Below are 54,995 nucleotides of genomic sequence, written 5' to 3' on the forward strand. Positions count from 1 at the left end.
ACACGGATGAAACCTTCTGCATCGACAACGAGGCCCTGTATGACATCTGTTTCCGCACCCTAAAGCTGACCACCCCCACGTATGGTGACCTCAACCACCTGGTATCAGCCACCATGAGCGGGGTCACCACGTGCCTGCGCTTCCCGGGCCAGCTGAACGCAGACCTGCGCAAGCTGGCCGTGAACATGGTGCCCTTCCCCCGCCTGCACTTCTTCATGCCTGGCTTCGCGCCCCTGACCAGCAGGGGCAGCATGCAGTACCGCGCCCTGACGGTGCCTGAGCTCACCCAGCAGATGTTCGACGCCAAGAACATGATGGCAGCGTGTGACCCGCGCCACGGCCGCTACCTGGCAGTGGCTGCCATCTTCCGAGGCCGCATGTCCATGAGGGAGGTGGACGAGCAGATGCTCAACATGCAGAACAAGAACAGCAGCTACTTCGTGGACTGGATCCCCCACAACGTGAAGACAGCCGTGTGCGACATCCCACCGCGGGGCCTCAAGATGTCAGCCACCTTCATTGGCAACAACACAGCCATCCAGGAGCTCTTCAAGCGCATCTCTGAGCAGTTCACTGCCATGTTCCGGCGCAAGGCCTTCCTGCACTGGTACACAGGCGAGGGCATGGACGAGATGGAGTTCACTGAGGCCGAGAGCAACATGAACGACCTGGTGGCCGAGTACCAGCAGTATCAGGATGCCACTGCTGAGGAACACGAAGAGTTCGACGAGGACGAAGAGGAAGAGGTCGAGGAGGCTTAGGAACTTCTCAACCTCCTTGGTCAACTTGTTGTCCACCAGCTCCTCTATGATTGTCAACTAAGCTGATCAGGTGTGTCTGTCCAAGTGCACTGTACTGATAATATCTGTACTCGTAATTCAGGGCTCCATACTCTCCCAATTTTCCTTCTTGCTGTTCTCAAAGTTTCAGGATTTTCTTTTTCATCAGGATAGGTTTTCTGCTTCAATGCTTTTGAGCAGTATTCCTGTTCCTTTAGTAAAGAGATGAAACTTTTTTTTTTTTTTAATCTTCCGTTTCCCAAAGTATTCAAATAAAGATATTCTCAAAAGCAATCTGGGAATGATGGTGTTCCAGAATCATGTGAATTTGTAGAATCTAGGCCTTTTAGGTAGGGACTTCTCTTTCTCTGAATTCTTTTTAACAATGTGTTGAATACGAAGAAAAAAAAGTGCTGTTTTACCTATCAGATAAACAGTATACTCTAAGTTGGAGGTGTTCTAAAAGAGCAGGCAGGGACACAACAGAGTTCCGCCTAAAATGTATTTGAAAACCACAGCAGGAATTTAAGAGAATGATGGAAGCTAACAATTTAACATTTTTTTAAATTTTTTTATTTTTTTACAACAATCTTTTGTTTTTAATATTTATATTTATTTATTTATTTATTTATTTTTTAAGTTTTCGGCAGACACAACATCTTTGTTTGTATGTGGTGCTGAGGATCGAACCCGGGCTGCACGCATGCCAGGCGAGCAGGCTACCTCTTGAGCCACATCCCCAGCCCTAACATTTTTTTTTTTTAATTACGTCTTTCTACCTATTGAAAGCAGCCTCCAGTTTTAATATTCTGATGGATTAGGATCCCATTTGGAGAGAGGAAAAAAGCTGGGAAGGCAGGTGAACTGAGGTATGCAGTAAGGAAGGGAGTTTCTGAGGCTCTAGGATATGGTGGGAATAGGCAGCAATACAATCAGCCCTGTGCTAAGGAACCACTAAGACATGAAAGTCCTTACTGGTGGCTTCATTTGTAGAAAGTGTTTTGCTAACTTGTTGAATGCAAAATGCAAGTGTAAGTTGTTTGCCTTCTGGCATCAGATGAAACTTTTTAAATAAAAGGTACGTTAGAGCCTGGGGTTGTGGCTAAGTGGTAGAGCACTTGCCTAACATCATATAAGTAAGTAAAGGTATTGTGTCCATCTACAACAAAAGATAATTTTAAAAATATCTTTAAAAAAACAATTATAATGACACGTCTTGGAAAACCCTTCCTCTCTCCAACATTTCAAGAAAATCTAACTGCCATGTTTTTCCCCACAACTTGCTCCTAGGACATTTTTATATTCATGGAAAGTTTATACTGCTACCTTACATGAGGGTGAAGCCTGCTAGAGGTTCTGACCACTCCATAGGTTGGTGGAAGGGGGATCAATTAACAGTGGCACACATTGTATTTGGAACTACACTAGGGAACAATTTGGAAAACTGAAAGCAGGTGAGGTGATTTGGTGGATACTTCTTTTGGTGTTTTTTTGTTTTGTTTTGTTTTTGGTACTGGGGATTGAACTCAGGGGAACTTGACCACTGAGCCACAATCCCAGCCCTATTTTGTATTCTATTTAGAGACAGGATTTCACTGAGTTGCTAAGTGCCTCACCATCACTGAGGCTAGCTTTGAACTTGTGGTCCTCCTGTCTTGGCCTCCCGAGACACTGGAATGACAGGAGTGCACCACAGATCCCTGCTTGGTGGATACTTTAAAAGAAAAAAGAAGCCAGCTAGGCTGGGAAAGTAGGAGGAGCACTTGTCTAGCACTTGCCCAGAGGGAGGTCTTGAAACTATCAGTTTTTCCTTCCAAGACCATGCAAAACTGCTAACCCTAAACACCCTGATTTTCATGGGGGGAGGTGGGAACCTGTTTTACAGTTTAGCTATTGTGAATTGTACTGCTATAAACATTGATGTGGTTGTGTCCCTGTAGTATGCTGTTTTTAATTCATTTGAGTGTAGAGCGAGGAGAGGGATAGCTGGGTCAAATGGTGGTTCCATTCCAAGTTTTCCAAGGAATCTCCATACTGCTTTCCATGTTGGCTGCACCAATTTGCAGTCCCACCAGCAATGTATGAGTGTATCTTTTCCCCCATATCCTCTCCAACACTTATTATTGTTTGTATTCTTAATAGCTGCCATTTTGACTGGAGTGAGATGATATCTTAGAGTGGTTTTGATTTGCATTTCTCTAGTTGCTAGAGATGTTGAACATTTTTCATGTATTTGTTGGTTGATTGTATATCTTCTTCTGAGAAGTGTCTGTTCAGGTCCTTGGCCCATTTATTGATTGGGTTATTTGGTTTTTTTGGTGCTTAGCTTTTTGAGTTCTTTATATACTCTAGAGATTAGTGCTCTATCTGTGTGAGGGGTAAAAATTTGCTCACAAGATGTAGGCTCTCTATTCACCTCACAGATCGCCTTTTGCTGGGAAGAAACCTTTTAGTTTGAATCCATCCCATTTATTGATTCTTGATTTTAATTCTTGCACTATAGGAATCCTATTAAGGAAATTGGGGCCTAATCCCACATGATGAAGATTAGGGCCTACTTTTTCTTCTATTAGATGCAGACTCTCTGGTTTAATTCCTAGGTCCTTGATCCACTTTGAATTGAGTATTGTGCATGGTGAGAGATAGGGGTTTAATTTCATTTTGTTGCATATGGATTTCCAGTTATTCCAGCAACATTTGTTGAAGAGGCTATCTTTCCTCCAATGCATGTTTTTCGCACCTTTGTACCCTTCAGTAGATGAATGGATAAAAAAAATGTGGCATTTATACACAATAGAATTTTACTCAGCAATAAAAGAGAATAAAATCATGGCATTTGCAGGTAAATGGATGGTATTGGAGACGATAATGCTAAGTGAAGTTAGTCAATCCCCAAAAAACAAATGTTTTCTCTGATATAAGGAGGCTGATTCATAATGGGGTAGGGAGATGGAGCATGGGAGGAATAGACGAACTCTAGATAGGTAGAGGAGTGGGAGGGGAAGGGAGGGAGCAGAGGGTTAGCAAGGATGGTGAAATGTGATGGACATCATTATCCAAAGTACATGTATGAAGACACAAATTGGTGTCAACATACTTTATATAGAACCAGAGATATGAAAAATTGTGCTGTATATGTGTAATAAGAATTATAATGCAAAAAAAGAAAAGAAAGAAAGAAAACCCATTTATCCCATTTTAGAAAGCTTTGAAAGGTGGTGATGGGTGAGCTGCAAGCTCCTTCCAGCTGCTAAAGCTGGCAGAGGACATGCCCAAGCTTTACACAACCAAGTATTTGGGGATGGGGGTGGACATCTCAAGAAGTTCCTTTTCTCAAATGCAGTCATGGCTAAAGCATTAGAAATAAAGGTGAGGCAGCTTGAGTGGACTGCTTCTGCTGGGCGCCCTGCATTGTTGCTTTCACCTGGTGTGTGGAGGACAAAGCCTTCTCCAATGCGCTGGAATCCTAGGACTCTGGCTGGAGGAGCCTTCAGACTGAAGTGAAAGCTTTCTTTCCATAGCAGCTACAAGTAAACCCGAAGTGCCATCAATGGGTTAAATGTATGTGTTCTATGGAGCAGGACATGGCTAGTCTCACCAGGATGATCTATCCTGGCAGGTTCTATCGTCTCCCTAAGCCACTGTCCTTCATCTGCAAAAGGGGGGCAATCATAGTTTCTTTCCCATGGTTTTATTCTGGGGACAAAATGAGAAGATGCATGGAAGGTGCACAGCATGGTGTATCTGTAGGCACATAGCACTTGAGTGTGGTCACCTCTGCTATTGCACCTTAGGAAAGTCCTTATGATGATCAGCTCTTTGATTATATATTCTAACTTATGAAAGTCTTTATGAAGGTTCTGCTTGCTTACAGCATACTGAAGAACTGCTCTGACTCGGGAGCAGAATTGATTTACCCTTGTTGACTGAGACAAAACCTCCAATTGGTAGATTTTTCCCCTAAGAAAAGGTTTGCAAAATGTGAATAAGATTTGCCTAGAAAGGGTTAGACTCCACTCTTTTGGAGTCTTTACCAAAGACTTGCCTTTGTTAGCATTGCATAATTCTGTTTGAAGTTCATCCTGAGCAAAGTCTTATGCTCACTGCTTTCTTTTCAGAGAATGCAATTAAAGCAGCTCTTTGGAACAGTAGGATAGCCAGCAGAGGGAAAAGTCACCAGGGCATTAGGAATGGGCAGGGCAAACTCACTGCCCCTCAGGCAGGAAGAGGACTAGAAGTGGAAGCTCCAAGAGTCATCCTTCCCTCAATGTCTACCTCCAAGTAACCTGGCTTTCCTATTCTTCACATAGGTGAGAAAGGTCAAGGTTTCTTTTCCTAGGTCCATTCATGTCACTCCAACTAGTGTACAGCTCACATTGGCCTGCCCTAACAGGCAAGGTCCATCTTAGCACTGGTGGCCAGACTTGAAGAGCCAAAGAAGCTGCAGGAGAGGCCATTACCACCCTTCTGAAACCCAGAAAATGGACAAGGTCTAGTCCAGTAACACCCCTCATTGCCAGTCTGGCAACAGATCCTCCAGTAAACCCACCAAAGTCCCAGTCCCCTGTGGAAAGGAGCATGCCCCCATCAGCCCTTCCCTGTGTGATGGTTAACTTTGTGTCCATTTGAATGGACCTCATAGTGCCCAAATATTGGATCCAATACTGTTCTGACCGTGTCTGAATGTGTTTGGGGATGATGACAGCATTTGAATCCATAGAGATTTCCTTCCCTAATGTGAGTGGGCCTTGTCCAATCTGTTGAAGGCCAGAAAGGAATAACAAGGCTGAATAAGAGAGAATTCCTTCTGCCTGATGGCCTTCAACCTATCCACTTTTGTCAGCCTTGGAACTTGGCCTAAAACTTGGGCTCTTATTAGGTTTTGAACTTGCCAGCTCCAGTATCCTACAGAATTGCCTCTTCTGGTTCTCTGTCCTTTGAACTCAGACTACAGCCACCCAATTGGCTTTGCTGGGTGTCCAGGTCGATGACTCACGCTGTAAAAAATGGGATTTGTCAGCTTTCCTAACTGCATGAGCCAATTCCTCCTAATCTGTCCCTCTCTTTCCTCATACACAAATCCCCTACTGGTTCTGGTTCCCTGAAAAACTCTAACAGACTCCAATACTTTTACTAATAATGGTTCTGAAAGCTGGTAGAGAGAGCAACCTGCCCCTGATGTCATGCCAACAATTCATTAATGTCTCCTGAGGCCCCTGTCACCTGCACCCACATCAGCGTTCCATTAAAAAAAAAAAAGTTACTGTGTGTGTTGTGCTCTTTTTTCTCTTCAATGTATCAATGCCTCCTCATTAAAGCCTCACAAATGAGTCTTCGGGGGTGGGCTTGGTGGTGCAGTCCGATTTAGGTGGAGGGCTCGGTGGGCAGCAGCGGTGGCCTTAGGGAGGCCGCAACCCAAGGCTGGGGGCAAGGAGCAGTAGGCGTGTGCAGCGGGCACAGCCACTGCCTAAGCCCCACCCCCGGCCAGGATGCCCTGGGCCTCTTCCGGATTGGGCAGGGCCGCGCGGCTGGGTCGCCGACTGTCCCGGGGCAGGAAGCCTGGGCCGCCTCAAGGAGGCGCCAAAGGCTGCGGGGCTCAGCCACCTGGCCGCCCTTGAAGAGGCTCCCGCGGGGGACCCCGCCTGAGGGAGGTCACGGCAGCGGCGAGAATGCGGGAAGCCGCGGAGGATGGAGGAGTGGAAGGAGGAGGGCGAGGAGGAGATCCAGGAGCACGGGCCCGAGCGTTGGCTCCCCAAGTGGGAGCGGCAGTGCCAGGCCCAGGTAGAGCAGGACCAGCAGCTGTCCCCTGAGCTGCAGGAGGCGGCGGCCGCCGCGAAGCCGGAGCACAAGCTGCACCAGCTGTGGCACCTCTTCCAAGACTCAGCCACCGCAGTGGCCCAGCTCTACAAAGACCCCGTGTGTCAGCAGCCAGCACTTTCTCTGTGCTCCCTTTCAAAACGCAACTGCCGCCGACACCAACCTCTACCAAAAAAGCGTGGAGACCCATCAGCGAAGTTTAGATTTTGGAGTTCAGATTGCTATCAGCGAGGCAATGAGGGTGCGCTGGCTTGGGATCAAAAACGCAGAAGAACCAGATTTCATCAGCTTCCTGGGTGGAATGTTACCTCCAACACCAAACTCTACAGCTCCCCAAGATTGACTGGAGTGTCCCCAAACTGAGTTACTTAAAAGGAAATTTCTCATCTGGAGAGACTGATTTGTAACCCTTCCTGGAGGCAGGAGCTCAGCATATTTCTGTGGAAAATTGGTGAAGAGTGTGCCTGTGGACCCATTTTCACGTTTAGGTTTAGATCCAGATAGATTTTTTTTCCTATCAGAGTCAACACTTGCTCTAGAAATGTTGAAATAAAATGTAAGAATATTGAAATAAAATGTAAGAACTGCAATTTTTGACTGTTAGATAGCCTATCCTAAAAATATTTTTATAAAATTTGAGCTTACTGGGGTTACAATAACAATTTTTTTTTCCAACACTGAGTAGTTTGTTTCTTTACACTTTCATGTTGTACATGTTTTCTTACACTCTTGAGTCAAGGGAAGTTCTTATGTCTTAGAACTCTGTTATGGTTATAGTTGCTTGGAAAGCCTGCTCCATGACAATTAAGTACAACAGGTAATTGTTGGGTTAGTTCTCATGGGAACTGGGAACTGCCTTTGACACCCTTCATTATCTAGTGTGCTGTCCAGAATGAGAGTTGATGAGCCAAGTGAGAGGGTAGATTGAAGAGTCATCGATGTTCCTTCTGCCTGTTGTCCCTCAGGTCCTCCTTGCTTTATAGTCAGGATCACCAGAGATGCAACTAGTGGACAGGTCCATCACCACCTCCCCAGCCAGATGTGTCATCAAAAGACATTCTCAGTTAAGGAGGTTAGTGTTCTTGGCGAAGCCGGGGCAATGCTGTCAGTGATAAGTCTGTTGCTCGTTGCTCTTTAATGCAGACTTCCATATAGAACTGTAGACTTAGCACCTGTACCATCGCATGTCAAAATTGATGCTAAAACCCAGCAACAAAATAAGAAGACTTGGTTGAAATCAAGATGAAAACCTGGATCACAAACAGAGACTAAGCAGGTAGAGGTAACTAGTGAGTTAGATAATGAGTCCTGTTAAAAGGTAACATTTCTGGGCCACAGAAACTTTGTTTCTAAAACAAAGTTAACCTGCACATAAAATGAATGGGATATGTAGAAAGTGCTTCTATAGTACTGGAAGTTAATTCCTGCAGAGACTCTCTTTGACAATACTTGATTCTATACTCTTAATCAGAACAAAGAGTCAGAAAAAGTGTTTAGCTTTTGACTTCCTGATTGCTAGTTTGTTTATGGCAAGTTAAAATAAAAACTACTTATTGCAGGAAAACCCATGTTGTATGGATGTAGTCTTAAGACTATATACTATTTTGTACTTATTACAATAGTTAGTCTGTTGAGACCTGTTGCGGGCCAGCCATGGACTATATGTGAACTATGAGCATGAGTACATGAGTGGACTGGACTGATGTTGCCTGTTTGGGCTGTGCACATATGTGTCCTTTTCACTTGCTCTGCCTATGATCCCCACACAGCACCTAAGATTGGTGTGGCCTTCCAAGATGTCAGTCAATCTGCTGACAAGATATCAGGATATCAGGAAGCTAGACTTAACCCCTTGAAAGCTGACGGAGCTTATTGGGATGGAAATTACTCAAGTGTCTTCCCCACAATAAAAAGGGACTTTAGAATGTCCTCCTCCTCTTTTGTCTGCCTCCCAGTGGGAGCTGGAGCAGAGGAGCCATCATTGAATGGTATTTTCTCTATCTCGGTTTGGTTATTTCTGCCAAATTCACCTGGAGTGGCCCTGAATGACTTATTCGCATGTGGTGGAAGAGAATATTTGGAGTTCAGGCAAAAATTAGATTGGTCTGTTCACACTGAGTTCATTTCACATCTTTCCCCTTCAGTTTGGAAAAACAACAACGTGTGCATAGTTTGTTTAATTTTATTGTATGATGATATGTGATGTAGTTGTCTCCACTAGGCATTCTGATTCTCATTAAGTGGATTGATGACTCATTCTATACTAAGGTACGCTTTTCGGTATTATACTAGTATCCTCTAGAAGATAGTTTCAAGAAAAATAAGCCCCTCTTGCTATAGAATCTAAATGCATTCGAGTGCATGGCAAAAAGGATGAGCTTAGCCCCCCTTGAATAGCTAGCTGCTCAGCTCCTGCTCTCCTTACACTTCCTCACAACCTATGTTTTTCTACTTTTTGAACTTTGGGAATTTCTAGTCTTGATAAGGTTGTAGAAGGGACTGTTTATAATTCTGACCTCTGTTGATGTTGTCTGGGTTTTACAAAGCAGAACCATAAAAGTGTGTGTAGAAAAGTAATTTTTCCCTACAATAAATTTGTAAAGTAGTGCGCGCATGCAGACACACACACACACACACACACACACACACACACTCACCCCTCCAGAATAGTTGGAAATACTAGTATCATCATCTCATTTCATAAGGAAAGAATGCCATGTGCAGTGCCCAAAGACACACAGATAATGACAGAGCCGGCACACAAACCTGGATCCATCTAAGTACCCTGGTATTGCTCCTAGCTCCCATTGCCATAAATGTCACTCAGCATCCCAAAATACCAACTCTAGCCACAAACCAAGGCTCCATTTTGTTGTAGGGACAGACAAGGCAAGGCACCGAAGATAGCAGGAAACAGTTTTCTTTGGCTGTAGCCAAAGAAAACTGTTTCATGAACTACTAGTTCAGGTAGTTTCAGAATTTTATACCCAGCATGTAAGGGGAGGGGCTCAGAAGTTCACAGTCTGAAGAAGTTCACATAAAAGCAATTTTTCTTTCACTGTTTTGGGCAAGTTAACCCTTCAAGGACAACACCTGAGAAGGGGAGAGCTTCTTCTCCCCTTCTTCCCTCCCCCTGCCAGCCAGTTGGTAACTTCTCTTATCTCAGAAATGTAGACATCTCTGAGCCCCAGCTCAAGGCCAGAGGCCTTGTTTACACATTTCGGCAAACTACTATACTGGATACATGTTTGTGAAAAACTAGTAAGGGGGTGTACAGTACCTGGAGTGTAGATTTCTTCCAGGCTATGGGCCAAGTAAATTAGGGCAACAGGAAAATAGGAAGTTTATCTCATTGAACTATTTTATTGACAGTCCTAAAATCAGCCATGGTGAAGATTTCTGGAAAAACGCAGTTAAGATTTTCTGTGGAGAAAGGGGGTGCCACTACAATTTCCCAAGTCTCCTTTTAGTTGTCAGGAACCCAAAGTGTCAATGGCATACATAGACTCTGCTTCTTGGTTCTCTCCTGTCTGGTGTGACTTTCTGGCCTGGCCCCAGAACATGCAGTTGGACCCTCAGTGATCTTGCCATCTACAGAATCAGCCCTCTGTGTACTTTGTGCTCTTGCTTCCTCTTTCTTTATACAGCAGATAGTTAGTTACCAGTGTAAAAAAATCAGTGGATAACTCTAGAAAATTATTCCATAATTATAAAATGCAGTTTTTTAAATTTAAAAACATAAATTGACCTTCCAAAACTTGTAAAAGAAAAAATTAATGATTTTAACTTACAATTTTAAATGAGAAAGTGACACGTTTGTTAAAAAACATTGATTATATCTTTAATTTGTTAAATAGGCTAGAAAAGTTAAATTATAATAGACTAAATATATTTACTGTATTTTCAGAGTTTGACTTCTATGAGAATATCCTAACTTCTCTACCCGAGAGAAAAAGTATATACAAAGTAGTAAATCATTATTTCAATCAAAATAATATAAGACAATTTCTCCTTTCAATAAATGAACAAAACATCCAAAAAGACATATTTACACAATTAAAAAGTAAATAATTTGAGAGAAGATAAACTCTATTATTACATTTAAATGAGCAGAAAGACATATTTGCATGATGGTTTTAAGCTGTCCAACAGCCTTCACGAAGGTTTTGTAGTTGATGGCAACGGAGATTGTCCTTTCATCTTAGCTGCCTTTTCCATTTTTACCTGTAAATTTAAAACATTGATTTATTTACTAAGTAGTAGACCATTCTAAGGAACAAAAGACTGCACATACCTCATTTGGATTCAGGCCTTATTTATCACAACCATGCCACACAGTTAATAAGCTGCCATATACTAAAGCCAAAATCCGATCCTTAAAGAGACATGATTGCCTGTTTTTAAGTGCTGTGATTTTAACTTTACAGAAGCATTTTAATAAAAATAATATATAAATAAATATTGCTTTAGAAGAGAGGATCAATTAATTTGAACTGCTATTAAAGAAATTTTTTTAATACTTAAAAGCCTAACTATACATCCAGCCTGTGCACATTGCCTACAGTTACAGAATGCACCTAAGCCAGCCAGACTGTCTCTGACACCTGGACTCCTTTAAGGATGCTTCCCTGTAATTCTGGTGTCTATATTCCCACAGTGTTCTTCCCAAAGGCCTTGTCCTCCTCCACTGGAGTTCAAGCAAAGCAGCCACATACATTCCCAAAGTGGTGGCCTTCTAACATTTCAGACACATGTAAACCCTTCCCATGGGATTAAAGAACACAAAGCAGAACACACGCCCACCTGCTTCTTACCCCCACTCATATTCACACACCCCAATTTTCATAGGCCAAAGAAGGGGACAGAAAATAAAGGGCATGGCAGGTGGAGACAAGGCTTCCTAGCTTCCAACCTGGGAGAGATAGTGTGAAGAAACCAGGAGGAACCTGGTAAAACCAGTCTATCCAATCCCATCAAATCAAAGCAACAAATTCCCAATAATAAAAGTAATAAATCTAACCTGTACTTCTCCCTCATTATTTTCTCTCTCCTCTGTGAAACAAACCTCATTCAGGAACCATGCATTCATGTCACTGTCACACACTGTTATCAGTCAACAGGTCATCTGAAGGACCTCCAAAGGACACCCTACTCTAAGGCAAAGATTACAGGTTTTGGAGGTGAAAAGAAGAGCATTTGAATTCTATCTCTTCCATTTATTAAAGATTTGGGGCAAGTAATTTAACCAATAGTTTCTCATTTGTTTAAAAAAAAAGGCATAGTAATAATAGCTACGTCTCAAGCTTGTTCTGAAGGCATAAGTAAGATTATATAGATAAAGATCTGGATACTCAATAAGTACTCAACAATTGCTGCTCCCCTGTCTCCTCTCATTTAAAGCCAAATGTTAGATTTGCAGTAACACTTGCTAGGAACAACTTCTGAAAATGGAACCCAGGGTCACTTTATTCACTGAGCCACATCCCCAGGCATTTTTATTTATTTATTTTTATTTTAGAGACAAGGCTCACTCAGTTGCTGAGGTTGACCTGGAATTTCCAATCTTCCTGCCTCAGACTCCTGAGTGGCTTACAGGTGTGTTCCACCATGCCCAATTATATTAACTCTTTTTTTTTAAAGTGCAGCAAAAATGCAAAACAACAAACAAAAGCAGTGTTTGCTCACTTAAAATAGTACTTAATACATCCATCTTGAGTCCTAATTACCTCCTTCTGCTACTTTTCCCTTTCTTTTAAAATTTATTTCCTGGGCCTGGGGATGTAGTTCAGTGGTAGAGTGCTTGCCTAGCACTGGTGAGGCACTGGGTTTGATCCTCAGCATCATATATAAATAAATAAGTAAGATAAAGTTATAAAAAAAAGTTTAAAAAATTTATTTCCTGCATAAAGTGCCTTGCACCTAGCAGATCTTTGAAACTTATTTCCTTATTAAAATTCTCCTTTCTTGGGGAAAAGAGAAGCATCATCATCACAACAGAAGAAAATAATCTGACCTGATATATAAAAGAAGCAACTTCTCAATAACCTCTGAAAGTAGCTGGTAAACCATGTTACCACCAAGGCTTCAACTGTCCAAACCAACTTACTTTTATTATAAGATTCTTCCCACACCAAATGTTACCAGTGATTGGCAAAGGATAGAAGCAAAACCCAGATACCCACATAGCACTGCTCTTGAGAGGGATCCTGAACCAAGAGATACAGTTTGCTAATTGTCCCTTTCCTCTCAACAGTTCTGGAGTAAAAGACAAGGACTACTGATGTGTGAGATACATGTCAACTCAGAGGAAATCATTCCTGTTGGGCTTTCTTAGATTCGAACACCATTAATCATACAGGCTAAGGGGAGGGGGGATAGTAGAGGATAGGAAGGGCAGCAGAATACAACATACACTAGTATGGCAGTATGTAAAAAAGTGGATGTGTAACCGATGTGAATCTGCAATATGTATACGGGGTAAAAATGGGAGTTCATAATCTGCTTGAATCAAATGTATGAAATATGATATGTCAAGAGCTTTGTAATGTTTTGAACAATTAATAATAATAAAAAAATCATACAGGCTAGACAGGTTATAAGTTGTCTCATAAAGCCATAAATCACACAGGCTGGAGAGTTATGAACTATATCTCATAAATCCAGACACTCCAGGTTTACTGCACTCTGGATGGGCCTGGAATATCCTTTAAAACATTCATAAATAAGAACTCCTTTCATTATCTTCCCACAAGCAAATACACTGGCATGTCTTCAACACTGTCACACTACCCAGGCCTCTGGAGGACATAGAGTTCTAGAACCCAGAACAATTAAAATCAGTCTGTGAATATGTGTGTTCCAAGAATGAAGATCAGTTTCATTATAAGCCCTAACCTCAATGGGGCTACAAAAAAAGTATTTTTTTAAAAAAATCACTCTGGACATTTCATCTCCCTCCCTGATGTCCTCCTACTACCTCTTTTCTCTTTGTTATGGTCTAAAAGTTTCTGACCTCCACCCCCAAATTCATATGCTGAAACTTTGGAAGTGGGACCTACAGGCAAGGATTAGGTTATGAGAGCTGGCACCTTGTGCATGGGACTAGTGCCCTGTGAAGGAGGCCCCAGAGAGCTGCCTTGCCTTGTCTACCACGTGAGGGCATAATGAGAAGGTCCATCTGTAGATCAGAAGGCAGCCCTCACCAGACACTGTAATTGCACACCTAGATCTAAGACACCCAACCTCCAAAACTGAGAAATAAAATTGTATACAAACCACCCAGTTTAGGAATTTTGTTTCAGCAGTCCCAACAAACTGAGACAAACTTAAGCCAGAGCTTTCCAAAAGAATTTTCAGGAAAGTAGAAATGTTTAATATCTGTGTGTTCCAAGAATGAAGATCAGTTTCATTATAAGCCCTAACCTCAATGGGGCTACAAAAAAAGGCATCCGCAAGCCACATGTGGCTTCTAAGCACTTGAAATGTGGGTAGTGTGACTGAAGTAATTCATTTCAAATTTTAAGTCATTTAAATTTAGACTCATGGAGGCACTTATGGTAAATGGCTATAGCACATATAGTTCCATCTCGAAAAAGTTCTACTGTCCAGTTAAGCCTTAAACACTGATCAGGACTCTCCCCATTTGTTTCAAAAGTCTTCATCAGGAAAGCCAAGCTAATATATCTCTTACTCATTTCCTTTGCTCTTGGATGGTAAATTTATTTAGTATTCTTTTTTCATATCTTAGGTTATTCAATGAGCTCTTGTCTAAGAAAACATAACAAAAAGTGAATGGAGGCCTGGGAGTGTAGTTCTGTGGCAGATGCTTACCTAGCATGCATGAGGTCCTGGGTTTGATCCTCAGCACCACAAAGAAAAAAATGGAGGCAGGAGTCTTTACTTTTATGGAGTTTGCTACTTAGCTGGAGAGATAATAATACCCTAACAAGTAAACAGTCCTAAAGGAAGCAGTTTCTGTCATACAGCTGAAATACCATCCCTCATAGTGCCTTAAGCCAACAGACTTTCATCTAACAAAAACCAAAGTCATATTTCTCAAATATGAACACTGCTATGAAACTTTTTTTTTTAAAGAGAGAGAGAGAGAGAGAGAGAGAGAGAGAGAATTTTAATATTTATTTTTTAGTTTTCGGCAGACACATCTTTGTTTGTATGTGGTGCTGAGGATCGAACCCGGGCCGCACGCATGCCAGGTGAGCACGCTACCACTTGAGCCACATCCCCAGCCCTGCTATGAAACTTTTGGAAGTATAAAAAAGGTCTTTGTAGTTGACATCCATGAAGGCAAATGTCAATTATGTGTTAATTTTTTTTATTTTCCATAAATAATTACTTATGCAAAACTTGGTACATATAAGGCAGTACACTAAGCACTAGGAAAAATACAAGGATGAACAAAACACTATGTTTCTTCTCCAGGCCTTCACGCTCTGGGGAGAAGTGATGAAACTGGCCATCACTGAAAGTGGGAACACATCACACCACACTGCTTGGGTCCTAGCAATTGTTAAGACCTTTGTTTAGTGATCTCTCTTTTTTTAAAGCTATCAGGTAATTTTAACTTGAAACCCCCCAAAAAAACACTAAAAAAAATAGTACAGATTAAGAATTCAATTTATTCAATCTTCATTTGATAATTTATCATTTTTGAGAGAGAGAGAGAGAGAGAGAGAGAGAGAGAGAGAGAGAAAATTTTTTAATATTTATTTTTCAGTTTTCGGTAGACAAAACATCTTATGTGGTGCTGAGGATCGAACCCAGCGCCCTGCGCATGCCAGGAAAGTGCGTTAACACTTGAGCCACAACCCCAGCCCCAGATAATTTATAATTTTTTATGATACATATATTTTATTTCTAATGAGCACATAATTGTATATATTCATGAGGCAAAGTGTGATATTTTACTACCTATACATAAGTGTAATGACATCAGGGTAACTGGCATATCTATCACCTTTAACATTTATTTTTTCTAGGTGTTGAGAACATTCAAAAATCCTACTTGCTATGTTGAAATGTACATTTTATTGTTGTCAACCATAGGAATCCTCCTATGTTACAGAATATTGGAAGTTATTCCTTCTACCCAACTACACCCCTGTACCTGTTAACCAACCTTTCTCTATCCCCTCTCCCTGACAGTTGCATACTTTAAATTAAAAAATAAATAGACCTTGTACTTAAAAAAACACAAATTCCAGATACACATAGAGGATGGGGTTGTAGCTCAAAGGTACAAAACTTGCCTCGCATGAGTGAGGCCCCGGGCTCAATTCCCAGCAGCAGGGAAGAGGAGAGTCCATATAATTTACAAATATGCTGACAGTTGATATTGTTATTTTATTTGTATATTTAATCAATGTTTATGACCTCTATAAATCAATCGTAGAATATATCACATTATTCATTTGTCCTGCTTCTTTCTGAATTATTCTATGTAAACCTCCAGGCCTAACACCAACTATAAGTAAAGACTTTGCAAATTATTTTTTTTTATATTCCACATTCAAAGTATAATCATTCTATAGTGTATTTGTTACAAGTAAATGCTTAATACCAGTGAATTTCCTTAAAAACCTACCCTTTCCTGATATCGCCTTTCAAAGAAAGCCATGTCATCCTCATCAGGTCTCCTTAAGGAAGAATCTTGACTACTTGTACCTACTGACATGGAAAAAAACTAAGTAATGACATATTTATGACATATATTCCCCCAGAATTAAAAAAAATACAATGAAATATTTCTTCCTGCTAGGTGATGTTTTATTTTCTGAATGAGAAATGGCCCAAGAAGTCCCAATGCCTAATTCTTTTTAAGAAAGCATGGCATCACAAGACAGAAGTAAACCAAGAGCGGCAAACATTCTCTCAAATATTCAACTGGCTGTATTAACGCAACGTAGCTATTCCATATGAGTACACTTAGCTATGTCCAACTTTTGACATTACAACTAGAAATCCATGCTATGCTTTGTACATGAAGGATAATATAATACAAAAGTATGATAAATGCATGATGTAATGCATTGCTGTCTGCATTACTGAGGCTTTACTGAAGCCTTGAATAGGCAATCAAATGATGATACTATCCGCTTTGAATTTTAGCCATCTTTCATAGTATTTATTTTGTAAAATTAATGAAGTACTAGCTTGTAGGCTAAAAGAAATTTAAAACTGCTTCAGTAAGGAGAATCTAGTTTTCGTTGTAGATCCTCTAAAAGCCTATGGAGAAAAGTTCACCTTCAGTACAAATGAATGTCTTCATTGGGTGCTTTCATTTCCAAAACAAAATAGCAACTTAGACATCTGTTCTTCTGGTTTCTAAAGTATATAAATTCACCCTCAACCAGCAACCATAAAAGCATCTAACCCCCAGTAAGTTTCCACAGGGTGCAACCATATCTCAACTATCTTTCACAAAAGCTTTGTTGAGAAAGCTTACAATATGAAAGGAAAATCCACACCTCTGGAAACTCTGGGTCTATTCCTGGATCTGGTTGGGCCATTTAAACTATGTCCTTGCAGACTCCCTTTCCCAGACCTGCATTTTAATGGTACATGATCACTCTTACCAGAGGTGACTACAGAAAACTAGCATGTATAGTCTATACTTGCTGAAAAGTAGCTCTCGAAAGCTCTTTTTGGATGTCCTTGGCCACTGCATCACTGAAGATCACTATACAAACTTCTTTAAAATTCAGTGTTGGTATTCCATGCATCAACACTGGGAAACTTGTGCTTTCTCCTTTCCAATAAGTTGAAAGGACTTAATCGACCTCACCTGCCCCATGCCGTGGCTGCCATTACACTCAGTCTAAACTGAGGCTTAATGCAGCAATTATATCAATCTTGAAAGCTGCCACGATTGTCTTTTTTTTGTTGTTGTTGTTCAATTTTTACATTCAATTATTGCTTCATTGAGTGTTGATTTTATAAGCAGCATTAGAATGTCTTGTGGAGAATGTCAGGGTGTATGAAGATACAAATAAAGTCAAAGAAAGTTCTCATTTTAAAATATTAAAACCTAAAATATACCATACAATTTCCAGAGCACTTGCCCCAGCCTGCATGGAGCCCTAGGTAGGATGCACACCACCGACAAAACAAAAACCAAAAAGCCTTTTGATTTCTATCTTCAATGTTTTCATTCTCTTTTTAAATAAATGAAATATGGAATACTAGTTGTTTAAAATGAATTTATTTGCACTTAATATATGAATGGCAAAATCCTCCTAACCCATGGTTATCACTGGATTACATACCCTTGGGGAGAATCCAAAGAATGGAGGTAATCAGTCCACTAGAGGGCACTCTGATTCAAACACCAGAGCCATAGAACCAGAAAAAGGTCTAAATTTTAATTTATATTATTATTATCAGATTCCTTGTTATTCTCAGATTTATCTATTTTTTCCCAAATAAAAAATGAAGTTGCTTGCTTTCTTGCAGTGTGTGCCAATATAAAAGAAAAGTAAAACAAAAGGCTAACTTTGAGGTCAAATTGTGTTACATAATAGTAGAAAGAAGAGAAGCTTAGGAAGGAAACCAAAGCTCAGTATTCTTACTATGTCCAAAAATATTTCTCACTCTAATTCATTACCATTTGTTAGTGTTTCTGGAGAAGAAGTAGATGGTCCTTGCAATGCTTTTAGAAACGCGTGGTCCATGGCAGTAACTGGAGAATTTAAAAATTCAACTGAAGGTGCACCTGAGAACAAAACACATGCAGAATGAAAATCTGTACTTACAGGGATACACACAAGTTATCGTGTCTAATGTGAAGTAAATTAGAATCTAAGAAGACTCATTGGCAAACTTTTTGTTTTGTTTTGTTTTGAGAGAGTCTCTCTGAGTTGCCTAGGCTGATCATGAAATTGTCATCCTCCTACCTCAGCCTTCAAAGCCGTTGAGATTACAGACATGTGCCACCATGCCCAGCAGAAAACTCCTTTCTACAAAAAAGAAAATGTTAGCTGGGTACAGTGATGCATGCCTATAATCCCAGCAACTCAGGAGGCTGAGGTGGGAGGATCACTTGAGCCCAGAAGTTCAAGACCAGTCCTGGCAACACAAAATCCCATCTCAAAAAAAAAAAAAAACAACAACAACAAAAAAAAAACACACAGGAATTTTTATTTCAATTTTTATCTGTGACATAAAGGAAAATGGTTAAAAAAAAGTATTTTTGCATTTTTCAACACCTTTCTCCAAAACATTTTTTTCTATGAAAAAATATTGTCCATTAATGTACCTATGTCAGCAAATTACTAAACCCTAATATAGTTACAACATTCACTATAAGAAACCTCTGGTTGACGAGGATAGAATAAGTGTATTTTCAATCTTTTCCTGATCTAAAAATATATCTAAAAAAGTATAAAAAATAAAGAAGAAAGCTCCTTCTCCAGTGATTTAAGGAAATATCCACCATCCCCAAACCACAAATTACAAAGACCTTAGTGCCTGGACTTGGTGCTTAGTGCCTGGACTTCTGGACCAAAAGGAAAAGTAAAGAGAAAATGTGCACTTCCTCCAAAACTACCACTTCCCCACAGCCCTGTCCCCACATATGGGCACAGGGAAGGAAAGAAACTTTTAGCCCTAAATGGTTTTAAAGTTAGTCCCATCTTGTAATGTGAACAGTATAGAAAAATTGTTCAGCCCTTCCAATTCTTGGCCCCCTTCCTGTCCCCAGCCACTCTCTCATGTGGCACATGAGAATATAGGAGTGGGAGGGGAGGTTCAGGCCCATTCAGGCCCTGGTGCTGTCCTCTGGTTGATGCATGTGTTGCTGATCTCAGATGCTCAAGGATGGCCTAACTGGTCATTTGGTTCCTCAGCTTGATAGGACCTGGTGGCCTCATACTGACTCTCACTAGAAGTACAGACTCCCTCAAAGCTTGCCACTTCTTCTATGGGATCCCCTGGCTCTTACGACCCATCTTCAGTTCTGGCCCTGGGGCCACCTTGTCCCCCTGTGACAGATGTCATGGCATTACCATTATCTCACATTTGAGCTACCTGACAAGCATTCCCTGAGAGCTAGGAATGATGGTCCTTGTGTACCATAAAGGAACTGCATCCCAGCCAGAGGTCACCTCTATTTAAGGGCCTACATGGCTACAGGGCCCCTCTACCCCTGGGCTCCCCCCCCCCACTTGACTGTACGACAAAAACAAAGTATGGAAGCATATATCTCCTCTCCTCAATCTCACCTCTCCGTACCTTCTCCCTCTATTCCCTCAGGGGCCAAGAGGAGAGATTTTCCTTTCTGAATACTATGAAGATACTTGGGTGATAAAATACTAGAAATCATAAAAAGGCAACGATGCCAGCTACTATCACTGTTGTTTGGCATTTTTCTGAAAGTAGTAGCCATTAAATTAATCAAAGTAAGAGGTTCATAAATATTGGAAAGAGGCAAAAATACCATTAAAAATATGTTTAATAACTCTAACATTAAGTAATAAGACTGATAATAAAAATAGCAGAAAACATTTGCTTTTTTATAAACAAACAGAAAACAAAGGAGGAAAAAACATGCATGATACCTCTTTTATTTTATTTTTTAGTTATATAGATGGACACAATATCTTTATTTTTATTGATTTTTTTCTCTTATTATCACCTTTATTTATTTATTTTTATGTGGTGCTGGGGATCAAACCCAGGGCTTCACATATGCGGGATGAGCGCTCTACCACTGAGCCACAACTCCAGCCCTATTTTTATTGATTTTTATGTGGTGCTTCGGATCAAACCCAGAGTCTCACATGTGGTAGGCAACTGCTCTACCACTGAGCTATAGCTCCAACCCAGGATAGCTATTTGAAAAAGAGATTAAATAACTAGAAATAAACTTAATTAAGAACTGTGCAGGACTTCTAGAAAAACAATTCAGAATCCCACGTAGCTTCACAGAAGATAAGTGACAACATTTCAAAAATATCAATTATTTCTACCTCAATCTACACATTCTATGTGATTTCAATTAAAATGATAATTCATATTTTTATAATTTTTTTTAACCATACGATTTATTTTTATTTTTTTAGTCATACATGCAGCAGAATGTATTTTGACATATAATACATACATGGAATGTACATACATCAATCATATTGTGTATTCTATTCTGCTGCCCTTCCTATCCCCCCTACTCCTCCCCTCCCCTCCCATCCTTTCTCTCTATCCAATCTAATGTGACACACTTTTTTTTCTTTTTCTCATCACAACATCATATATGTATTCTGTATAACAATGAGGTTCTCCTTCTAGCTTCCGTGCAACTCCCCTTCTCCCTCTTTTTCCCTCTCACCTCTCTTCCCTATTTAGTGATAGGCTTCTTCTCATGCTCTTCCTCCCTATCCCATTTTGAGACACCCCCCTTATATCAGAGAAGACATTCGGCATTTGTTTTTTAGGGATTGGCTAACTTCACTTAGCATAATCCTCTCTAATGCCATCCATTTCCCTGCAAATGCCATGATCTTGTTATTTTTTAGTGCTTAGTAATATTCCATTGTGTATAAATGCCACATTTTTTTAATCCATTCATCTATTGAAGGGCATCTAGGTTGGTTCCACATTCTAGCTATTGTGAATTGTGCTGCTATAAACATTGATGTGGCTATGTCCCTGTAGTATGCTCTTTTTCATGTTTTTATAATTTCACAAACGATGCTATAATTCAGTAAAAATTAAAAGGAAAGAATGACTCAGAAAAATTCTGAAGTAATAAAATTAAGCCATAAATTAATTAATTTACTTACTATATGGTTGTATTAACAAAAACAATATGGTAAATTGTACAGAAATATTGAGGCCAACTACGGAGGCCATAGCGTTCTGTAGGTTGAAACCAAACATTAGCTGAAGAACCCAGATCAAGTTGTTAACTTCTATGTAGTTGCTTACTTCTCAATAGATGAATGGCTTAAGAAATTGTGGTATATATCCCACACTTACTATATGGTTGTATTATACACTCCACACATAGTGGAGTCCTAAACATCATTAAAAAGAATGAAAATTATGGCATTTGCTTGTAAATGGATGGAATGAAGAGCATCATGCTAAGTGAAATTAGCCATACTCAGAAACTCAAAGGTCGAATGTTTTCTCTTATAGGTGGAAGCTAGAGTAAAAGAAAGGAAAGGGGGAGGGAAGAATAAGATGACCTAAAGAAGCAATCAAACACTAATAGGCAAGAGAAAGGAAGTCTAGGAGAGTAGAGGAAGGAGAAGGGGGTGGGACAGGAGGGAAAAGGGCAAAGGAACAGGGAGATTATGAACTGAAATCAGTTTCTACGCATGCATGAATATATCCAGATGAACCCAACTCCTATGTATAACCATAAAACTCTCATATTAAAAAAAAACAAAAGGAAGTTGTTTACTTCTCTGTGCTAAGTCTCCTAGTGTGTAAAATAAGACTACTCTAACCCATGGAGTTGTTGGGAGGATTAAATGAGGAAATACACATGAAACGGCTGGAATAACCCCTGGCACAAAGCCTCCACCATCATCATTATCTTTGTACTTGTATTTGGATTCTCTGTAGCTGATACATGAGCCTATTACAATCATGTACCTATTGAAACTGCAAATTCTTCTTTACTTACGGAATTTAACAAGTTAGATGTCTAAACTATCTAGAGTAGAAAAATTCATAAACATATCAAGACAATCTTAGAAAATGAACATAAACAGGAGGAAGAACAAATATCAAAACACCATGAAGCCATCAAAATTTTGTATACATAATATTGGCACAGGACAGACAAATAGGACAGCAATACAAAATAACAAGTGTGATAGACTATGAAAAAGTCTCCTATTATTTGACAAAGAATGGTGTTGGATAACTGTCTACCAATTTGGACAAAACCTGAAGTTAGACATAATTACCTCATAGTTTCACAAAAAAGACAATAATTCCAGATGCCTGAAAAAGCTAAAAATGTAATTGCATATTAAGATAAAATGAAGAAGAGTATGTTTCTAAAATTAGAGTAAAAAATAAATTTGAATAGGGAAGGCCTGTCCAAAATTTAAAAATTGTGACTTTTTTCCCCTAAGATTAAAAGATGGGCCTAAGGATATAGCTCCGTGGTATAGCATTTGCCTGGAATGTGCAAGGCCCTAGGTTTGATCCCCAACACTGAAAAAGAAAAGAAAAAAAAGAAAAGAAAAGATTTTAAAAAAGTGACAGATTGGGAGAAAATATCTGCAATATACAGAAAGAAAGAAAGAAAGGATTAGTTTTCAGAATAAATAAAGAAGACTTTGCATAAATCAATGAAAAAAGATAAACACAGAAAAACAAGCAAAAATATGAACAGACAATTCACAGAAAGTAAAACAGCCAATATATATGAAAAGATCCTCATCTCACTAATAACAAAGTGAGAAAAAGCAAATTGAAGCAATAAACAATTTCACTCAACAGACTGGCAAAAATTAAGTTTAATAATATCAATGATGAGCTCAAATGTGAGAAAGTAGGTCAGATGAATCACCATGAGAGGAATTAAAAACAAGTTCTGGGCTGCGGATATACCTTCAGTTGGTAGAGTGCTTGCCTTGCATGCACAAGGTCCTGGGTTCAATCCCCAGCACCAAAAAACAAACAAACAAACAAACAAACAAACAAAACAAAAAACAAACAAACAAAACAAGTTCTGGGGCTGGGGTTGTGGCTCAGAGGTAGAGCACTCGCCTAGCATGCATGAGGCACTGTTTGATCCACAGCACCACATAAAAATAAAATAAAGATATTGTGTCCACCTATAACTAAAAAATAAATATTTAGGGAAAAAAAGAAGTTTTGCACTTTGGGAAGACAACTTGTTTTAAGCACGTATTAAAATTTCACATGAGCACACACTTCACCCCAGCAATTCTATTTCCCTATAGCTACCTTAAAGTCAAAGTCATAAAAGGACACAAGGAAGGAAGTTCAAGTATTTTTCTAGACAAGATTGTGTGTAATGGCAAAAAAGATGGAAACTTAAATGCTATGAACAAGGAAATAGCTAAACTGATAAACTCCAGTGTGGAATACTGTGTAACAATGAAAAAGAATGACATAAATTCATGTTTCCTGATAATAGGCCTTCAAAATTTTTCTAAGAAAAAGAGGTAACCTAAAATGTATGCTTACGAGAAAATTAAGTTAGTTAATGACAGCAAATTACTCTCTGGGAAAGAAACTGGAGTAACGAAAAGTGTGTACCATGGGACTTTATATTTCATTTCTATTGTTTGAAGTTTTACAAGAAAGTATACATGTATGTTTACATAATTTTGAATGAAAAAAATAAAATACATCTTGTAAAAAGAAAATAAAATTCTCACATAGAAGTGTTTAATGTAGACAGGGAACATATTCACCTCCCAAATCCCCCTCAACTCTCTTAAGTTTACAGCTACCTTCAAGAGTTTAGAATATATCCTATTAAACCTTTCCCTGTGTTAGTTAAAACTTATATGTACACAGAAGATATATGGGGGTACATACATGTATGGACAAATTTTATATAGATGAGGTGAATGTACATATTCACACACGAGCACAGGCCTACAGTTTTCCAAAATGAGATGATTATAATGCTAAAAACAGGATAAAATAGGGTAACAAGTATCATGTCGAACAAAATAAACATTATTTGGCTATCACAAACAATGGGGATATGAATTGGGATACGTGCAGGTACTGAAGTAGAAGTGATCTTTTTCCTTGTTTTTTTCCTAAATTTTCTATATAATGACAATGTATCACATAGTGGCAATGAAACCTTCTAAAGATTAACAATCAACTGAGGGAATATTTTCTAAAAAAATAAACATGATGAACAAAAATTGCTCAACAAAGACTTCACTACTGTTAGCACCATAAAAATCATGACAAGATCACAATTCATCTGTCATCACTTACCGATCCCACTGTCATCTAATCGCATGTAGCCTTCTGCCAGTGAGCTGAAACCAGTTAATCCTCCCATTGCTGCATAAGGAACATCCCGTCCCACTGGTTTTCCCTGAGCCATTCTTTCTTGCTTTGTTTCCACGACTGTGTCATGGGCATATGCAGGCTGACCACAAGCACACGTGAAAGAGCTATGGAATCCTGAACACTTGGAACCTGAATAAAGACGTAAAAGACGTTACATGTTTAAAGTTCAGGGACTGTACTGTCCGCCCAAAGGATATGGTTTGGCCAAAGATGGCTGAATCTAGATCCTCTGACCCTTTATCCCAGTGCCCCTGACCTCCCTGCAGGCCACTGCTCTTACTGCTGAAAGATGGTGAAGTGGTAAGTGCATACATAAGGTACATAGAAGGAAAAAGATTTTTTTTGCAAAACCAGCTGGGACTAAAGTAACGAAGTTAAAGAATGCAGTATAGGAAATGCAGGCCCTGTCCTCAAAACCCAAGTTAAATGCACATATGATGGGGACAGCCCAGAGGGCAGGTCCAGGTTGAAATCATGTGGAATACCCTACAGATCAGCTCCGATAAAAGCCATACAGAAAAACCAACCCATAAACCCAAAAAAGATCCAAAGGATAGTACTGATGAATGCTACAACACCAAGGAGTCATGAAAATATTATGCTAAGTCCAAGAAGCCAGTCACAAAAGACCACATATCTTATGATTCAATTTACATGAAACATCCAGAATAGGCAAATCTATAGAAACAGAAAGTAGACTGGTGGTTGCCTAGGGGTGGAGAGAGGTATGAATAAGGAATGACTACTAACAAATATGGAGTTTCTTATTAAGGTAATGAAAATGTTATAAATGTATTATGCTGTTACCTGCACAAGTTTCACTTTGATGAATACATTTAAAACCATTAAATTATATGTCTTAAAGATGTGCATTATATCTAAATGAAGTTTTTATATTAAAAACAAGCCATATTGGAATGGAAGCCAGAATATATCATTAGCAGAATCATTACCAGCTCATACCTCTCAAAAATGTAGAGCCATGACACATAAATCGGCTTTATCCAACACTTATATGATAAGTCTTTGAAACATGTTCATTCCTACTCCTTTCAATTAAAATATTTTAGAGGTTAAGTTTCCCTTATCAAAAGTTCTTGGGCCTGGAAATATTTCAGATTTTAGACTTCTTTGGATTTTGGAATATTTGTATAGACTACTGATTGAGCATCCCCAATCTGAAAAATTTTGAGAATTATATGAACCCCCCCCCCCTCAAAATTTTTTTGATACCAGGGATTGAATTCAGGGGCACTCAACCACTGAGCCACAACCCAGCCCTATTTTATATTTTGTTTAGAGACAGGTTCTCATGGAGTTGCTTAGCACCTCACTTATTACTGAGGCTGCTTTTCAATTCGAGATCCTCCTGCCTCAGCTTCCCAAGTCACTGGATTACAGGCATGTGCCACCTTGCCTGGCTCAGCTCAAATATTTGATGTGTGAAATTCTTTTTAAAAGTCTGAAAAGGGGCTGGGGTTGTGGCTCAGTGGTAGAGCGCTCGCCTAACACATGCAAGGCGCTGAGTTCCATCTTCAGCACCACATTAAAATAAATAAATAAAATAAAGGTATTGTATACAAGAACAACATATATATATATACATATATATATATATATATATATATATATATATATATATATAAAATCTGAAAAAAATTTAGTTGAGGCCTGCAGGTGTGCAGGTGTAACTCAGTGGTAGACTTCTTGCCTAGCATGCACAAGACCCTGGGTTTGATCCCCCAAACAAGAAGAACAAAAGACGAAGGAGAAGGAGAGAAGAACAAGAAAAATTTAGTTGATTAAACTCCCACTTTTTAAATTTTTGAATCAGATTGGATCGTGTCTTGTAATTCTCTAAAATCTATTCCCATTAATTTATGAGGTTAGAGTTAATGATTATTAAACATACCAATAACTATGTATCTATACATTAAATTTTGCTTAGTTGTTTTTTTTCAATTCAAGATAAGATAAAATTCAAAATGAAGAGATAATTGCAGATATCAAGAGACCAAAAAACCAAGAGACTGAATTATGACTGCAAGTGAGGATGGTCATGCTCATGCCTACCACTATATTTCAGTGCCTGGAATGATAGTGCCTAGGACAGAGTAGGTGCTCTGATTTATTTGCTGAATGAACTGATGTGATGTGAATGCCCATTTGACTCCTCCTCTCTTAGGCTTTTGTTGAAAAGAAGAATAGGAAGAGTTGTTTCTGTCAGGGTTGGATCATTAATAAAGATATTTGATTGCCAAGGATGAGTAGTGGGGATTGAATTCAGGGACACTCAACCACTGAGCCACATCCCCAGCCCGATTTTGTATTTTATTTAGAGACAGGGTCTCCCTGAGTTGTTCAGTGCCTCATCATTGCCGAGGCTGGCTTTGAACTCAAGATTCTCCTGCCTAAGCCTCCCCAGCCCCTGAGATTAGAGGTGTGCCCCACTGCGCCCTGCTAATAAAGACATTTTGTGTAAGTAAATTAAATAGATATTTTGTGTAAGTAAATCCACATATAATGCAATTTCATGGGTGAAACTCTTATAAAATAGGATGATCATAAGGAATAATCCAGGCCATGAATAATTTGGATAATATGTGTGAGTTAATGAGGGTCCTCCTTGAGTTCCTTATCCACATCCACCTCTGTTTTAACCAAAGCCACTTTAGCCCCACATAGACACCCTCCCTCCTGTGCTCTATTCCAGTCTGCTTAGCTCTTTAATATTGAGGTCTGTACCTGATTAAACTGGTACAAAGACACATTCAATATTCAATAATAGAGAAATTCAACCAACCTGCGGCTATGTATAATAGTGTAACTTAAAAACACACATAAAACCAGGTGCAGGGCTGTGTTGATCAGCAAAGTGCTTGCATCTGCAGCGAACAGGCTGCGTGCCATTCAAAGGCACGAAAAGGTAAGCCCTGCACTGGCAGCCAATCACTTGGCAAGGCAGATCAATAGGGCGCTGCTGTGGAATTGTTTCAAAGTCAGTTTTATGTTGCTTATACCTGAAAAAAGAAAGGGAAGACATACAAACACAATCGGGTATTACCAAAAGTTACAATCTCTATTCTGTCATGCAAATACAATTCTTTTTTGTTTGGTTTTGCTATTCTTGTTAATAAGGAAAACAAACTCCCCTGTATGCAGTATTTGTCAGCTTTGGTCAGAGGGAATCTTCATACTTTTAGATTTTTATTTTAAGTTATATAAGAAGTTTCATAGCAATACCAAGATACATAAAATACTTGCTCATCAATGCAGATCCTTTGATATGTATGCATAACCTGAGAGTGTCAAAAAGGTTCTTTATAAAAATGCTTTTGAGGGGCTGGGGATGTGGCTTAGCGGTAGGCGCATGTGAAGCCCTGGGTTCCATCTTCAGCACCACACAAAAACAAACAAACAAATAAATAAACAAAGATACTGTGTCCAACTACAATTAAAAGAAATAAGTATTTAAAAAAATGCTTTTGATTAAATGCACTACTTAAATTTATTTTCATGGTTTGATTTTTAAATTGAAGTAGGCTCCATATGTATGTACTATTGCAACTTATTTTAATATAATTTTAACTTTTATTTCAAAGTAAACCTCAGATATTTTAAAAACTAAAATTCTGTTAAAAGATTGTTAGTAATTTTTTACTCCTTCTCAGAAGGAGCCACTTAGTAAAATAATATTAAATTTGTCTTATTCTTAATAAGGATCTAAGAAATTTAGGTTAAACAATGACATAATAGTTTTCACTTAGAAAAAAGAGCCACCTTTTTAAAAAATACATGTAGTTTATAATTATGTAATTTACAACTGCATATAGTGGCTGAGGAGAGCGTTAAAGAAGAACCAACTTCATTTAACAATGCTTCAAGAAATTTAATAAAGCCATCCTTTCACACAGAAAGTTCATTTTGGAAAATATACCCTAAGAAAATAATTACACATAAAGAAAAAGCATTGTGCATAAAGACAATATTAACAATAGTATCTATAATAGCAAATATATACCATATGTGTACAAGTGTACATATGCATATTCACACATATATGGGTTTAGATAAGCAAATGACTAGAGGATAGTTTTCAAACTTTTTAAACCCTTTCTTCAAATAAAATCTTTCACGGAATCATAACACTGTATGTAAAATAGATGAAAGCAGGAATTGAAGGCCCCCTTCTCTTCCCTTAACCTGCCCTTCCAGCTGGTGCACCCTTGAGTCTTGCTCAAAGCTCAGTGAACACATGATGAACACCACTGGGCTAGCTGGAGTATCGCGCAGGGATTAAAAATCTCGTTTGAGATTACTATAATAATGTATAAACATTTCTGTGATTCTGTCATTAAAAAAGAGCTTAATATTTTATATACATACAAAACCAACAACTAAATGAACTATGCAAAGAAAAAATTACATAGATAAAGTTAGTAGTATAACAGCAACTGGCTGTTGGGTGGTGTGTGTTCTACTTTTCTATATTCCTCCCCATTTTCCTTAATGACAATGTCTCACTTCGATAACAAGGGGAAAAAAATAGTTTGAGTAGAAAACTCAGTACTACAAGTTTCTCCATTGAATTTGGCTGGGTTTTTGAGGGTCAAATCCATGCTCTACAAATGCTATATAGATAAGAAACTAGCATGAAATCTTTTTTTTTCATCAAATAAACTATTTTGATAATAAATTTATTTACATATTTCTGGGATGCAAATGGTTCCTAACATGATTTCTAGTTTATTTATTTATTTTTTTAAAATCAACTTTCAGGTTTAGGCTCTTTGTTTCATTGAATCATCTTTTCTATAAGCAGCATGAAATCTTTTAAGAATTATAAAACTATCATAAAATTAACAAACCCTTCTTCAGTTATAAAAGATAGCAACACATGCCTCTCCTCCATCCATCACAATGTTTTTAACTGAGATTGCTAGATAAACTTAAAGTCAATCTGTATACACATTACTCATCCTAGCAACTGCCTAAAATAACCTCTGGCAAAGTGCAACTGTAAACAGCAACTACACAAAAAGTCTCTCAAAAATGAGCCCCAGGAATTCCTATCAAAACAAGAAATTTACCCGTTAGTGGTTTCCTCAGAACAAAAAATCAAAGTTGTTGCCTGAAAACACATAATAGGTTCAGTGGTCTTTCTGTGAAGTAGTTTGATCATTTTGATCTTTACAACTGTGAGACAGTAGCAAAAATCTGAAGTAGAGCATGTACACAGAGAAATGCAAACCTCAGACCCAGGCAGCCTGCATTAAGGACTGGAGCCCCCTAACCTCCTTTGCCTCTATTTTCTTGGAACATGATCCTTGTAACCAAAAGCAAACATTGTAACAAAAGCAGTGTATGCTTATGTTTTTATTTCTAAAGAAAGGTTCTTAAAAAAGAGTATCAATACAGCTGTTCTTTAAGATGGGAAGGGTGATTAGTAAATTTGAGGAGGAATGCTTGTTTATCAACGGGTAGTATGGGACAGGCGGACACTGCTTCCTAACCAAACTGAAAGATCCACAGCAGAGTCACAGGAGCACCAATATCTTGTCAACCAAGAAAACAGAGGTGCTTAAGGCGTAGTCTATGAATCTAAAAGAATAGAACCAAAAAAATTTAATGACAACTTAAAAAAGCTTTTAGGTATTTCTACTGTTTTATGTAAAGGCCTATTTTTTAAGTGTTTTTTTTTTTTTTTTAGTTGTAGATAGATAGCATGCGTTTATTTGTTTACTTTTATGTGGTGCTAAGGATCGAACCCAGTGCCTCACACTTGTGAGGCAAGCACTCTGCCACTGATTTACAGCCCCAGCCCAAAACCTATTTTTAAATGTTTCTTAATCATCACATTATTACTTATGGAAGGAGAATATGTTTTGCTATTGTTCTTATTTTCTAGTCATGAGAAAATAGCAATAAACTATGTTACCTATGTGTACAAAAACACAGTGTCTCCGGGCCAACGAGTTTACAATCCATTCCTGTTGGTGATCGCCAGCTCACAAATAACCTGTTCTGTAAGCGCATAGGTAAAACTTTCTTTTTGTATTCTTCATATTCTTCAGGAGTAAAAAGTTTCCCTCCATCGGCCTCACCAACAATTCTACAACAGAAAACATTGGTCTTATTACCCTTGAGAATGTTCCAGGTTACACATACTAAACTCTAAAACTATACTTGTATAGTTAAAGGAAAGGCTGCTTTGGGGTTTTTTGTTTGTTTGTTTTGTTTTGTTTTAGACACCTGTTAAAAGCCACATTACAAACAATGAGAATAAAACTTTTGCTTCTGATGGCATTCAGCCATGCTACCCCAAAACATGACTCCTTGGCATCTGAGGAAGCAGCAGAAGCAGGAAGGCCACTCTCACCTTCCCTGTGTTCTTCTTCCATGCAGTAGGTCATACATCAGTCATTCCAGAGGTCCCCTCCCTATACCTGAAGGAAAAGCACATGCTGGAGGAGATACCATGACAGGGAGAAGAATCTGAACAAATAGGCCTTACTAAATGCTCCCCAATTTGTACCATTAGGACACACCCTTTTGTCCTTTGGTCATACTTCTCCAGGACTTTCCACACTTCATCAAACCTAAGCATAAAAACACACAAGATCTCCTGTTTCTTTGGGTCTTCACTTCTGAAGGCTCCATGTCATATAAACTGAAATAAATTGGCAAGCTTTTCTCTTGTTAATCTGTCTTTTATCATAGGTACCTCAGCCATGAACCTAGTGAAGATTGAAGAAATCTTTTCTCTCGTAAATTAAAAGTCAATGATTTCACATCATCTGCCTTTACTGATTAAGGCATATCAATGGAAGATTACTATATATTTATCTCAATTTCTCCTGTGATTCTGAGTCAGACAGGTTCGTTCATCTCATTAAAATCGAGAGCCTAAGCTGCTGAAAATCTAATGTTTTTGTCTTTTTAAAGATAGTACCAACAATAACAAATCAATGAAGAAGCCAACCATGACTAATTCCATACCTGAACCCAAGCCCTGGCCAGGAGTTTAATTTTATGTAGGCTCTAAAAACATGCTTGGATTTGCACAGGCTCATACTGACACCTGTGTATTGGACAATTAGGTGTTTCATTGCTTAATTTCAGATTCCAAAATTTTATGGGAAAAATCAAGCCATCACTATTTCTAAGGGGAAAAAATTTTGTCTTTCTGGAGGAAAAGAAGGTACAACTAAACAAAGGTCTTCAAAGAGGAAGACATTTCTCCATGAAAATGCCCTCTAATCTCTAAAAATCATAAAGTTTCATTTGTAAAATGCAACATAACTTTTTTAATGCAATACATACATTTTACCATACTTTGAAACTGTTAGTTGAGTAGAAAATAAAAAAACAATTCATAAGTTATGAAATTCCTCAACTTCTTCCTTATTTAAGCAATTGAGATATACTATAAAATTTTTTTTTGTTTTTTTTGTTGTTGTTGTTCGTTTTGGCAGAACCCAGAGGGACTCTGCCACTGAGCTACATATCTAGCCCTTTTTATTTTATTTTGAGACAGCCTCTCTCTAAATTGCCCAGGTCACACAGAATCTTTACATTCTTCTGCATAAGCCTCCCAATTTGCTGAGATTATTGGCATGTACCAACATCCCTGTCCAAAGGACATTTTCTTCCGAGAAAAACTGAGGGTCATTACACTTTATTATGGCTATCAAGAATATCTAAGGAGAACAGAAAGATTTTTTAAAATTTTATTTTAGTAGTAGATGGATACAATACCTTTAATTTTGTTTATTTTTATGTGGTGCCCAGATAGAACCCAGTGCCTCATGCATGCTCGGCAAGCCCTCTAGCACTGAGCCACAACCCTGGCCCACAGAAAGAGCTTAAAATAAACCATGTTTTTCCCCAGTGTTGGAGATGAAATCATGGTCTCGCACATGCTAAACAAGCACCCTAAATCTGAGCTACATTCCTGGCCATTTTTTAAAATTTTGAGACAGAGTCTCACGAAATTGTCTCACGAAATAGCAAGAACTCTACACTTCCCCTCCCAACTGCCCCCCACCAAAACACGGAGGCATGACCAAATCAAGTTAAACTGAGGAAGAAAAGTTCATTTCTGATGGACACTCATCTTTTTGACCCTTCTCTCAGATTCCCTTTCATATCTAGGCACCCAAGTCCGGTTTTCCTGGCCTTTCTCAAATCCTGATGTTAAACAAGGGATCTGATAATCCCTTTTAAAGAGAAATGTTGAGTGCTATTTATGCTTGCAAAAATAATTTCCCACAGGCCTGCCCCTAGCACAAGAGGAGGCCCACAATCCGCACATCTAAATACCTAAGTTGTGAGAAACGGAAAGTTCAGTGGATCATTTTCAAAACTTACTCTTTAGCCTTTTTGAGATGTAAGATCCAATTGTAGCCATTTTACCTACAGTCCTTCCCTTTGCCCACCCTGATTGTAAAATTAGCCAATCACGTAGATTATAACCCCAGGCTCCTCCTATCAGGACAAGCACAGCCTTAGGGATAAAAGCAGGTGGACTGCCCTCCCAGTGTGCTTGCTGGAGATTTTCTTTGGTGGCATGCCCTTCTGTATTTCTAACATCAGTCAACACCAGGGCTCAGCAACTTGCTCCCAGGGAAAAGGCACAAAAACATGAAGGTTAAAGGAGCTGGTTCTGCCTGCCCTGGGTAAGGGCTGAGTGTAGTTTCTATAACCTGTTTTACCTAGACCACCTAAGAGGACATGGGGACTTACCCATCAATTTCCCTCCACAATCTCACGATTCCAGCTCAGAATTTTCAGTCACTTCTAAGCATTGGGCAAAACTAAACTAGCTGGGCAGTCAGCTGGGAACCCATCCGCCAAAGAACCCATCTGCCCTGGTCCCATCCCCGTCGTCATCGTCGTCATGCCCTCCCCACCACCCGACCTTTGGAAGTAACCAGCTTTAGGAAGAGCCACCTTCTGCTTAAGGTTTCCCAAGCCCAGCCAGGATTGTGTCACCTATCACCTATACACAGCTCTCCCCTTCAACTTCTCATCCTCCTGACAGGCCTCTCGGTATTCCCCATTCGTCTGTTTTCCAACTGTCAACATTTTTTTGTTAGAAGATGGGGGAGGGACGGAGGAGGGTTAAAAATCCTTCCATTAAAATGCCTCAGCCTTTGTCAGAGCCTTGACAGTGAATCACATCCTCAAGCCAAAGGAGAGGCTGTGTTTCCTGTTTGGGATACAAGACTCCAAAGCCATCAAAACCACACCCGTTGGGGTGTTTTTGTCCAAACCAGCACCTCGGGGTTGGGAGCACGTTCGAAGTTCACGACTTGCCCTAACACTGGAATAACGTGCGAGCTCGAGGTCTGCTAACTGAGTGTGCTCAGTGTGGGATTCTCCAGGGGTCACCTAGGGATGGGGGAAACCACGGGGCTCTGCACGAATATAGTTAACATCCCTCTGGGAAGGGGAGGCAAACCGCCGCGGCAGACCCCGATTGCTGACCAGAACTCCGGGTCAGCATATTTAATTTCAGCAAGACGAGATGTGAAATTAATCTAGGCCTCCCTCAACAGCCTGGGAAGAGATTCCCCGATCCCCAGAGCTCGCCTGGCAGGCAGGTCAGGGCCAGCGCCACCAGTCCCCTCGGCGAAGGAGACCGAGCTGGCCCCAGAGTTCTCCCCGGCGGAGGGGCGGGACGTGAGCCCCGAGCGGCCTCACCTGCGGTACTCCAGGTACTCGTCCACTGCCGCGGCGCCGCCGGGAGGCAACCTCAGCCGCTCCATGGCCGCGGGGAGGCTAAAGACGCCTGCGCCACTCGCCCCGAGCTCGCCCTGCGCGCGCCAGCACACGGCCGAGCAGCCGGGGCGGCCCCGTGGATTGGCCCAGCCCAAAGATCCCCGCGGGCGGGCGCCGTGACCGCGCAGGTGGCGAGCGCTGCTACCTGGCCCCTCGTGCACAGGCACGTGAGCCCCTCTGCTGCAGCATGGCTCGGGCAGGGTGGGGGCAGTTTGCAGCCGGCCAAAGACGATTTCCGTCACCGCTCCCTTCTGGCCAGTGTCCTTGTAAGTAACAAGGGAGAACAATGCCTTGTATATCATGGATTCATGGGAAATAGCCCTTTTCACTTAATCCAAGTCTTGGAAACAAGCGATTTCCAGAAGGTCCTGGTGAGTTTGAAGCTGGCCTCACCACAATAGCAGTGTTTTCAAAATTGGCTTTCAACACTAATAAGCGGACTGAAGGTATCACTCAGTGGTAGAGCATGTGTTGGGCAAGCAGGAGGCCCTGGGTTCCATCTTCAGGACCACACACACACAAAAAAAATAAATAAAAATTTTAAAAATGGATATAACATAGTCATGGGTATTTGAGTCTAGTTTGACAAGAAAACGTGGTCCTCGAAAAAGTACACAATAAGTTTAAGGGAAAATAATTCACTTAAGCTTTTGATGGTTTATTTTTAAGGGTTTTTGTTGTTGTTGAGAAACCAGCCTCTACATCAAGAGCAAAGCCTGTGCAAGGAAGGGGGCGTGACCCTTGTCCTTGGAAAAACCCACAGAGCACTCCTAGGCACATACCCACCCTGCTGAGTTGTTTATCTACAAATAACAAGAGAGATCTTCTGTGCCAGGTGTCCCTGACTCAGTTAGGCTAGGTGGAGACCCATAGCAATCCCCTAGCAACCACCAATCAGCATGAGACAGGGAAAATACCTGGGATGCCAAATGACCCTCCCAGTAGTTTATGGTGGTTGATAACATGTTGGGAAACCATATAGTTCAGCACTACTCCCCTCGTGGCTTAAACCAATCAGTTCAAACGAATCCCCCATCTTGTACTAACCAATCACCCTTACCCAACTTGTTCCCGTCAGTGAATGTACTAATCATGTTTTAGAGTTGTTTTATGATTTCCCCTTGGTGTGTGATGATTTTTTAAGAGATGTTATGATGTATGTGAAGTCCCTGCCTTCCCCAAAAACTGTATAAATCTGCTGCAAACCTTGGCTCGGGGCCTCTCAGCATCACCAGTTGTTGTGTGCATGTAGGACCGAGCTAGCTCACAATAAACGCCTCTTTGCTTCTTACATGGATCTCAGTCTCTGGTGGTCTTTTGGGGGTCCGGAACTCGAGCATAACATTGTATTGTCAGATTTGATTTGTTTTACATTTTGTGGTGCTGGAAATAGGACCCAGGACTGTGGGAGACCAACCTTGCACGTGACTGGGTCACACTCCCCAGCTGGATGCTGAGGCACTCAGTCACAAAGATGTGGCAGAGCTTTCCCCACCCTTCTTTGGTTGGAGGGTCGGTGTCTAGTGCATGGGTGTATTTTGCTACAGCCCCATGGGTGGAGCTACGCTCACCTGTTCCTTTGTAATATAATCCCTTGCCCTGTTTAGGATAGAATCTTCCATGGAAGTGCCTTGTGTGTGTCCCCTTCTTTTACTGTGCCCTTGGGTGTGGCCTACCCAGGTGTCAGTCAACCTGCTGACAGTGGACATCATGAAGATAGACTCAGCCCCCTGAAACCTGACCCCTTGCCTCATTTGAATAGCTTCTCCTGAATAAACGGGGTCAGAGCATGTTCTTGCTCTCTCTCTTCCTTGGGACCCTTAAGGTCGGATGAGCCATCACAGCGACCCCAAAGAAAAAGGTACTTGTGTCTCTTGTGTGGTAATTTTGCGCAGTCCAGTCAGCTCAGTTCAACTGGAGTAACCCCTGAGTCAGAAACCCAGCACAGGGCCTTGCACATGGTAGAGAAGAGTTCTGCCAGTGTTATGCTCGAATTCGGGACCCCCAAAAGACCACCAGAGACCAAGATCGATGTAAGCAGCAAAGAGATGTTTATTGCGAGCTAGCTTGGTCCTTCACACGCACACAGCAACTGGTGACGCTGAGAGGCCCCCAAGCCCAGGGTTTGCAGCAGTTTTATACACTCTTCGGGGAAGGCAGGGACTTCATATACACCATAGCATCTCTTAGCAAATCATCACACACCGCGGGAAAATCATAAAACAACTCTAAAACATGATTAGCATATCACGTGGCTGGAAAGAATCTGGAAAGGATTATTGGTTAGTTCAAGGGGTTGACACACTTAAAATTGATTGGTTTAAACTGTGAGGATGTCAGATGTCACAAGGGGGTATGGATGTCACAAGGGGGTACGGATGTCACAAGGGGGTACGTGCCAAGCTGAAGGGCTTCTAGTTTAGATATTGGTCACCACACCTAGGTGGGGGCCATCTGGAATTTCAGATATTTCAATATCTTGGCCTATCTTAGGCAATCACCATCTGGGCTTTTCCAAGAACTGTTTCCACAGAGCTTTTCTGTGGTATTTTCCTGACTTTAGGGCTGCAGTAGGTCAGAGGTTAAATTTCAGAGCAAAATGAGGTCTCAAGTAGAATGAGGTTGCTTAGGTCTTTCACCAGTGAACTACATCCCAAGCCCCAAGTTTTTTGGTTTTTTGGTTTTTAATATTTTTATTAGTTGTTGATGAAAATTTTTATTTTATATATTGATTTGTATGTGGTGCTGAGAATCGAACCTAATGCCTCACATATGCTAGGCAAACGCTCTACCACTGAGCCATAATCCCAGCCCCAAGTTTTTTTAACCTTTGGAAATACTTCCCCTAAATTTGCCTGAATTTGAATTACCATGCCAAAGGGGTAGGAAATCCATTACTACTCAGGAGGGAGGAACACTTAAACTCTGAAGCTCCCCAGGGATCCACTATAGTACCCTCTGTAAATTAAAGGCATAACCCTTTTTATTGCCCATCACTTTATTGTGCTTTTCAGAAGTCATTGGTTTTCTGGTTTTGTTTTTACAAATTGAAGGTCTGTGGCAACCCAACATCAAATCAGTCTATCACAACCATTTTTCCAATAGCATGTGCTAACTTGATATCTCTGTCACATTTTGGTAATTCTTATGATATTTCAGAATTTTTTATTATTATTGTATCTGTTATGATCTGTGATCCATAATATTTGATATTACTATTGTAATTGTTTTAAGAGCACCGAACTACAGCATATAAAACAATAGACTTTGTTTTGGTTTTGGTTTTGTGATGTTGAGGTTCCAACAATGGTCCTGTCCAGGGTAGGCAAATTCTATACTACTCAGCCAAAATCCCAATCCTAAAACATTGAACTTGACCAATAAAAGTTTGTGTGTTCTGACTGTTCTGCCTACCTGCCAGTCCCCAATCTGTTTTTACTTCCTCAGGCCTCCCTATTCCCTGAGATACAACATCAAACATAGGCAAAGTAATGACCTGACAATGGCCTCTAAGTGTTCAAGTGAAAGAAAAAGTCTCACACTTCTCACTTTAAATCCAGAGCTATAGGGCTGGGGACATACATAGCTCAGTGGTAGAGCACTTGCCTAGCATATGTGAGATGCTGGGTTTGATTCTCTTATAAATAAGGAAAATAAAGGTTCATTGCCAACTAAGAAAACATTTTTTTAAAAATAAATAAATCCAAAGCTAGAAATGTTTAGGCTTAGTAGAAAGGTGAGACAGGACAAAAGATTTTGTGAAGAAAATTTTAGTGTTCTGCATGAAAAGTCAAATCAGTCACAAACTTATTTTACACCAAATCCCTACTCAGAACAAAACCCTGACTCTCTTCAATTCAGGGAAGGCTGAGAGAGGTGAAGACACTGCAGAAGAAAAGTCTGCAGCTGGAGAGGTTGGTTCGTGAGGCTTAAGGAAAGAAGCCATCTTCATGACATAAAACTGCAAAGCAAAGCAAGAAGTGCTGATGTAGATGCTGCAGCAAGTCATCCAGAAGTTCTAGCAGAAATAATTGAAGAAGGTTATTACCCTAAAGAAGAGATCCAACAGACTTGTACTAGATGAAGATGTGTCTAGGACTGTTAGCTGGAGAGTAGTCAATGCCTGGCTTCAAAGCTTCAGAGGACAGACTGACTCAATTATTAGGGGCTTAACGTAGCTAATGGCTTTAAATTGAAGGCAGTGATTACTTATCATTCCAAAAATCCTAAGGCCATTAAGAATTATACTAAATCTTCTCTGCCGATGCTGTACAAGTGGAACACAAAACCTGGATAACTGCATAGCTTATTGTTTGTTGCTCACTGCTGAGACCTATTGCTCAGAGGAAAAGATATATTTATTTAAAAATATTTCTGTCATTGACAATGTACATTTGGTAGAAGAGGTCATTCTGAACAGTCCAGACTGTTGCCTGATTCTAGAATTACAAATGAAGAACTGCAAATCTAGATTTGTTGTAATTTTGTCTTTTTTTAATATTTATTTTTTAGTTGGACAAAATATCATCTTTATTTTATTTATTTACTTTTGTGTGGTGCTGAGGTTTGAACCCAGGGCCTCACACATGCTAGGCGAGTGCTCTACCACTGAGCCACAACCCCGGCCCCAAATTTTGTCTTTTAACACCATGAAAACATTAATATCTCATGGGAAATCAGAATATCAATAGTAATGGGAGTTTGGAAGAAGTTGGTTCCAACCCTCAGGGTTGACATGCAGTGGCTCTAGATGTCAATGGAGGAAGTAACTGCAGATATGGTAAAAACATTAAGAGAACTAGAAATAGATGTAGAATCTGGAGATGTCACAGAATTCCTGCAATCTCATGATAAATTTTAATGGATAAGGAGTTGCTTCTCATGAATGGGCAAAGAAAGTGGTTTCTTGAGACGGAACCTACTCCTGGTGAAGATGCTGTGAATACTGTCGAAATGACAAGAAAGGATGGAGAATATTACATAAACTTAGCTGATAAAGTAGGGACAGGGTTTAAGATAATTGGTTTCAAATGCAAAAGAATCTCTACTGTGGATGAAATACTATGAAATAGTATTGTATGCTACAGAGAAATCTTCCATGACAGGAAGAGTTGACCAATGCAGCAAACTTCAAAAAAATAAAAAATAAATAAAATAAAAATAAAGAATTGCTACAGTCACCCCATCTTTAAGGAACCACCACCCTGATGAGTCAACAACCATCAACATCAAAACAACCAGTAGAAAGATTACCCCTGTCTAAAGGTTCAGGCGATTGTTAGCATTATTTTAGCAATAAAGTTTTTTGAATTCAAGTATACACTTTTTAAAGACATGCTCTTATACACTTAATAGACACATGTAGAATAGAAACATAATGTTTTTGTGCACTGGAAACCATCCCCCGCAAAAATTCATGTGACGCCCTTTATTATAGTGCTCACTTGTTTGCACTGGTCTTCAACCATATCCACCATATCTTCAAGGAATGACTGTTTATATTAACTAACAGAATGGGCAAATAATAAGAAAATATTGAACTACAATGCTTCATTTCAAAAGTAGTTTCTTACATTTTTCAGGTCCCAAAAGTAAAATATTATGTAGACAACTTGTTTGGGTGCCCCTCTCCCTTATTAGTGCCCTTTGCCCCATTTTGAAGCCATCCCTCTGTTCAGGCAGGTCCCATTGCCACTCTTGACTTCCTGTCTGTTAACCAAAGTATGATAACTCAGCCATCACGTAATAAGCTATGAAGTCTCCCAGACATTTGTACATTTTATAGAGACTTGTTAAGGCTAAAAAGTGTTCAATAGATAAATGAGTAACAAAGTTCTAGCCAATTTGCTGGTCCTACAATCCCTGCAGCACTCCAGCCCCCTCCCCCACCTTCATGACAACTCAAACAGTTGTTCCCTCCTGGCCCAAGCCAGACCTTGATTTTAACAAGGAACTATGTAATGTGTGGTATGTGGTGAAAAAGATGCTTATAGAAAAAATCTCACTAATCCTCAACTCATGTCATATGAGTCTTCTGAGATGCTAGCAGTATTTTCCACTCTTCTGAGATGCTAGCAATATTTTCCACTCTTCTCTACCCTGCAAACTCCTCCCTATCTTTCAAATCCAGGGCAGGCATCTTGTCCTCCTTCCTGCCACTAGCTAAAGGCAGTTCTTCTTAGGTACTCCCCACTGGAGCACTTAGCACTTTGTTTATTATTCTTCTCATCCCTCCAGGCGAATTTTTGAAAGCAGAACTCTGGAAAGCTTCTGTCCCCATTTGTATGTTGAAAATAATAAAAGCATCTCTCCCATGAGAATGAACTGAGATAACTCCTTTAAAGCACTTGCTCCACATTTAATTAGCTCTCAGGAAAGGACAGCTACAATAAAAGTATAATTGTATTGGTGCTGGGAGTGTGACTCAATGGTAGAGCACTTGCCTACCACGTGTGAGGCACTGGGTTGGATCCTCACCATTGCATAAAAATAAATAAAATAAAATGAAGGGATTGTGTCCATCTACAATTTAAAAAAATTTTTTTAAAACTGTACTTGTATAACCTTGGGTATTGCTACAATGTTGACATATAATACACTTTATTAAAAGTTTATTAAATGAGTATTAGTTAATGGTCTTTAATACAGTGTTAACCCTGATTTATCAGTATTGTCCATTGAAATTTCATGGTCCAAATTGTCATATATCATGTTGGTGTCATTTTGTTTTTGAAGGTAACCCTGCTTTAAAATAGAAAAGTAAATACATTCATATGAGGAAAAAAAATCTCCTTGATTTTATTTCATTAGTATGTTTTAGTTATCTTACATTTTAAAATTAAGACAATATGTTAGACCAGGACGCAAGAAAAGACCACTGACTCCAATTAAAATCAAATTAAAGCAAGCTTATTATTTCAACTGGCCGGGGTGCCTCTCCTTCCCAAAACGGCCCAGCTTTATAGCCCAGAAAGTTACACAAAGGGGGGTTACAGATAACAGAACTCTGACAAGCATCACACTAATGATAGTTTACATTTTTTGCTGGCCCCAACATCAGAATTTATGAGGACCATTAGAGCCTCAGAGAGTTGTTGTCTGGCCATGGAAGGCCAATATTTATGAGGTGTCACTAAAGTTTCAGAGAGGGCTGCTATCTGGTCAGAGAGCCAGGCATGGGTGAGTTCAAGGCACGGGCAGGCATTCCAAGCAGATTCAGAATTTGCAGTAATTTATAGTAAAGCCGAAATTATCTTTTCATGGCTTCATGGCTTTGTGGCGAGATGGCTCCCAATTTTAAGAAAAGATCAGGTTGGGTCTATCAAATAAGTTTAAAATTATCCCGTTTCCCTTCTTTTTTGGGGGGATACTTTTCTTGATTCATACATTTAGTTATCTAAAAAAAATAATGACTGCTTTCAAAACTTATTTCATAAACAGATCATGTTTTGTTGTAATTACCCACACAACAAAAATTTTAGTGTATCCTAAACATTTCTAAGTTCCTTACCATGGCCCAATTAACTGGATTACTATCAATACAATACAAATTATAAAACAACAAAAGAATTTGCAAAATTCCTTTGAGAATTGAGATTTTATTAGATAAAAGAAATTGCTGACTCTTAAAATGTGTCTTGGTCTATATTTTAATTTACTTTTTTGAATTTCTCATAGTGTCTCTCATCTTACTAATCACACAAATATATAAAAATTGACTAGTATGGAGTGGTTTTGGTCAGCTTTTGCATCTGTGTCACCAAAATACCTAACAAGAACAATATAGAGGAGGAAAAGTCCACTTTGGTTTATGGTTTCAGAGGTCTCAGTGTTGAGATGGCCAACCCCATTGTACTGGGCCTCCGGTAAGGCAAAACATCTTGGCAAACTGGTGTGGTTAAGGAAAGCAGCTCAGGACATGACAGCCAGAAAACAGAGCTCCACTAACCAGGGACAAAATACAAACCCTGAAGGCATGCCCCCAGTGACCTTCTTCCTTCATTTATATTCTACCTGCTTATAGCTACCGCCCAGTTAAGCCATATCAGTGGATTAACCCACTGATTAGGTTAAGGCTCTCATAACCTAATCATTTCACCTCTAAATATTCTTGTTTTATCTCACACATGAGGCTTAAGGAGGAATACCTCATATGTAAACCAGAAGAAGAGTTACTTTATTTTACTCTAGCAAATTTTACTCTTTATACATTTAAGGAAACTGAATCTTATTGCAGATGTAGTCAACCCTGATCATAGATCTACACTGAACTTATATCTACAACCTATAACCATTCATCTTATAAATATTACCATCTACCTACCTATTCCATATCAAGTATTATACTAGGATCTCAGGGTATAGGGAGATAAACAAAACAGAAAAGTCAGCGGTTGCTATGGTTTGAGTATGCCCTCTGAGGGTTCCTGTGTTGGAAGCTTGGCCTTGGTGTGGCAGCAGAGTTGGTGGAATCCTTAAGAGGTAGAACCTAGTGCTAGGCGATTAGACTATTGGGAATGTTGCCCTCATTAGATTAAAGTAGTTCTCATGGGACACTGAGAGAGTGAGTTGTTATAAAATAGCAAGCCTGACTCCTGCTCCCTCTCTGGCTTCCTTTCTTGCCACGTGATCTCTCCCTCTTGCACACACTCCTGCATGATGCCATCTACCCTGATGGGATATGGATCAAGGAGACATTCATCAAACAGATGGCAGCACTATGCTCTTGAACTTCCAAAATTTTGAGCTAAATAAATTTGTTTCTTTATAAAGTACTCAGACTCTAGTATTTTGTTATAGCAGTGAGAAATGGACTAATATGGTAATGTGTTATCAAGAAGAAAAAAAGCAGATTGAGGGGTTGGGGTTGTGTCTTAGTGGTAGAGTGCTTGCCTAGTGTGGGTGAGGCACTGAGTTCGATCCTCAGCACCACATAAAAATAAATAAATAAAAATAAAGGCATTGTGTCCATCTACAACTAAAAATATTTTTTAAAAAGCAGATTAAGGGGAATAAAGAGTGAAGATGATGGCTTTATATAAATCAGGCCTATCTGACAAGATAGTGGCTTGAGCAGAATTCTAAAGGAAAGAAGTGAATGAACTACAGACACTGAGAAAGAGAACCTCAGGCAGACAATTTAGCAAGTGCAAGGTCCTGAGGCAGAAATATATTTTACTTGAGATTAATGTGGTTGGAATGGTGAGAATAAAGAAGAGAAGAACAATAGGAGATGAGGTCAGAGGGGAAGCAAGATCCATTTCCCACAAAAAGGCAACATGAGTCATACATGTAATTTTTAATTTTCTATTATTAAAAAAGTGAAATTTTAATATTTATTTTGCTCTATATAACCAAGAAATTATCATTTCAACATGTAACCCATATAACAAAATGCAAGATATTTTTTCCTTTTTATTAAATCTTTAAAGTTCAGCGTATATTTTATACTCGTAACACATCTAAATTCAGACTAGCCACATTTCAACTAGTCAATAGCCACATATAGCTAGGAGCCACCATATTCAACAAGGCTGAAACAGAAAACTGTGAAGCTTTTGAAGTCTTTGGTTCTGGTTCATTTTTCAAAAATATACAAAACCAAAAAGAACAATATAATAAACTCAGTGTTGTTATTGCTCAGTTTCAATCATTAGCAATACATGGCCAATCTTGATTCGTCTATATCTCCACTTACTGTCCCCAAACCAAGATTATTTTGAAGAAACATTGATAAGTTTTGAACAATCTGCTTTTTTGAGCTCACTCTGACTGACAAGTGGAGAATAGCTTGTGAAGAGGAAGTATGGATGGAAACCTGCCCCAACAATCCAGGGGAACTGACAGCACTGTAGTCTGTGGTGATGGCAGTGGAGACAGAGACAGTGGATTGGATTTGTTGGTTCCCTGGCATAGTTCAAAGGTAGAAGCTGACGAGATATACTGACAGATCAGTTATGGAAAGTGAAAAAGAATCAAGATCTGAGTAAAACAATAAAGTTGCTATTTACTGAAATAGGGGAGACTTAATAAGTTTAACTACCTCTAAAATATCCAAGTGGAGATAGTGAATAAAAAGTTGGATACCTAGATCTGCCAGTACAGGCAGGAGACATATATTAGAGTGTAGTCAGAAAACAGGTGACATTTAAAACTACAGGACAAGATGAGTTTATTAGGAAGGGAATAAATGCACATAGGTGAGAATAAAAGTCCCTGGGCACTCCTAAATTTAGAGCACAAAAAGGAAGAACCAGGAAGTTGGGCAGAGTAGTGGAAGCCTGTAATCCCAGCAGCTTGGGAAGCTGAGACAGCAGGACTGGGAGTCCACAGCCAGCCTCAGCAACAGTGAGGCACGAAGCAACTCAGTTGAGACTCTGTCTCTAAATAAAATACAAAATCAGGCTGGGGATGTGGCTCAGAGTTTGAGTGCCCCTGGGTTTGATCCTTGGTACCCATCCTTCACAAAAAGAAGAGGAAGAACCAAGGAAAAGAGACTGGATGGCACACACCTGTAATCCAGATACTGTGGAGGTTGAGGCAAGAGGATCGCAGGTCAAGGCCAGCCTGGGAAACTGAGCCACGCCCTGTCTTAAAATTTTAAAAAAGGGCTGGAAATGTAGCCAAGAGGTAAGCGCCCTGGTTTCAATCCCCAGTACTACAGGGAGGTTGGGGTGGGGAGCACAACTGAGAAGGATCTCCCAGTAAGAAAAAAAAAAAAAGAAAAACACCAGAAAAAGTAATGCCACAGGATAAGAAAAAAAGCATTTTAAGTAGTAGGGGCTGGGGTTGTGGCTCAGCAGTAAGAGCCTTTGCCTTGCATGTGTGAGACACTGGGTTCAATTCTCAGCACCACATAAAAATAATCAAACAAAATTAAGGTGTTCTGTCCATCTACAACTAAAAAAATATATATTAAAAAAAGGAGATAGTAAGAAAAAGCACAGAAATAACTGAAGAAAAAACAATGCCTAGAAGGGAAACAATTGAATAAGATGGAGTATCATTTGCTAAAATCCCAAAGAGAAAAGAATTATTACAACTGACCTTGGAACAAAATATTTTCACTGTACATTTCTTTTTTTTTTTTTTTTTTTTTTTAGTTCTGATTTTTCCTCTTTATTTTTATTTTATTTTATTTTTTTTTTTATTGTTGGTTGTTCAAAACATTACATAGTTCTTGATATACCATCTTTCACACTTTGCTTCAAGTGGGTTATGAACTCCCATTTTTACCCCATATACAGATTGCAGAATCACATCAATTACACATCCATTGATTTACATATTGCCATACTTGTGACTGTCATGTTCTGCTACCTTTCCTATCCTCTACTATCCCCCCTCCCCTCCCCTCCCCACCCCTCTTCTCTCTCTACCCCCTCTATTGACCTTCATTTCTCCCCCTTGTATTATTTTTCCCTATTCCCCTCATTTCCTCTTGTATGTTCTTTTGTATAACCCTGAGGGTCTCCTTCCATTTCCATGCAATTTCCCTTTTCTCTCCCTTTCCCTCCCACCTCTCATCTCTGTTTAATGTTAATCTTCTTCTCATGCTCTTCGTCCCTACTCTGTTCTTAGTTACTCTCCTTATATCAAAGGAGACATTTGGCATTTGCTTTTTAGGGATTGGCTAGCTTCACTTAGCATAATCTGCTCTAGTGCCATCCATTTCCCTGCAAATTCTATGATTTTGTCATTTTTTAATGCAGAGTAATACTCCATTGTGTATAAATGCCACATTTTTTTAATCCATTCGTCTATTGAAGGGCATCTGGGTTGGTTCCAAAGTCTTGCTATTGTGAATTGAGCTGCTATGAACATCGATGTAGCAGTGTCCCTGTAGCATGCTCTTTTTAGGTCTTTAGGGAATAGACCAAGAAGGGGAATAGCTGGGTCAAATGGTGGCTCCATTCCCAGCTTTCCAAGAAATCTCCATACTGCTTTCCAAATTGGCTGCACCAATTTGCAGTCCCACCAGCAATGTACAAGTGTACCCTTTTCCCCACATCCTCGCCAGCACTTGTTGTTGTTTGACTTCATAATGGCTGCCAATCTTACTGGAGTGAGATGGTATCTTAGGGTGGTTTTGATTTGCATTTCTCTGACTGCTAGAGATGGTGAGCATTTTTTCATGTACTTGTTGATTGATTGTATGTCCTCCTCTGAGAAGTGTCTGTTCAGGTCCTTGGCCCATTTGTTGATTGGGTTGTTAGTTATCTTATTGTCTAATTTTTTGAGTTCTTTGTATACTCTGGATATTAGGGCTCTGTCTGAAGTGTGAGGAGTAAAGATTTGTTCCCAGGATGTAGGCTCTCTATTTACCTCTCTTATTGTTTCTTTAGCTGAGAAAAAACTTTTTAGTTTGAGTAAGTCCCATTTGTTGATTCTAGTTATTAACTTTTGTGCTATGGGTGTCCTATTGAGGAATTTGGAGCCCGACCCCACAGTATGTAGATCGTAGCCAACTTTTTCTTCTATCAGACGGCGTGTCTCTGATTTGATATCAAGCTCCTTGATCCATTTTGAATTAACTTTTGTGCATGGCGAGAGAAAGGGATTCAGTTTCATTTTGTTGCATATGGATTTCCAGTTTTCCCAGCACCATTTGTTGAAGATGCTATCCTTCCTCCATTGCATGCTTTTAGCCCCTTTATCAAATATAAGATAGTTGTAGTTTTGTGGATTGGTTTCTGTGTCCTCTATTCTGTACCATTGGTCCACCCGCCTGTTTTGGTACCAGTACCATGCTGTTTTTGTTACTATTGCTCTGTAGTATAGTTTGAAGTCTGGTATCGCTATACCGCCTGATTCACACTTCCTGCTTAGCATTGTTTTTGCTATTCTAGGTCTTTTATTTTTCCATATGAATTTCATGATTGCTTTCTCTATTTCTACAAGAAATGCCTTTGGGATTTTGATTGGCATTGCATTAAACCTATAGAGAACTTTTGGTAATATCGCCATTTTGATGATGTTAGTTCTGCCTATCCATGAACAGGGTATATTTTTCCATCTTCTAAGATCTTCTTCTATTTCTCTCTTTAGGGTTCTGTAGTTTTCATTGTATAAGTCTTTCACCTCTTTTGTTAGGTTGATTCCCAAGTATTTTATTTTTTTTGAAGATATTGTGAATGGAGTGGTTGTCCTCATTTCCATTTCAGAGGATTTGTCGCTGATATACAGGAATGCCTTTGATTTATGCGTGTTGATTTTATATCCTGCCACTTTGCTGAATTCATTTATTAGCTCTAATAGTTTCTTTGTAGAGCCTTTTGGGTCTGCTAGGTATAGAATCATATCATCTGCAAATAGTGATAATTTAAGTTCTTCTTTTCCTATTTTTATGCCTTTAATTTCTTTCGTCTGTCTAATTGCTGTGGCCAGTGTTTCGAGAACTATGTTGAACAGAAGTGGTGAGAGAGGGCATCCCTGTCTTGTTCCAGATTTTAGAGGGAATGCCTTCAATTTTTCTCCATTCAGAATGATGCTAGCCTGAGGCTTAGCATAGATTGCTTTTACAATATTGAGGTATGTTCCTGTTATCCCTAGTTTTTCTAGAGTTTTGAACATAAAGGGATGCTGTACTTTGTCGAATGCTTTTTCCGCATCTATCGAGATGATCATATGGTTCTTATTTTTAAGTCTATTGATGTGGTGAATAACATTTATTGATTTCCGTATATTGAACCAGCCTTGCATCCCAGGGATGAATCCTACTTGATCATGGTGCACAATTTTTTTGATATGTTTTTGTATCCGATTCGCCAGAATTTTATTGAGGATTTTTGCATCTAGGTTCATTAGAGATATTGGTCTGAAGTTTTCTTTCTTTGAAGTGTCTTTGTCTGGTTTAGGTATCAGGGTGATGTTGGCCTCGTAGAATGAATTTGGAAGTTCTCCCTCTTTTTCTATTTCCTGAAGTAGCTTGAAAAGTATTGGTATTAGTTCCTCTTTAAAGGTTTTGTAAAATTCAGCTGTATACCCATCCGGTCCTGGGCTTTTCTTAGTTGGTAGTCTTTTGATGGTTTCTTCTATTTCCTCAATTGATATTGGTCTGTTTAGGTTGTCTATATCCTCCTGACTCAATCTGGGCAGATCATATGACTTCAGAAATTTATCGATGCCTTCACTATCTTCTAATTTATTGGAGTATAAGGATTCAAAATAATTTTTGATTATCTTCTGTATTTCTGAAGTGTCTGTTGTGATATTGCCTTTTTCATCCCGTATGCTAGTAATTTGAGTTCTCTCTCTTCTTCTCTTCGCTAGCATCGCTAAGGGTCTGTCGATTTTGTTTATTTTTTCAAAGAACCAACTTTTAGTTTTGTCAATTTTTTCAATTGTTTCTTTTGTTTCGATTTCATTAATTTCAGCTCTGATTTTAATTATTTCTTGCCTTCTACTTCTTTTGCTGTTGTTTTGCTCTTCTTTTTCTAGGATTTTGAGATGAAGCATGAGATCATTTATTTGTTGGTTTTTTCTTTTTTTAAGGAATGAACTCCAAGCAATGAATTTTCCTCTTAGAACTGCTTTCAATGTGTCCCACAGATTCTGATATGTTGTGTCTGTGTTTTCATTAATCTCTAAGAATTTTTTAATTTCCTCCTTGATGTCTTCTATAACCCATTGATCATTCAGTAACCTATTGTTCATTCTCCAAGTGATGTATGCTTTTTCCTTCCTTCTTTTATCGTTGATTTTCAGTTTCATTCCATTATGGTCAGATAGGATGCATGGTATTATCTCTACTCCTTTATATTGTCTAAGCGTTGCCCTGTGACATAATATATGATCTATTTTTGAGAAGGATCCATGTGCTGCTGAGAAAAAAGTGTAACTGCTTGATGTTGGGTGGTATATTCTATATATGTCAATTAAGTCTAGGTTATTAATTGTGTTATTGAGTTCTATAGTTTCCTTATTCAACTTTTGTTTGGAAGATCTGTCCAGTGGCGAGAGAGGTGTGTTGAAGTCTCCCATGATTATTGTATGGTGGTCTATTAGACTCTTGAACTTGAGAAGAGTTTGTTTGATGAACATAGCTGCACCATTGTTTGGGGCATATATATTTATGATTGTTATGTCTTGTTGGTGTATGGTTCCCTTAAGCAGTATGTAGTGTCCCTCTTTATCCCTTTTGATTAACTTTGGCTTGAAATCTATTTTATTTGATATGAGTATGGACACTCCTGCTTTTTTCCGAAGTCCATATGAGTGATATGATTTTTCCCAACCTTTCACCTTCAGCCTATGTATGTCTTTTCCTATCAAATGCGTCTCCTGTAGGCAGCATATTGTTGGGTCTTGTTTTGAGATCCATTCTACTAGCCTGTGTCTCTTAATTGGTGAGTTTAAGCCATTAACATTTAGGGTTATTATTGAGATATGGGTTGTTGTTCCAGCCATATTTGTTTATTTATGTTACTAAACATGGTTTGTTTTCCTCTTTGATTATTCCCCCCCCTTTACTGTCCTACCTCCCACTGTTGGTTTTCATTGTTATTTTCCATTTCCTCTTCCTGTAATGTTTTGCTGAGGATGTTTTGAAGAGATGGTTTTCTAGCTGCATATTCTTTTAACTTTTGTTTGTCGTGGAAGGTTTTAATTTCATCTTCCATCCTGAAGCTTAATTTCGCTGGATACACAATTCTTGGTTGGAACCCATTTTCTTTCAGTGTTTGAAATATGTTATTCCAGGATCTTCTAGCTTTCAGAGTCTGTGTTGAAAGATCAGCTGTTATCCTGATTGGCTTGCCCCTAAATGTAATCTGCTTCCTTTCTCTTGTAGCTTTTAAAATTCTCTCCTTATTCTGTATGTTGGGCATCTTCATTATAATGTGTCTAGGTGTGGATCTCTTATAATTTTGCACATTCGGCGTCCTGTAGGCTTCTAGAATTTGGGATTCTGTCTCATTCTTCAAGTCTGGGAAGTTTTCTCGTATTATTTCATTGAATAGACTGCTCATTCCTTTGGTTTGGAGCTCTGTACCTTCCTGTATCCCAATGACTCTTAAGTTTGGTCTCTTAATGTTATCCCATATTTCTTGGATGTTCTGCTCATGGTTTCTTAACCGTCTTGCTGAGCTGTCTATGTTCTTTTCAAGTTGAAATACTTTGTCTTCATTGTCTGATGTTCTATCTTCTAAGTGTTCTACTCTGCTGGTAGTACTCTCAATTGAGTTTTTAAGTTGGTTTATTGCTTCCTGCATTTCTAGGATTTCTGTTTGTTTGTTTTTTATAACCTCTATCTCCCTGTATAGTTGATCCTTTGCTTCCTGGATTTGTTTGTGTAATTCCTTGTCGAAGTGATCTTTCATTGTCTGATTTTGCTGTCTAATTTCTTCCTTGATACTCCAGATCATCTGAAGCATATATATCCTGAATTCTTTATCTGACATTCCATCTGCTGCAGCTGTTACCTCTTCTAAAGTTGAGCTGACCTGCATTGCTTGTAGTCCTTTCTTTCCTTGTCTTTTCATACTGCTTGCGTTTCTTTCTTCTTGGTGAAACTGTTGTGTTTTTGAAATTTTTCCCCCCCCTATATATTTATGTTGCTCTTGTATAGTTGAAAATTCTCCCTTGCAGGTGCGGGCAGGGGCTCTGCTCTGCCCCTCCTCCAATTGGTGTGAGGTGTCTACCACGCCCGCGGACCCCTGGGCCTGATCCGCTGTTCTGTCGCAGGTCTGCCTACCTTGCAGGTGGGGGCGAAGGCTCTGCCCTGCCCCTCCTACCACGCCCGGGGACCGCTAGGCCTGATCTGCAGGTTGGTCGCAGGTCTGCCCACCTTGTGGGCAAGGGTGTCAGTTCCGCTCCGCCCCCACTCCAATTGGGGTCACTTGACCACCACACAGGCGAGCCGCTGGGCCTGATCTGGGCGCGGGCTAGGGCTCTGCTCTGCCCCTACTCCAGTTGGGGTGAAGTGTGTACCACGCTGGCAGGCCGCTGGGCCTGATCCACAGGTCTGTCGCAGGTCTGCTTACCTTGCCAGCGCGGGCGGTGGCTCTGCCCTGCCCCTCTTACCACGCCTGCAGACCGCTGGGCCTGATCTGCAGGTTGGTCGCAGGTCTTCCTACCTTGCGGGCGTGGGCGGCGGCCCCTCTCCTCGCCTCTGGCTCGACGACAAAGCGAGAGAGACTCGGGTATCTGTGACTCACCCTCCCTACCAGGGGACCAACTGTTTCCGTCGCCGCTGGCACCGATGAAGTTTTCTCCTCGGCCGCTCTCCGATGACATCAGATCTCTGCCATGCTGGCATCCCCTGTTCTATGGCTGAATCCCATTTTCTTCTCTTCCAATAGGCGGAGCTGTGCCCTCTGAGCTGAGCTTCTGCCCTCTATGTGCTGACAGAAATCCCTGTACGGTGGCTCCTGGGAGTCTCTCAATCCTGTTAGTCCAGAGCCCTTTCACTTATCCGGCCCCTCCCCCTGTTCCTCCTCCCAGCCAGCCAGCCAGGTCCTGTTCACCAGAGGCGGTTCCCCAAGGATCTGATTACACTTGCAGCCCCACCGCGTGTCCTATATCCCGAACGATGAACACCCTCTCTGTCATTCAATTAAGCCCCAGTGCTGTGGTGGGGTGATCTGGGAACCAACAGTTTAATTTTTCAGGACCCCTTTGGTGGGCACGCCCCCAGAAACTGGCGGCTAAGATCTTGGGTGTCGCCGCTGGTGTTAAGGGGAGGTGGGGATCTGGAATCCCCTCTGCTTCCCTACAGACACGCCCCCGGTGGTTTCCTGGCTGCTTGTATCTGGAGGGGGTGGGAGTCACACACCTGCTAATGTGGATTCCGCTGGGAAGGAATTCTGTCGGCGGAACTCTGGTGATGTCACCACTCTGCTATGGCAGGCCCCAGGCTCCTTGCCAGAGTGTCCGAAGGGAGGGGTGGGACTGGTCTGTCTCTGGTTGGTTTCAGCTCCCGGTTTGCTATTTCATGAAGGCTTGGCGAGAGACCTCTTCCTAGAGTCCCTGCACCGCTCCTGCTGCACTGCGTCTCGGAGGCTATCCGCCCTGACGCGGGGGCCGCGTGCAGGCAGCCGACAGTCGCCGAGTCGCGCGGGCAGCGGCTGGCGGGTCTGGACCTCTGCGCTGCGTGGCGGAGATTCACTCGTCTAGCACAGACTGTCACCTCCAAAAATCCTTCCAATTCCCGGCCGGTCTCTCTTTAGTGGAATTTTGCTAGGAGTTTCTCAGCAGGTCATATCTAAACGTATCCATGCGTCTCTCTGACCCCTTTGTTGAGGAGGTACTGAAAGCGCTGCCTCCCCTCTCGCCGCCATGTTGGATCCCCCCACTGTACATTTCTTAATGAGATACTCAAAACCTAAAATAAAGGGCAAACATCTCAAATTATATAGTTTCATTTCATAGTCTTATTGTTAATAACAATGCTGTTATTTTGAAATATGTACATTGTAATATAACAAGACACTATGTTAAAGTTGTTAAGACATGATGTTCAGCATAAAAAAGCTCAGTGAAAAAAACAAAACAAATAACCTTAGAATGGGGCTGGAGATGTAGCTCAGTGGTATAGTGCTTGCCATTGTAGTTATAAATCCCAGTATAAAATTGTAATTATTTTGTATCAAAGATTGAACTCAGAGGTGTTTAACCACTGAGCCACATCCCCAGCACTTTTTTTTTTTTTGAGAGAGAGAGAAAATCTTTTTTTTTTTTTTTGTAGATGGACACAACACAACACCTTTATTTTATTTATTTTTTTATGTGGTGCTGAGGATCGAACCTGGGTCCTGCCCATGTTAGGAGAGAGCTCTACCGATGAGCCATAATCCCAGCCCCAGCACGTTTTATGTTTTATTTTGAGACAGGTTCTTCCTGAGATGCTTAGGCCCTCACTAAGTTGCTGAAGATGGCTTTAAAATCGAGACCCTCCTGCTTCAGGCTACTGAGCTACTGGGATTACAGGTGTGTGCCAGCATATCCAGCTAATTTTTAAAAGTTGTATATATTCTACCTCTATCCATGGAGGTCAAGAAATAATGATGATCCAGTTTTAAGGGGAATTCTTTACTGTGATCTTTAAATACCATTTCAGACTGAAAGAACTAAAGACTTTTTAGATGAACAACCAATTCCAGGAAATGTACCAGTCATACTTGGGGCATCTTATTATGACAAAAAAGCTAGGAAGCAATCAAAACCTAATATCGCCTAATTAAAGCCACAATATCACCTCAGACCTGTTACAATGGCTAGTACCCAAAATACAAAGAGCTGGGCCTGGTAGTATATGCCAGTAATCCCAGTTGTTCAAGAGATGGAGGCAGGAGAATCCAAGTTCAAAGCCAGTCTCAGCAATTTAATGAGGCCCTGAACAATTTAGCAAGATTCTGTCTCAAAAAAATAAAAAGGGGCAATTCCTCAAAACCAAATATCCTATGTTTTCTCTGATTTAAGGAAGCTGATTCATAATAGGGTTGGGGGAAGCATGGGAGGATTCCATGAACTCTAGATAGGAAAAAGGGGAGGGAGGGGAAATGGGATGGGAAAGATGGTGGAATGAGATGGACACCATTATCCTAGGTACATGTATGAAGACACAAATGGTGTGACTCTACTTTGTGTACAACCAGAATATGAAAAAGTGTGCTCTATATGTGTAATATGAATTGTAATGCATTCTGCTGTCAAGTATATACAAATTAAAATTAAATAAATAAAAAGGGTTGGGGATGTGATTCAGTGGTTAAGTGCCTGGGTTCAATCTCTGGTATAAAACAAAATGGCAAAACATAGGTAAGTGTTGGTGAGGATGTAGAGAACATGGTACACCTGTAATTGTTGGTGAGAATGTAATTTAGTACAACCATATGGAAACATTATGGCGGTGCCTCAAAAAATTACAAATAAAACTACCATAGGATTCAGCAATCCTACTACTGGGTATATGAAAAGGAAATGAAATCAGTATGCCAGATACTTGTAGTCCCATGTTCAATGCAGTATTATTCACAATATCCAAGATAAGAAATTAACCTGAGTGATCATCAATGGAAGAATTGGTGGAAATTACCATACACACAAGGGAGTAGTATTCAACTTAAAAAAGAAGAAAAGCCTGTCTTAGGCAATGACATAGATAAACCTGGAGGGACATTATGGTAAGTAAAGTACACTAGGCACAGGAAGAAAATACTGTCTGATCTCACTAGCATGTCGGATCTCAAAAAGTCCAACTCACAGAAGCAGAAAGTAGAATGATGGAGGTATCAGGCCTGTGCTAAGGGAGAAGGGGTATGGATAGGGCAAGAAAGACACCAAGTTTCTGGTAGAAAAAATGAGTTCTGGAGATCAACTTTATAGCACAGAGACTAATCTTCATAACAATGTATGGAATTCTTGAAAATTGCTTAAATAGTAAGTTTTTTAAAATATTTATTTATTTATTTTTTTATTTTTTCTGGTGGACACAACATCTTTTATTTTATTTTTATGTGGTGCTGAGGATCGAACCCAGCGCCCCGCGCATGCCAGGCAAGCACGCTACTGCTTGAGCCACATCCCCAGCCCAAATAGTAAGTTTTAAATGTTCTCTTTACAAAAAGATGGTAAGTATGT

General features: G+C 39.9%; 3 protein-coding genes across 16 annotated transcripts in view; 2 read left to right on the forward strand and 1 right to left on the reverse strand.

Moving 5' to 3' along the window:
• The window catches only part of LOC124106056 (tubulin beta chain), a 3,258-nt gene extending 2,320 nt beyond the window's left edge, over positions 1–938 (forward strand). For 4 of the 14 annotated variants that reach the window (XM_046463599.2, XM_046463600.2, XM_046463602.2 and 1 more), the window contains one exon: positions 1–938. This exon is cut by the window's left edge. In XM_046463599.2, the coding sequence (XP_046319555.1) occupies positions 1–761 (761 nt within the window). In that variant the 3' untranslated portion in view covers positions 762–938. The other 10 variants (XM_046463608.2, XM_046463605.2, XM_046463609.2 and 7 more) reach the window with 10 other exon arrangements.
• Positions 939–6,305: 5,367 nt separating this feature from the next.
• LOC124106087 (HUWE1-associated protein modifying stress responses-like) lies at positions 6,306–7,267 on the forward strand. The gene has a single exon (XM_046463649.2). The coding sequence runs from the start codon at positions 6,468–6,470 to the stop codon at positions 6,957–6,959; it is 492 nt and encodes a 163-aa protein (XP_046319605.1). The 5' UTR covers positions 6,306–6,467; the 3' UTR covers positions 6,960–7,267.
• Positions 7,268–9,702: 2,435 nt separating this feature from the next.
• Positions 9,703–34,475, reverse strand: LOC124106067 (protein FAM221A). The gene is made up of 8 exons (XM_046463623.2): positions 34,338–34,475; positions 30,571–30,744; positions 27,471–27,652; positions 26,036–26,044; positions 24,555–24,761; positions 18,217–18,324; positions 16,198–16,280; positions 9,703–10,820 (listed from the first exon to the last, which is right to left on the reverse strand). Exons 1-8 carry the CDS (start codon positions 34,400–34,402, stop codon positions 10,752–10,754), a joined length of 897 nt encoding a protein of 298 aa, XP_046319579.1. The 5' UTR covers positions 34,403–34,475; the 3' UTR covers positions 9,703–10,751.
• Between the last annotated feature and the right edge of the window lie 20,520 nt (positions 34,476–54,995).

The sequence above is a fragment of the Marmota monax genome, unplaced genomic scaffold, assembly GCF_021218885.2.
Source record: "Marmota monax isolate L192 unplaced genomic scaffold, Marmota_monax_Labrador192_F-V1.1 WCK01_AAM20220418_F8-fsc00057, whole genome shotgun sequence".
NCBI lineage: Eukaryota > Metazoa > Chordata > Mammalia > Rodentia > Sciuridae > Marmota > Marmota monax.

Bases quoted from the DNA above. Each gene is read 5' to 3' on its own strand.
- LOC124106087 (XM_046463649.2), top strand. From the start codon at position 6,468: ATGGAGGAGTGGAAGGAGGAGGGCGAGGAGGAGATCCAGGAGCACGGG.
- LOC124106067 (XM_046463623.2), bottom strand. From the start codon at position 34,402: ATGGAGCGGCTGAGGTTGCCTCCCGGCGGCGCCGCGGCAGTGGACGAG. The intron at 30,745-34,337 runs GTGAGGCCGCTC...TTTCTGTTGTAG, and splicing joins GAGTACCTGGAGTACCGCAG to AATTGTTGGTGAGGCCGATG. The intron at 16,281-18,216 runs GTAATGAATTAG...TTTCCATGTCAG, and splicing joins TCCAGAAACACTAACAAATG to TAGGTACAAGTAGTCAAGAT.